The sequence below is a fragment of the Astyanax mexicanus genome, chromosome 5 (assembly GCF_023375975.1).
Source record: "Astyanax mexicanus isolate ESR-SI-001 chromosome 5, AstMex3_surface, whole genome shotgun sequence".
In the NCBI taxonomy this organism is placed as follows: Eukaryota; Metazoa; Chordata; class Actinopteri; order Characiformes; family Acestrorhamphidae; genus Astyanax; species Astyanax mexicanus.
Genome location: NC_064412.1, coordinates 27,751,682 through 27,823,770, shown reverse-complemented (window position 1 = coordinate 27,823,770; position 72,089 = coordinate 27,751,682). Strand labels below are relative to the sequence as shown.

The 72,089-nt window shown below is 38.2% G+C and overlaps 1 protein-coding gene and 1 long non-coding RNA gene across 4 annotated transcripts; one reads left to right on the top strand and one right to left on the bottom strand.

Annotated features, from left to right (window-relative positions):
- The first annotated feature begins 24,327 nt into the window (after positions 1 to 24,327).
- rab11fip4b (RAB11 family interacting protein 4 (class II) b) lies at positions 24,328 to 66,360 on the top strand. 3 transcript variants are annotated; one of them, XM_015601607.3, is made up of 14 exons: positions 24,328 to 24,704; positions 44,025 to 44,176; positions 45,096 to 45,275; positions 50,147 to 50,278; positions 51,535 to 51,570; positions 52,875 to 52,974; positions 54,478 to 54,581; positions 56,043 to 56,183; positions 57,419 to 57,500; positions 57,681 to 57,818; positions 60,621 to 60,779; positions 62,174 to 62,251; positions 63,205 to 63,348; positions 63,556 to 66,360. In XM_015601607.3, exons 2-14 carry the CDS (start codon positions 44,031 to 44,033, stop codon positions 63,670 to 63,672), a joined length of 1,557 nt encoding a protein of 518 aa, XP_015457093.3. In that variant the 5' UTR covers positions 24,328 to 24,704; positions 44,025 to 44,030; the 3' UTR covers positions 63,673 to 66,360. The 3 variants fall into 3 exon arrangements, with proteins under 3 accessions (XP_015457093.3, XP_022530940.2, XP_022530941.2); XM_022675219.2 differs by lacking the exon at positions 24,328 to 24,704 and adding an exon at positions 34,684 to 34,821; XM_022675220.2 differs by lacking the exons at positions 24,328 to 24,704; positions 62,174 to 62,251 and adding an exon at positions 34,689 to 34,821.
- LOC125802220 (uncharacterized) lies at positions 48,063 to 49,107 on the bottom strand. Its single transcript, XR_007439236.1, has 3 exons — positions 49,020 to 49,107; positions 48,894 to 48,977; positions 48,063 to 48,342 (listed from the first exon to the last, which is right to left on the bottom strand). It is a non-coding gene; the product is annotated as an uncharacterized LOC125802220 (long non-coding RNA).
- Positions 66,361 to 72,089: the final 5,729 nt, after the last annotated feature.

Genomic DNA, 72,089 nt, shown 5'->3' with positions numbered 1-72,089 from the left:
GTTGTTCTATTTCTTTAAGTAATAGACAATATAATTATGTATTTTACTAAATAAGCAAAAAGGCTTATAAAAAGTGCATGCTGTTACATCTAGAGAACATTTAAACGGATTACAACTGAAGTTTAAAAGCTTTAAAAGTTATGCATGTGGTATTGAAACATTTGAAATGGTCTTGTGTAGAGGATAAAATTATCAGAAATGTAAAAACTGGCATGAAAGCCACAACGGACCGATTCGCGAGTACAGCACGATGAGCTGACGACTTTTTCTGGCCTTTGTGCTCACTCCGAAGTGGCTTGGACTCAGTTATCTATAACGATTTGTGAAAACATTTAATTATTTAAAAAGGCGCTACAATACATCTAAATGAAAGAAATGTAACTTGCCTAAAGGGTTAGTTTTTATCCAGAGGGGATAGTCTTCCAGAAGCACGGCTGGAATAGGAACTGAATGCTTTCCAAAAAACAGCTCCACTGCTTGTGAATGCAAGACCCTTCAGGGCACAGAAGAATTTTTCATTGATAACCCACTTTCAGCCCTACAGTGTGTCCATCAGTCTTTGGCAGTGTATCATAAATATAAAGAGTGAGCGTGTTTGCTGCCACCTAGCTGTATCATACACACTTGTTTTTATTATTCTGTGTGATTCGGTTTGAAAGCTATTGAATTTTAAAATGTATATAATTTAATAATTAGTAGAATTGGCAATGTATCCAAATTTTAAAGTGTGTGTGTGTGTTTGCTGCAACCTAGCTGTAGCATACACACTTGTTTTATTATTCTGTGTAATTGAGTTTAAAAGCTATTGAATTTTAAAATATATAAAATTTAATAATATGTAGAATTGGCAGTGTATCATAAATATAAAGCGTGTGTGTGTTTGTTGCCACCTAACTGTATCATACACTTGTTTTTATTGTTCTGTGTAATTCGGTTTGAAATCTATTGATTTTTTAAATATATAAAATGTAATAGTCACTAGAATTGGCACTGTATCCAAAATATAAATGGTGTGCGTGTCTGCTGCCACCTAGCTGTGACATACACAGTTGCTGAAATGCTATTGAATTTGTGAATATATAAAATATAATAAAAAATTTGAGCATTTTGCATAATATTAATGGGTGTGCAATTTTCCTCATGACTCAAAGTATACATCTCCGTTATTCTGATGTGTATGAATTCTAAGGATATGGAGCTATTGGTGTTTTTTTTTCTTAAAGCCATCTATTCTTATGTGGGAACATTAATAGGCATTTTTATGCACTGAAGTGATTTGGAGGTAAATAAATGAGTGTGTACAGATGTAGAGGTGGTCTAGAAGTACATGCATTTTATTCTGACAGGAAAAGTGCGCTTAGTTTTTCGGTATTAACGCTAAAAGGGCGTTGCGCAAATTTCACCCAAACAGTAAAAGGAAGAGTGTGCGTCACTCTCTGTGGTCGTGCTGTCCTGATTATGTAAGTATCTGCTGGCTACCATCCTCCGTTCAGAAGTTATTAAAGCCGAAAAGTCGAATATAAAAATGAAACTAACTTTACCGTGGCCTCATACCAACAATTTTAAAATGTTTTGTTTCTGTTATTATTACTACTGCTATTGCGGAACATTTGAAAGAAGCCTTTAAAACACACCTCAACCTTTGAATTTTTACCCACGACTTTAGTTTTAAACAACCCAATTTGCCAGTAACCTTGCGAACCTGGCAACTCTGGCTGAGAACTCCTTAATAATAACCTGCAGCTGAGTGCAATCAGGGACTGTGGGAAACGACATACAGCCTTCCTTGTCTAGAGAAGAAGTAGAAGAAGAAGAGATGTTGGGATTTTAGTCTCAGTTCTCGGCAGGCGTTTATGCTTAGCCACGCTTGTATGTTCGGTGCACGCTTTTACGCACAGCACACGTTTTTACGCACGGAATGCGCTTTTACGCACGACCCGCCTTTTTACGCACTGCATGAGTTTTAACGCACAGAATGCGCTTAAATACGCACGGAATGAGTTCATAGTTTTGGTTTACGCATTGGTAAAATCTTGCTCAGCAACAAGCAGCTCTGAATATCATATGAATAAATAAATAATCACTCGTCCAAAAGGACACTTGGAGATGCCCACAGGACACTTGGAGATGCCGAAAAAGAACACTTGGATAGACCTCAAAAAACTTGGAGATGCCACAAGGACACTTGAAGTTGTCCAAAGGACACTTGAAGATGCCCAAAAGGACATATAGAGATGCTCAAAAGAATACTTAAAGATACCCAAAAGGACACTTGGAGATGCCCAAAAGAACACTTGAAGATGCCACAAGGACACTTGGAGATGTCAAAAGGAGATGCCCAAAGGACATTTGGAGATGCCCAAAAGGACACTTAAAGATGCACAAAAGGACACTTGTGAATGCCTAAAAGGACACTTGGAGATGCCCAAATGGACACTTGGAGATGCTCAAAAGAATACTTAAAGATACCCAAAAAGACATTTGGAGATGCCAAAAGGACACTTGGAGATGCCCAAAATGACACTTGGAGATGCCAAAAGGACACTTGGAGATGCCAAAAGAAGATGCCCAAAGGACACTTGGAGATCCCCAAAAGGACACTTGAAGAGGCCCAAAAGGACACTTGGAGATGCCAAAAGGAGATGCCCATAGGACACTTGGAGATGTCCAAATGGACACTTGGGAATGCCCAAAAGGACACTTGGAGATGCCAAAAGGAGATGCCCAAAAGGACACTTAAAGAGGCCCAGAAGGACACTTGGAGATGGCCCAAAAGGACACTTGGAGATGCCAAAAAGACACTTGGAGATGCCAAAAAGACACTTGGAGATGCCAAAAGGACACTTGGAGATGCCCAAAAGGACACTTGGAGATGCCAAAAGGACACTTGGAGATGCCAAGAGAAGATGCCCAAAGGACACTTGGAGATGCCCAAAAGGACACTTGGAGATGCCAAAAGGACACATAAAGATACCCAAATGGACACTTGGAGATCCCCAAGAGAAACTTGGAGATCCCCAAATGGACACTTGGAGATGCTCAAAAGAATACTTAAAGATACCCAAAAGGACACTTGGAGATGCCCAAAAGGAGATGCCCAAAGGACACTTGGAGATGCCCAAAAGGACACTTGAAGATGCCAAAAGGACACTTGGAGATGCCAAGAGAAGATGCCCAAAGGACACTTGGAGATGCCCAAAAGGACACTTGGAGATGCCCAAAAGGACACTTGGAGATGCCAAAAGGACACTTGGAGATGCCAAAAGGACACATAAAGATACCCAAATGGACACTTGGAGATGCCCAAAGGACACTTGGAGATGCCCAAAAGGACACTTGGAGATGCCCAAAAGGACACTTGGAGATGCCAAAAGGACACTTGGAGATGCCCAAAAGGAGAGGCCCAAATGACACTTGGAGAGGCCCAAAAGGACACTTGGAGATGCCAAAAGGACACTTGGAGATGCCAAAAGGACACTTGGAGATGCCAAAAGGACACTTGGAGATGCCAAAAGGACACATGGAGATGCCAAGAGAAGATGCCCCAAGGACACTTGGAGATGCCCAAAAGGAGACTTGGAGAGGCCCAAAAAGACACTTGGAGATGCCCAAAAGGACACTTGAAGATGCCAAAAGGACACTTGGAGGTGCCAAAAGGACACTTAAAGATACCCAAATGGACACTTGGAGATCCCCAAGAGAAACTTGGAGATCCCCAGGGGACACTTGGAGATGCCTAAAAGGACACTTGGAGATGCCCAAAAGGACACTTGGATATGCCAAAAGGACACTTGAAGATGCCAAAAAGACACTTGGAGATGCCAAGAGAAGATGCCCAAAGGACACTTGGAGATGCCCAAAAGGACACTTGGAGATGCCCAAAAGGACACTTGGAGATGCCAAAAGGACACTTGGAGATGCCAAAAGGACACATAAAGATAACCAAATGGACACTTGGAGATCCCCAAGAGAAACTTGGAGATCCCCAAGGGACACTTGGAGATGCTCAAAAGAATACTTAAAGATACCCAAAAGGACACTTGGAGATGCCCAAAAGAACACTTGAAGATGCAAAAAGGACACTTGGAGATGTCAAAAGGAGATGCCCTAAGGACATTTGGAGATGTCCAAAAGGACACTTAAAGATGCACAAAAGGACACTTGTGAATGCCTAAAAGGACACTTGGAGTTGCCCAAATGGACACTTGGAGATGCTCAAAAGAATACTTAAAGATACCCAAAAGGACATTTGGAGATGCCAAAAGGACACTTGGAGATGCCCAAAATGACACTTGGAGATGCCAAAAGGACACTTGGAGATGCCAAAAGAAGATGCCCAAAGGACACTTGGGGATCCCCAAAAGGACACTTGAAGAGGCCCAAAAGGACACTTGGAGATGCCAAAAGGAGATGCCCATAGGACACTTGGAGATGCCCAAAAGGAGACTTGGAGAGGCCCAAAAGGACACTTTAAGATACCCAAAAGGACACTTGGAGATCCCCAAGAGAAACTTGGAGATCCCCAAGGGACACTTGGAGATGCCTAAAAGGACACTTGGAGATGCCCAAATGGACACTTGGAGCTGCCCATAAGGAGATGCCCAAAGGACACTTGGAGAGGCCCAAAAGGACACTTGGAGAGGCCCAAAAGGACACTTGGAGATGCCAAAAGGACACTTGGAGATGCCAAAAGGACACATAAAGATAACCAAATGGACACTTGGAGATCCCCAAGAGAAACTTGGAGATCCCCAAGGGACACTTGGAGATGCTCAAAAGAATACTTAAAGATACCCAAAAGGACACTTGGAGATGCCCAAAAGAACACTTGAAGATGCCAAAAGGACACTTGGAGATGTCAAAAGGAGATGCCCTAAGGACATTTGGAGATGCCCAAAAGGACACTTAAAGATGCACAAAAGGACACTTGTGAATGCCTAAAAGGACACTTGGAGATGCCCAAATGGACACTTGGAGATGCTCAAAAGAATACTTAAAGATGCCAAAAGGACACTTGGAGATGCCAAAAGGACACTTGGAGATGCCAAAAGGACACATGGAGATGCCAAGAGAAGATGCCCAAAGGACACTTGGAGGTGCCAAAAGGACACTTAAAGATACCCAAATGGACACTTGGAGATCCCCAAGAGAAACTTGGAGATCCCCAAGGGACACTTGGAGATGCCTAAAAGGACACTTGGAGATGCCCAAATGGACACTTGGAGCTGCCCAAAAGGAGATGCCCAAAGGACACTTGGAGAGGCCCAAAAGGACACTTGGAGATGCCCAAAAGGACACTTGGATATGCCAAAAGCACACTTGAAGATGCCAAAAGGACACTTGGAGGTGCCAAAAGGACACTTAAAGATACCCAAAATGGACACTTGGAGATCCACAAGAGAAACTTGGAGATCCCCAAGGGATACTTGGAGATGCCTAAAAGGACACTTGGAGATGCCCAAAGGACACTTGGAGATGTCCAAAAGGAGACTTGGAGAGGCCCAAAAGGACACTTGGAGATGCCCAAAAGGACACTTGAAGATGCCAAAAGGACACTTGGAGGTGCCAAAAGGACACTTAAAGATACCCAAATGGACACTTGGAGATCCCCAAGAGAAACTTGGAGATCCCCAAGGGACACTTGGAGATGAATAAAAGGATACTTGGAGATGCCCAAATGGACACTTGGAGCTGCCCAAAAGGAGATGCCCAAAGGACACTTGGAGAGGCCCAAAAGGACACTTGGAGATGCCCAAAAGGACACTTGGATATGCCAAAAGGACACTTGAAGATGCCAAAAGGACACTTGGAGATGCCCAAAAGGACACTTGGAGATGCCCAAAAGGACACTTGGAGATGCCAAAAGGACACTTGGAGGTGCCAAAAGGACACTTAAAGATACCCAAATGGACACTTGGAGATCCACAAGAGAAACTTGGAGATCCCCAAGGGACACTTGGAGATGCCTAAAAGGACACTTGGAGATGCCCAAATGGACACTTGGAGATCCACAAGAGAAACTTGGAGATCCCCAAGGGACACTTGGAGATACCAAAAAGAACACTCTGAGATGACCAAAAGGCTACTTGGAAATACCCAAAAGAAACACTTGGAGATACCCCAAAGGATACTTTGAGATGCCCAAATTGACACTTCAAGATGCCCAAAGGGACATTTGGAGATGCCAAAAGGACACTTGAAGATGCCCAAAAGGACACAAGGAGATGCCAAAAAGACCTATAAAGTTAAGTTTTAAATAGAAAAAAGCCCTTGGAGATTATCAAAAAAAGACATTTGGAGATACACTGAAGGACACTTGGAGATTCCTATATGGACTTATTTTAAAATATTTAAAAAGATACTTGGTGATGACAAAAAGGACTTTTGGAAATATCCAATATTGCACATAAGATGCAGAAAAAGACAGTTGGAAATGCCCAAACAGACTTTTAAAGAGGCCTTTGGAGGCTATTTGGAAATCGCAACAAGAATACCTCAAAATGCCAAACATTTTACTTTGAGATCTTCAAAAGGACATTTGGAGGGCTTGAAAGAACAATTGGAGCACTTGGAGATGACAAAGGAATATTCAGACATGGCTAAAAGGACACTTGGATTTCCAAAAGAACAACTAGCACACCAACTAGTATTTCTGCTACATCCTAAAGCAGCCATCAACCTGCACTTCTTACAGCTGGCACATTAAACAGTACATTTTATTTCAGAACTGTATATTTAAAGTCATAAATTGTATGTTTTGTTTTATAATAATTATTAATTATAATATGTTGTATAATATACTTTAGCAATCACAGCAGACAACCTTGTCTGATGCATTGAAACACTGAAGCGATTTTCTTTTGTTTATGGGTCCTATTTATAATATAAGATGTATAGTGTACACTTATAATATAATATAATATAATATAATATAATATAATATAATATAATATAATATAATATAATATAATATAATATAATATAATAAAAATATCAACAAATCGAGGGAGTTTAAACATGAGGGATACGTGTAATTCTTACTCCTCACCTGAAGGTGGCGACATTGACCTATCATTATATTCCTCATTCGAACCCGGTAACCACATTTTGCCACCAAACGTTTGACCAGCGACCACCACGCAACTCTCTAACCCTCCAACCCTCCATCCTTCTCTGTATCCCAGCTGGAAATTCACCCTCTGCTCTGTGTCAGAAACTTAACTTGTCAGAAATTTACAGGCACTGCCGATTTTTTTTAGCCGCTGTTTACCAGCAAAGACAACAGTTTTAACAGTGGAATATCTCAGCTTTTAGTTCTGTTTCTGTTTCAAGAGGAGGGCACTTAAAAAAAATTCTCAGTTGGGCTGACAAATTAAAGCTGTCCAATAGCAGAAGAGGATAAGAAAATAATACACAGACAAGTTGCTTTTTTTATTTTCTCATCTTAGCAATGATTTTATCACTGCTTGTCACTCTTCACCTGTCAGACCTCTAATTCTTCTCTCTTTACTGCTGAAGCTAAGACTTAGTCCAGTGTTAAACTGATATAAAGGTGCTGTTGCTCTTCCTGCTTTCTCCAGTTTTCAAGAGTCTTTTGAGTGTGTAGGAAAGCGTAATCACAGCTATTTGGCTTAATCTGTAATTTCTCTAAAGAAAAGAGTTTTCTGTGTTTCTGTGTCTTTTTCTAGTTATGATGATGAAGTGTGAATGGGCTGTGTGTAAGTGTGCAGTAGCCACAGTGCGATAACATGATCTGTAAAAAAACACAGACAAAAGCTTTGCAACTTGACATTTTTTAATCAAAATTTCCAAAGTTCAGTTTATTGTCATTGATACTTACCAGCTGTAAGCCGTTAAACAATATTTTTGTTTAAAAAAATATCACCCACACATTTTAAAACAAGATTCAGTTTTTTAAATAGAACCTAAAGAGCTTAAATGGCTAAAATCAAGAAAAAAGACTGTACATCTTTACATAAAAAGCAGAGTAGATCTCAGTAAATAAGACATTTGTTTCTGTAAAGAACTCCTTTTATGTGTCTGTGAATTTCATATTTTACACTTTCTTTAACTGAAATACAAAGAGGTTATATTTGCACTACGTTTAATATAAGAGCAGCATTTAAGATTGAAGAGGGCTGCTTACTATTCACAAAAAATATATATATACATGAAATAAATATAAAGGAAACAATATATTGTACTTTAATAGTGCTTTCTGTTTTAAATATAAAAAAATAACAATTTTAACGAAAAAAGAAATGTAAAGCATTTTTTTTTTACAATATAACCCAGCCCTACAAAGAGTGTGCAGATCTGTTATCAAAGCTAAATGTAGCTGCTTAGAAAAATCTAAAGTTTAAAAAATATCTGTTTTGTTTAACATATTTTGTTTACAACATTTACAGATGACTGGTACTTTACGTTTCACTAAATGCTAAAATTAAACTGAAAATAAAACTAACCAATATTTTAAGTGGAAAATAAAATACAAGACATCAGTTTGTTTTTATTTGTGGTATGAGAACATATTGACCAGTGGAGCAATCTTAACTAATGAAGGACATAAAAAAGACAGAGTTGGTTCTGCCAGTTCTTTCTGGAGAACTTCCTAAACTAAAGCTTAGAGTTGATCTTTGTTGATTCCTCTGCTGGAATAGTGTGGTCAGTCAAACCTCAAACATATGTGCAACCCAGTCAGATACACAGTATCCCTTTATCACACTGGGTTAATAAACATTTATTTTTTGAGGTTTCTTGTTCAGCTATCGTAAAATTCTTATATACACACATGCGTAGCCAAATTAATTGCACAGTTTATTTAAGAAGCAAAACATTAAATAATCATTTTCTTCTTATTAATATTGTTATTGGTATAACTAAACTTTTTTTTCACCACTTATATTTGAATGAAGTTATAACTGGAAAAAAGTATTATTACAGTGGTTATGTTGGTGCTATCGTTTATTTTGAAAGGTGTGTGTGTGTTTGTACTGTCCTGTTTTTTTGTATTTGTTTTATTGCATCATGCAGATCTGTGTTTCAAGGCTGGCAGGACCTTTTTAAAAATTCAGTGTGTAACCCGACTCGGGGCCCTGTGCAGCGTTCAGGTAGCTATAAGGTGTATTTCAGACTGTCTAATGTATTTGTAAAGAAATCGGCTGTGTGGAACGTGGATGTTATCCCACGCCTTTGCAGAGAGTAGAAAATATCATAATCGTGAACTGGGGTGAGTGTGATCAGGCCTAGTGTTTATTATGCGTTCAGTTTGACGACTATTAGAGTGGGACTAAAATGTGTGTCTAAAATAGTGACCAGTGCATGTGGTGCATTAGTGTAAGTGTGATAATAAAAGCATTATCAAGAAATATGGCTAAATTTGTTATTTGATCACAACATGGACCCTTAAACTTCATTTCTGGTTAGACGAGTTGAGGTCTGGTGGGGGTTAAGCATGCACCACTAAAGTTGTGGGTCATTCTGTAGTTAAAAATGAGTGTTATAAAGAGGATTTTTGTTTTTTAAAACCTTCATTTATTTCTGCCAACAAAAATGCTACTTACAACTAAAGTGCACATGCCAAAAATGGACATACCTACATTGAGCTGACTGTAAAATAGTGACTCGACCTTAATGGATTGTAGATGGTCTAGTGCTGTACGCTAAACAGGCGTAAACTAAGATTCTGTAGGTTGAATTAGTACATCTTAAAAACGGTAAGTTGCTATGGGCTGTAGGCTAAATGGGTGGGGTTGCACTTCTGTAGGTTGAATGAGTAAAAAAACTAAACTGATATATTCTGCATGGGTGTGGCTAAACCGTTTTGTGTTGAATGGTTGAGGAAAAACTACTTTAAGCTGAACAGGTGGGGCTAAACTGCTATAGGCTGAATGGGCAGGGCTAAACTATGTCTGGTTGAATGGGTGGGGCTAAACTGTTGTAGGTTGCATCTATGGGGCTTAATTGCTGTAATTGCTGATGAATAGGTGGGGCTCAATTGTAGGCTGAATGGGTTGCCCTTGAAATAGTTTAGGCCAAATGAATTAAGCTAAACTGGTTCAAGCTAAATGGGTAGGGCTAAACTACTACAGGCTGCATGGGTAGGGCAAAACTACTGCTGTCTGAATTGGTGGAGCTAAACTATTGTAGGCTGATTTTATAGGGCACTGAACCCCTTGATTTTTGCTGACTCCACCCTCAGCTCAAATTTGTAAAAGGTAGTTTGTGAGGGGTACTGGGTGATGTATGGGTTTAGAGGCAGGGCAGGAGGAAGAGCTGATAAAGCTGATGTGCCTTTGATAGTGGTGAGATGGTTTAATGTCACCAGGGGGGTATTATTAGTATTATTAATTGTCTAAACTGCATATTGTAGGGTGTCTGCGTATCAAAAAACATGGACACATCATCCTTGCACTGCGGAGTCAGAAATTACCACAATAAAAGTGATTTTTGAATGTTAGGAAATGTCCAAAAATTTTAGGCAAAAATATGCTTTAGGGTTTAGTGGCTCTTTAACTGCAGTAGGTTTAATTGGTGGGACTAAGCTTCTCTAGTCTAAATGGGTGGGGCTAAAGCTCTACATGGTGGGTGGGCGGGGCTACATTTATACAGGATGATAAACTACTTCATGCTAAATGGGTGGCAAACAGCTGTAGACTGGGTGGGTTTGGCTAAACCACTATAGACTGGGTGGGCAAGGCTAAGCTGATTATTATATTGAGGCATTGTGATACCTGGGGCTTTTGGCAATAATGAAATAAGAGAGTGGTGCAGAAAGCAGGTGTCTGTCTGCAGTGGGCACTCTTATCTGCCTCTGCAGAAGTAGCACAGGTTTGATTGGCATGTTTGTAGTTCAGTGGTGGCACATTGAAGTTCATGGTGAGGTTTAGCATTAGAACTGAAGAGGAAGGGGCAGTGGATGTTCTGTATTTCCGTTACTGTGTTTGTTTCTTCTCATTGTGTAATACTGCTGTGAGAAACGTCAGTATACCGCGATGACCACCACCTTGTTTCTACACCAATTATCCATTTTTTCAGCTCCACTGAGCATGTAGGAGCACTTTATAGTTCTATAATTACAGACTGCAGTCCTTCTGTTTCTTTGCATACTTTACTATCGTCCTGTCACTCTGTCCTTCACTGGTCAGGACTACCACAGAGCAGCTATTATTTGGGTCACTCTCAGCACTGCAGTGACACTGACATGATGGTGGTGATTGTGTTGTGCTGGTACAAGTGAATCAAACACAGCTCTGCTGCTGGAGTTTTTAAATACCTCAGTGTCACTGCTGGACTGAGAATAGTGAGAATAGTGTTTGTGAGGTCAGGATGTTGACCCAGCTCCTCCCCCAACTCTCCAACTCATCCCAGAAGTATTGGATGGATCACAGTTTCACTGCTCTACAGCTTAGTAGCACAAAGCATATTGAGTATCGTATGTAGACAAGCTTTGCGTGTACATTTACACATCTGTGTCAGCAGCAATGGGGGCATCTTTATGTAGCTGAATGCATTCATTAGGTTAGGTGTCTACAAACATTTGAACTGATAGTGAAGACTCAACTTTGTCATTGCTCAGAACAACATTTGAAGCATTAAACAGTATCAGTATTAGTCTTCTCTAATTAAAAATGAATATGGGGAAGCCGACAAGGCTGTTTGTGGTCTTTAATGAATAAATTGTAATGTTTCTGTTTACTTTGCGAAAGAACTGATGAAACCCAACGCACTCAAAATTAAGAACTAGGGTTTAAAGTGTTTTAAAATGTGGGATTGTGTCTGTGTGCATACAGTTTGGCTGCTGGCTTTCCGGATCTTAATGAGACTAATCAGTTTGCTCAGGGACTTCAGTGCCCCAGATCTACAGAACTCCATATAGAAGTGTGTGTGTGTGCAGTGACTGTGGGATGTGTTTTGCGTAAGTGTGTGTGTGTGTGTGTGTGTGTGTAATGAGTCCTAAGGGATGAGATGGAATAATTGAACAATTACACCTCATGTTCATTTTCCATTGAGAATTATAGGGTGCCTGCTACATTTCCTGTAGTGTACAGTCTGTCAGAATGAGTGTTTTGATCATATGAACATTATAAAGCCTAATAGAGCGTTCTCTACATTTCCTGTAGTGTATTACTGCTCCACGTATTGTAGTACAGTCTGTCAGAATGACATATGACTCATTACATTATAACACATTATAGAGTGCCCTCTATGTTTCTTGTAGTATATTACAGTTTGTCAGAATGAGGATGTGGATCATATTAACATTATAAAGCATTATAGAGAACGCTTACACTTTCTGTAGTGTATTACAAGCAGTCAGAACATGTGTGTGGATCATATAAACATTATAAAGCATTATAGAGTTCCCTCTATGCGCTCTGTAGTGTATTACAGTCTATCAGAATGAGTGTGTGGATCAAATAAACATTATAAAGCATTATAGAGTGCCCTCTACATTTCTTGTGGGAATTACAGTCTGTCAGAATAAGTGTGTGGATCTACCGAACATTACAGAGCATTATAGAGTGCCCTCTATGCTCTCTGTAGTGTATTAAAGTTTGTAAGAATGAGCATGTGGATCATATAAACATTATAGAGCACCCCTACAGTTTCTGTAGTAAATTACAGTCTGTCAGAATGAGAGTGTGACTCATATGAACATTATAGAGCATCATAGAGCATTCTCTACACTTCTTGTAGTGTATTACAATCTGTCAATGAGTGTGTGGATCATTTGAAGCATCATTATAAAGCATCATAGAGCATTCTCTACATTTCTTTAAGTGTATTCCAGTCAGTCAGAATAAGTGTGTTGATCAAATGAACATTGTAAAGCATTATTGAGTACCTTCTACACTTCTTGTAGTGTATTACAATCTGTCAGAATTAAAGTGTTACTCATATGAACAATTATAGAGCATTATAGAGCAGCTTCTGCACTTTCTGTGCTGTATTACAGTCTCTCTGAGTTGTCCAGCTGATGAGAACATATCTCTTATATCAAAGCGTTGGTATGTTTTCTTATCGTTTGATCTTTTCCCCACACAAAGGGAACTTCATTACTTCCACCTTTCCTGATGTAGTAGTGCTGTGCAGTCAGTGGACCTGAACAGAGGTTTGTTTTGTTCATATATAACAGATGAGCAACAGGACTGAAAGTTAGAGGAACTTCTTGTGACCAGGGTGTCCTTAGCTGTGCAGAGAGTGTGTGTGCGCGTGTGTGTGTGTGTGAGTTCAGTGCAGCCAAAGTACCCCCGACTGTGTTGAGGGCAGTATATAAAGGTCAAAGCTGCTACAAGCGTCTGGTCATTAACTCTTTCTAGCTCTTTCTCTCTCTGCTGCATACAAGATGATGTGAGGGAGGGAAATACAGTAACAAAAAGAAAATAAAAGGAGAAAAATGGCAGACCGCTCTTCCTCTTCATCATTTTATTTTTTGCAAGTTCCTGTTTGCTGCCCAGCCACACCACGGTCACGCGGACCCTCCTCAGGTTTCTAAACTCGCTGTTTGTTTGTTCACTTCCTCATGGCCGTGAAGCACCAAAGAAGCACAAAAGAACAGCTGTGTTTGCAAGAGAACCTGCAAAGAGGTGCAGTCTGTTTTTTTTGTCCCAGTAAATTACAATTATGTAAGTGGAAGTTAAAGATACAGGTTGTGTGTGTATGTGTGTGTTTTTTAAATACCAAATAATAATTAAAGATGCAGTCTATTTTTCTGTTGTAAATACATTGGAATGAATGTTGTTTGTTTATATTTCTAAAAAGTTAACATGGCTGTCAGTTTGGGGTTTACAGGTCTCTTGTACAAGTCTGGGTGCATCATTACACAAAAATTGTTACAGTGGTGGTGAGATGCGTGCAAGAGAGAGATGGATGGAGAGAGAGAGAGAGAGAGAGAGAGAGAGAGATGGATGGAGAGAGAGAGAGAGAAAGAGGGAGAGAGAGAGAAAGAGAGAAAGAGAGAGCCAGCGAGAGAGAGATAGATGGAGAAAGAGAGAGAGAGAGAGAGAGAGAGAGAGAGAAAGAGAGAGAGAGCAAATGAGCAGTCTGGCCTTGTGGACAGGTTTGCAGCATGTGGGCAATGAATGCTCTTCCCATTTGACACACAACTCAGCACCTTTTCTTCTACATTTCTGCACTCGTTTGCTATTGTTTATCTATTTTCTGTTCTCTATTTATTTGTCTCTCCACTCAGCCCTTGTTCTGCCATTGTACAACACTTCACTCTTTTACTGTTTTTGTATGTCATCTCTCTGTTGTCTTTTATCTCTCTCATCTCTCTCTCTGTCTCCCTCTACTCTCTCCTCTCTCCTCTCTTGTATCTTTCATTCTCTCTCTCTCTCTCTCTCTCTCTCTCTCTGTCTCCCTCAACTCTCTACTCTCTCCTCTCTTGTATCTTTCATTCTCTCTCTCTCTCTCTCTAATTAGGTCTGAGATTGTTCTGTGATAAGGTTCAGTGAGGGAGCTGTCATAGGGGCTCAGTTCTGGCCTACTGAACACACACACACACACACACACACACACGCACTCGCACGGACACTTTCCTATTGAACTCACCAGAATAATTGATTGCCCTGGGATACCCAGCAGGCTTGTGTGTGTGTGTTGCGTGAGTGTGTGGGGGAGAGAGAGAGAGAGAGAGAGAGAGAGCGAGCAAAATTGAAATATGGTGTGAAAGTCAGTGTATTTTCCTCTGCAGTTCTTTTCTTTTCCGTGGACTGTGTCAAAGTGAAATCCCAACATTTTACACAGTTTATAAATTCCACCCACATATTTTTTAGCTCTTTCAAAAAAGAAGGACATAAAAGTCTGTTTACATATGCTCACTTCATGTGACATGCATTTACACATGGTACTCAAATGCATCTCCAGTTATGCAGTTCTGTGTGGGATGGAAAAAAAGGAAATTTGTTGCATGGCAATTATATCAGGTGTTTGTTGAACTGGGAGACGTTTTAGTTGTTGAATATATTTTGGAGAAACGGATACTTTTAAACTACAAACAGTATAGAGGAGTGAACTCGGAGACAGTGCTGTCTAAAAAAGCCTAAACATCAGTTTCGCCCTCTGATGGCTGCCTGCAGTACAAAATGTTACCCCGGCCCAGGCCCATGAAACTAAAGTAATTGAGTAGATTGAGCAGTCATTGAGGGGTTAATCTTTTTTCCTGATAAAAGAAACAACATGTGAGTTACTTGGTCTCATCTCCTGTCTCTACTGTGCGTGCTCTGGCTCCAATATTTCTGTACTGTGCAAGTAAAAATAAGATAGCAACTAATTTTTGTCTTTTGGTTTGCACTGCAATAATGTGGCTCAAATGCTCTGAAGTAGTTTAAGCAATCCAATAAATATCTGTTAAAGGTGTATAACAGTGATTTCTTTCCATCGGCAATGCTATGCCCCTATTGCTTACATTGTAAGCCTGTTAAGAGCACCTGTAGAGAGTCTATTTTACAATGGATTTCTTCTTAGACACAAATGAATCCCCTTTCAAACAGTGCTAATCATGTCCTCACCATTCATCCAAAATTTCGAGAGTTCATGATCCTCAAATAGTTGGAGTCAGTCAGCTGGCTAATACTAAAAAAAATAAAAAACAAAATAGACTTACCTTTGTGGTTTCTAAAAACCTTTTTTCATGTTTATAGAAAAGAGTGCCACATGGCATGTTAGCATAGCATAGCATAAGCAAGTCTATTAAAGGTTACTGAACCTCACCTCCATATGGTTTGAGGAAAGTGTGTGGTGATTCAGACTTAATGAAGCTATCTCCATGCTAATTGCCTTAAGTAATTAGCTCTGTTAGCTTTGTTCCTCCAGTATAAAGCCAAAAAACCTGTGTAACCACAGTGTGCTCAGATGCATGAATTTTGTCTGGTAATAATGAAAGGGTGACCCAGATGACCCAGCCGAAAATGTAAATTGAGTAAAAACAGAAATTAGGAGTTTTTCAGTCATTGTTAACTATGACAAACATTTCTTCCACATTGTTTATTAGCTGTGACTAAACTGAGTAGGGAACAATCCATTAGAGGAACTTGAACCTTTTCAATTCCAACTTCAGGCACTGTCTGGTGATTTCAGACAGACTTGATATTTAAAGGCATTGGCTGAAAAATAATGAGCTTACACCTGGATATCTTTGATTATTTTTTTTTTAATCCAAAGAAGAACCCTACTGAAAAAATCAGCCTGCCTAGCTCTAGCTGCTCATGCTAGTTGATCAGTTCAGTTCTTAATGAGCACAGGATGTTTTCATTTAAGATTGATGATTTAGCTGCTCTACCAATATGACCAAGCTTGTGGACCAGCATGACCACACAGGCTATGTTTACAGACAAAGCTTTCCTCCAATCCGAATAAATTCATTCCGATTCTAGAATCTGTCCGAGTTGTTTATGTGTACACTTTTCCCTAATAGTCTGAGTAAACTCCCCGTTTATGTGGATGCTAAAAGTAATTCGATTAAACACGACATGCATGTGTAGTATCGTTTAGTCTTTTCGTAACCATGACAATGACAACGCACATCATGTGATGCCAGCCAGCATCTCTATGTTTCCAGAGTTTGCAGTTGGTACGTTTGTTTCTTCAACACCATGTTGATAAAAAAATATGGTGGACTCCGAACAACCTAATTCACATTTTCTTGTTAAAGAAGGGGTGAGACAAAGAGCTTATGTCCTCAACGTCTTCGAACATTTTGATGCAAGTGAGCTGGATGCTAGTCTCACCACTTGGGGGGGCTTGAGTACCTATTGAGCCATTAGTCATATTATTAATGGTTTATTAAGCTGCATGTAAACGTAGCTATTGTTCAACTAGTTTAACCAGCTTGATGACCAGCTTGGTCATGTTGGTATTGCTGATAGACCAGCTAGTCCATCAAAATCTAACAATAAGACCAATGATATGCTGATCCTATCAAGATCTGAGCTTGTTTACCATCTAGCTCACCAGCACTTTAACAAGTTTAGACCATCTAAAACCAGCTACAAACAAAAATTGTTTCTGATCTGAGTTGGCTTTCAGGTTGTCATCCTGTCCAAACCTTTTTTTCTCTATTTTATCAATGGGCAAACTGGACAACATATACACAGGGAGGAATGAGGTCAAATTTCCTAAACTGATCTGACCCGTGTTAAAAAAGAATTCATCCATCACTCATCCTTCAAGACCTTCTATTGATTTCTTGTCTGTCTCCTCAGCACCTAATCGGTGGAGCGATCAATCATCAGATCATTAATTCCCTGCCATTCATTGGTCAGTTTGGTCAGCACGACTTTACCCTTCTGAGGATTTCCTTCAGCTCACTATGATTCTTTTCTGCTCTTTTATTTTTACTAAGGAGCTAATTGGGACCCCTTTAAAAATGCAAAAAGACCCTCCAGGCCCAGTTTACCAACACAAATGACTGAAAATTACATCTACTGCTCACTTAACTGACCATACATCCTTTTCTCTGGAGATGTCCTTTTTCTCGGATGTGGAAAATACATCTGGATGGGGGTTTTAAATTGCATTAACTGTCTGGACTTTCTCAATGATTATACGTCAGCGTTTCTCTTGCAGCGCAACACATTTTGTGTAGAAATCTTGTCTTTTTAGTGCTATTTGCAGTCTATTTATACCTACATCTACATCAACCATTGGTCTAAATGTTTCTCACTACAGCCTAAAAATACCTAAACGCAAACAAAAATAAACACGTCAGTTTGACTTTATCAGACTTGCTTTATTTATGCCCGTGTGACCCTAATGTCCTCTTTCTAGAAAAACAAAATGCATTCACACTACTGTACTCATGCAAACCCAATAGAAGCCACTATCACGATGCCTGAGTTTATGTCTATGTGCACTTGTTTGCTTGTTACATTACCTTCATAGCTTCAGAGGGTTTGTTCATGTGATTTCTGACACTATACTGCACGCTAAAATATGCTAGCAGCTAAAATGTGCAGCAGTCTCCTGTGAGGCCTGAAATTTAGTCCATGTTTATTGGACGCAGTGAGTCGTTACTGCCTTAACACTTTTGCAGTGTTAAGATTTATTTTAATTCAGCATTGCAACAAAGTCTTCTCCAGCACATCACAAAAATTCTCAATGAGGTTAGGATCTGGACTCTGTGGTGAACTCTCAATCCATGTGTGAAAATGATGATCTCATGCTCCCTGAATCACTCTTTCACAATTCCAGCCCCATGAATCCTGACATTATCATTTTGGAGTATACCCGTGGCATCAGGGAAAAAAATATATTGATGGAATAACCTGTTCTATATTCAGTATATTCAGGTAGTCAGCTGACCTCATTCTTTCAGCACATACTGTTGCTAAATCTAGACCTGACCAACTGCAGCATCAACCCTACATCTTTTACTTAGATGAATCCAGGTGGCGACTTTATTTTGGCCAGGCAGTGTATTCGTCTTTATGAATAATTGTATTTAATTGTAAAAAATGTTTTTTACATTGCAAATCCAGCCAGGTTTTGGTTGCTTTATTTGCATGTTCAGTGGCAAATATTTTTTTAAATTCTATCTGAAATGGGCCTGAAAGCTTAATTTAGAATGCACCTACATAATTTAGTCTAAACAGGTCAGCAGGTCAGTTGACTTCCCATCCCCAGTGTCAGTGTCTATGCTGCTTAATAAGACAAGAATTGATTACTGAAACACACCATTATTCTGTTACACTCTGATGTCTGACCACTGTGGAAAACACAAACACACAACACACACGCAAATTAAAAAATAATGCTTTTGGTTTGCTGTTTTTAGACATATAAACCAATACTTTTAAGCATAAAGCATTAAACAAAGCGGGTTTACTTTTTTAGATTTAATTATAGGGGTTCATGATATGGAAAAATTGTGATGTGTGATAATGCTGTTGGATATACTAATACTAGTAATATATACTAGTAATGAGTAATTTGATAAATGAAGATCAGTTATAAATTAGTTTAATATCCTCAATAATATTTTAGTGTGTTCATAGTTGACCTATACCTCACTCTACCTTACTCTGCCTCACTTTGCCTCCAGCCTAGTTTTGTCATGTGATGGACACTAATATATATAAATATAAATATAAATCTTCAGAAGCGCGTGCAGAATCCTGTGCTGCCAAGTACATTTGAGCTGAACCTTTTGTTTCTTTATAATTGTATATATATATTTTTTTTAACTCAGTAAAGCAGCTCTACCCACAGAGATGTTTGTATCCGCAGTAGAATTGTTAGCTTGGTGAGTGCATGGGCTACCAGATGGCACTCCCACGACCAGAAAAGCTGAATAAAACCCTGCTGAATCTGTCTCCCGGTTTAGAGAGGACGTCTTAGCTCAGCTCTGGCCCTGATCTGTAGGAGGTCTGAATTGTCTGTATGTTGCTACTGCAGTGGTTTTGATTACATTTTTAGCTCCAAAGGTGTGTTGACACCTGCTGTTCAAGTGATTCTTCTGAAACCAAAGGTGTCAATAGGAGTTTTCCCCCTTTTTAAGGATTTGATTGCATTTATCCCCATGAGAGAACAAGTGAGGTCAGGTACTGATGTTGGGTGATTAGTTCTGCCGCTCCAGCTCATCTATAGCTCATCCCAAAGGAACTGGATGGAGCTTTTTTTTTTACTCCAGAGACTGCAGCTCCACTACTGACCTCAGAAGCTCAATGCTGGGAATCTATTTACCCCTCTAGCTCAATTGTGTTTTATTTTTTTTTTATCCCATATTCTTCCCAGTTTTCAAGGTCAGTTACCCAACCCACTCATTAGGACTTCCCCAATCAGTAGTAATGCCCCAACACCAGGTGAACACTAGCACATCCCTCCTCACTGCGCTTTTCTCCATGTGCACTGTGATGCTACACAGCAATGCTGCAACACTCACATACACACACACACACACACACACACACACAATGTTGGATTAAAGGTGCAGGAATTCTTTAATGTATTTCCCCATTATATCCAAAGAAGAGCAGCCCACGCTAGTCACACACTAGTCATACCCCAAACACTCTGAATAGTTTCCCCATTGGTTAGTATAAGAAGAGGGGGAACAAACAGTCAACAAATTGCATTTAAACACTTAAACAAACAACCGGCAGCTGATTGGCTGACCCGCGGCCAAACTCTCTGGGAGAGGGGCTCAGGAGGGAACATTCCTTTCCAGATAATAAGCTTTTATTCTCTCTTTCTCTCTCTCTCTCTCTCTCCCTCTCTCCCTCTGTCTCTCTCTGCCCCCTCTCCCTCCTTTTACTTTCCTAACCTTTATTCCTTCGTTCACTTGCGTGATGTGAAAGTCAACATGTGCTCTGTAAGATTAACGGAATACTCCAGCTTTTTCTGAGCATTCATTTATCATATAGTGATTTTGTGTCTGTACTAAAAAAAACTATTGTTGTTTGTTGTATGGTTGGGTGTGGACCCTTCATGTTTTAAATATTCATAAACACAAAAGTCCGTTTGTGAAATTTTAACCGATCCATTTTGCCCACCCTTACATCATAACTACCATTTAATTCACTGTACTTACTCCAAACCTCCTGACCTTTATATGAAAATTAATAAAGATGTAAAATGTAAAGCTGCTCAGAGCAATGGTAAAACAGTCTCTCAGATGTCAGCTCAGTTAAATTTGTGTATATTGCGCTTCTAACAACGAATGTTTTTTTCACAAAGTAGCTTTAGAAATCCAGGTCTCTTAGGCTTAAGGCACCAGTGACAAAGAAAAACCCAATGATCCCTCAGATCAAGAGGAAGAAACCTTTACGCGGAACCAAGACTCAGAAGGGAACATGTTTTCTGCTGGTCGACACCTGGTAGAACAACAAACGACAGAACAGGAAAAGTAACTAGACAAGAAAGAGTAATAAGATAATGAAGAGGATAAGGCTATGTATTCATAATACACTTTTTTAAGAACATACGAAAACACAATCATGCTGTATTTCGCAATACTGTGTTAATTTCTTGAAAACACAGTTGCAAAAAGTTGCATTTAAGTCTTGACCGCAAGATGAAATGTCAGATTTTTTGTATGATGGTGCATTTTTTTGCCTTACAGATTTCCTATATATCTCGTATCACCTGCCCTAAAACTCATTGTTAACAACTCTGTCCTCTCTGGCCTGTTAAATATGAAATTGAATACAGAAACCTCTCTCTCTCTCTCTCTCTCTCTCTCTCACACACTACTGTACTGTACTGTACTGGTGTTGTGGTTTGAAGTGCGCGTGTGTGTGTAATAGTGTGTGTGTGTGTGCGCACGCACTCCTTTGGGTTTTCCCACTGAAACACTGAAACTCAGACAGAAGACCAAAGTGGGTCAGTTGCTGCAGGTTAAAACTAGAGAGGTGTGTGTGTATGAGTGAGTGTGTAGCTACTGAAATCTGACACAAACACTCGAGAAACTCACTCTACCTGCAGCTCCACTGAATATGAGGGAAGAAGAGATGGAAAGAGTAAGGTGTGGAGGGAGACTTTGAGAAAAAGAAAGAGAACGAAGTAGAGAATGTGTGTGAGATGAGCAAGAGAAAGAAATACAGGGATGGCAGAAAGATATAAAATAGAGACTTAAGGGAGAGTGCATAAGAGAGAAGAAATGGCGGTGGAAGGGAGAGAGAGAGAGAGAGAAAAAGGGATAGGAGAGAGAGATAGAGGGATAACGCTGCAACCATGCTGGGAATTATGTGAACGTCAACAATATTGCATAGGGGTTAAAATTTAGTCATGGAAGTCATTGCTTATGTTAATGTAGGCTGATCACATTAGCAAGTATCACATCATTATTTAAATGAAGTAATAAAAGCTTCTGTTGGTTTTAAATTGTAATACAATTATGAATAGATGTCGGCTGAAGCTGACACCGATAGATATAACACTGAATGATGGAGAACTCACAGTAAGATCAAGAACCAGAAACATCTGAACCTTAACTGTGTGGTGGATGTGTCAGTTATTGTGTCACTGACTTAAGAGTAACAGATCACTCATAGTCTTTTAATGTATGTGTAAGAACTGCTCAGGTCTGGGCGATATGGTGAAAACATTGAATTCTAATATTTAAAGACACTATCTCAATGCACAATGTTTAGTTCTATATTTTGACACATGGATTAGTGCTGTCAGAATCTTAAGTATTGTTATTTAAATACTATCTCATATTTTGTTCAGTGATTTTTAAACAGGACTAATTACACACTTTGTAACTCTTTATAGAGCTGGCTAGTGTTCTTTAAACACTTACTTTTTATCTGTGTCTTCTTCTGGATTATTGAATAAAATTACTTCTAGGGAGAGGACAAGTGCCGGGAGATGTGTGTGTGTGTGTGTGTATGTGTTTGTTTGCTTACTGCTCTCAGTGGGGGTTGTGGAGGCAGGGGTTGCTACCTCCTGGAGTTTTAGCCGGAAAGGAGGCCCACTAGAAGCACAAAGACCCCCGACTGAGGAGTTTTAATCACCTTTAGGAGTTTTACACTCTTGTTTTCTCCAGCAAGAAAAATTAAAGTAAGAGTACATCAAAAACTGTACTATTGTTACTGTAAAATAGTTGATCTCACCATCAAAGTAGTTTTGCTACTTTAGTTTTTCACTAGAGCTATGAGGCTAATGTAGCGAACTCACCAGTTGCCAATGGAACTATTATCCAGCCCTTCCCTGAAATTAAGCTTCTGATTGGTTCTGTCTGTGAATTTGACCCACCTTCAGCTTTAACTGAGATTCTCATTGGTTCTATGTCTGAATTTGACCCACCTTCAGCTTTAACTGAGATTCTCATTGGTTCTGTCTCTGAATTTGACCAACCTATAGATGAAATTGAGATTTTCATTAGCTCTGTCTCTGAATTTGAACCACCCACAGATATAAAGGAGATTATGATTGGTTCTATCTCTGAATTTAAACCACTTGCAGCTATAAAAGAGATTCTGATTGGATCTGTCTCTGAATTTGACCCACATATACCTGAAATCGAGATTCTTATTGGTTCAGTCTCTGAGTTTGATGGCCTGATATCTTGCCCCCAGCTGAAATCAAGATTTTTATTGGTTATGATGTCTCTTAATTTAACCCACCTATAGCTGAAATAGAGATTTCGATTGGTTCTGTCTCCGAACTTGACCCACCCCCAGCTATAACATAGATTCTGATTGGATCAGCCTATGAGTTTAACTCACTCTCAGCTATAATAGAGATTCTGCTTGATTATGTCTCAGAGATTCTTATTTTTTCTTTCTTCGAATTTGAGACGCCTATAGCTGAAATAGAGATTCTGAGACTCTGAGTTGAGTTTGAGCATAACACTCAGTTGTGAGTGCAGGTGATTCTTTGGCCTTCTGGTCATCTCCAGAGCATTTAAACATGACTGGATGATTTGCTTCTTTCATATGTTCTTATTACTTTACTATTATTTTTATAATAATAATAATTTTTATAGTAATATTGTACTGTTTGGAGTGCAACAAACAGCCATCAGTACGTGATTACAACCACTCAGACACTAAATGTGTTCTCAGTCAGGGAAATGAAACCACAGTATGTGTGTTTGTTTTTGGTGCGTCCACTTCCTTTCAGCTACTTCTGTTTTGATGTGGACTGCCTGTAACATCCCTCTAACCAATGCTGACATGAGACTGAAGCTGCTGTAGGGTGGCAATGACTGTATGAACGTAAGCAATATAAATCATTGTACACTCTTTTTTTTTTTTAAGAATTATGTATTAACATTACATTACATGATTTACCTTACATATGAAGAATGCTTTCACAACACAAAGAACCAAGTCTGTTTTTTTTTTAGTTGAACATCTTACATTTACTCTTAATTGTAGTGGAACTCTTTTTAAATAGTTCTGTTTAGATCTTTCTTTAAATAGGTTTTCTGCCAATTTGAAGGACTCTTTACCCAGGCAAATGACCATTCAAATTATGAATATTATGTATTTGTTGTGGATAATAATTCTTTTGTGTAAATGTTGTAAGTATATCATTTATAATAAGAGAGATAGAGAGAGATGTAGTGAACTTTTCCTCTTTCTATTTGTTGTAGTAGATCTAATTTCTCCTTTTCTCATGTAAACTCTGTCCTTTAGCAGTCAGAGGAAAGTTCCTGGACTTTGGTGCCCAGCAGTCCGCTCTCATTTCCATGAATATGCAAATCCGCTGAGGTGAAAGACTGTAGCTCCACCCACAGGATTACTTGGTGACCTAGCAACAGCCATAGAGAGTGGAGAGTGTGAGGGTGAGAAAGTGAGGGAGGTAGAGAGCAAGAGAAAGAGAGAGAGAGAGAGAGAGAGAGAGAGAGAGGGAGGAGCTTTAGTTCAGTAACTCTCTGGCTGCTGCAGCAGCAGCTCTGGTGCTTCTGTGAGTTACAGAGTCAGTGAGTGTGTTTGTGATTGTATGGGAGAGGGTGAGTGTGTGTATAGGTGTGTGTGTGTGTGTGTGTTGCAGATTGAGTGGGATTTACACACAGTAAGCATGGCCAGGCGGCACTAAGAAGAAAGACTCTTTCTTTCTTTCTTTCTTTCTCTCTCTCTCTCTCTCTCTCTCTCTGTTTCTCTGGGTGGCTTGTCAGATTTGCTGGACTGGGATTCACCTGTTGGGACTGTAGTTGGAGTGTATGACTGACTGCACTGAGTATTGCTGGACTGAACTGTGTGGAGTGGATATACACTGACCATGTGGACTACAGTGCTGTAACACACACGGTAAGAGAAACACACACCTACACTGCCTGAAAGAGAGAGAGAGAGATCATATAGGTCTGTCTCTGTGTGTCTAATTTTCTTTTCTATATCTATTTTTCTTTCTCTTGCTCTTTCACCCTCTCCCTCTCTTTCTCTCTTTATCACTTTCTCTCTCTCCTCTCTCTCTCTCTTGCTCTTTGTCGCTTTCTCTGCCTCTGCTCTGATAATAAGATTAGGTATTAAGGCCAGCTTGTTTATATAAAGATGACTGGGGGTCATTAAGGTTCTTCCCTGTGTGTGTGTGTGTGTGTGTGTTAGGGCAATGTATAGGCAAGTATTCTCAATACAATGTGTATCACAATACAGGAGTTACATTTCAATACATCACTGTGTCTTTTGTGTCACTGTAAGCTATACAATATTCCTATTGTTTAAAAATCAAATTTTAGAAAAACTGTCATTGTATAAAACTTTCACTTTCATATTAATAAAATCCATGTTAAAGTTCATCAAATCAGTTGGATTCAATGATACAGAGTACAAGTAGAGTACTGCTATCTAAATTTTGGAATTTAAACACAACACAACACTAAATAAACTAGTGTCTGCTAGGGCTGTAACAAAATGAATATTTTGGAAGTCGACTAATTTGATGATTATTCTTTTTTTCGATTAGTCGATTAGTCAACAATTATTTCTGCCATGTCCTCCATTTCTTAAAACGATAGAAACAGCTGAACATGAGATTTAAAAGGCATTTAAATGTCTAGATGTTTAAACGTTAAAATGATCAGATATTTTGTAAGTAAATATGTAATCTGTTGTGTTTGGGCACTTTTGGAGACACAGATCAAATTGAGTGTAACCTGTGTGAATGATCCATTTACCCATCTCCCATTGCGCTTCTGTCTTCAGCACTTTGTGTAATGTGATACTTTTACAAATTAACGATAAGTCGACAAATTTAAATAATCGACTTTGTTGATTATATTGACTAATCGTTGCAGCCTTAGTGTCTGCCACCAACCTTTACGTATAAACTAATAATTTAAAATATAATATAAATATTGCTATACTTCAGTATAATCAGTATTTTCTTACAACCATAGTGTCTGTGATTGTGTGTTAAGGTCGTACTTGTGTGGAAGCCTGGATCTACAGGGGAACTAGAGAGAGAGCGTCATGTAGGCAACATTTTGCACTATGATTAGCTCCATGATTAACTCCAGCTTTAGCTTGTGAATTAATGAATCACTTCTACACGCTGAACATGTATGAACCTGGCTGATGGACTATATTGTCTAAACATAATAAAAATACTATAAAAAAATATATATATATACTTTTAAACTAACAAGCGTATATCTTCAGCATAAGAGGGCGAAGCTAAACTGCTATATGGTGAACAGGTGGAAATTTTATTTTATGAGAAATGTGCTGATTTTTCTGGTATTACAAAAGAGCGTTTTTTACAGTTATGTTTTTGCTTAAATGCTGTATTGCTGGAAAGTGGACGTTATTCTTTTAAAACATTAAAGCAGCATTATGTGAGAATAGATATTTATTTGCTCATGGGCTCCCCCTACAGTTTGGGAGCGCCCTGTTGTGTATAGCTATACACATGCATTCGTTGACAAGCTGAGAAATACTAAATATAAATCTGAAGTAAAACAACCTTGTGAACTGTGGCGGTAGAGTAACAGAACACATAAAACATTAAATAAATAGTGAAGCACTGAGATATAGAAAAGTCCACATCACCCATACACTTATTTTTTATTGATTTATTTAGTATTATTTTAAATTGTTGTGTTTCTTTGTCTTTAAAGTGACCACACACTTACTTCTCTCCAGGCAGCCAGACTGTAATGCTGACATTTTGCTCTTTGGCTTCACCAGAGAGCACTCTTATCTCTGTAGAGTGGGAAAATTGAGTGTGTGTTTATTTGTCTTTGCAGTAATGAGACCCCCAGGGGTCTTTTTATCTCTCTGCCTTGGGTCCACAAGCTTGAGGAAATCCAGAGTCTGTCTCAGTATCTGAGACAGTGTGTGTTTGTAGTGTAGGGATGATGGATACTGTTTTGTGTGCGTGAGAGAGAGAGATTCAGCTGGCATTGCTACTTCATAGCATTTGTTGTATCACCTGTTGCTCAGTTCCCCACCCCTCTCTCTCACTTTCTCTCTCTCTCTCTCTCTCTCTCTCTCTCTCTCTCTCTCGCTCTTTCTACACACACACACACACACACACACACACTGTCTTTCTATCTTTGTGTTCCTTGCATACACTCTTGTTCACACTTTGCTGTGTGTGTGTGTGTAACATATGGTTGTGACAGCTTCTCTACAACTGTGTGGTGTCTCATTACACACACACAGACCAAAGTAGTGTCTTTCTTTAATTTGAAATCTGTAGTTGTGTCTGTGAGAGATTGTGTCACGCAGGAGGGTAAATCTGTGACCTTGACAATGATTTGATTTACTTACCACTCTTAGGAATTCATTGAATCATGATTCTCTGATTTAACTGTGATTCACTTTGACTGAATAGATTTAGTGAACAGTTTAGAACTACAGAGTAAACTGTTGTTAATGAGGGGGAGTAAGTCTTTGACTTTAGCACGATTAGTTCAATTCAGCTTTGCAGTGAAGAATTACCTTTAAAAATGCACTGAAATAAAAAAAAGTAACTACAGAAGTTTTTATACGGTTTTAGTTTTCAGTCACATTTCTTCAAATAATTCTTCAAATTAACATCAGGGTGGCTAAATATTCAAATTCTAACAATGATTCCAAATGAGCTGATTCTAACATTAATTCCAAAGGATTATTGAAATATACTTAGCTTTGTGCGTGTGTGAATCTGTCTGTGCAGGATATTACTAAATCTAAGTAAACTAAAAGTTCTACACACGGGGGATGGGGATATGACTCACTGGTTTCTGCACATCACCTCAGTGTGTGTGTGTCTGTGTTGGAGTGTGAAAGTGTCTCCTCAGCAGAATGGGGTGAATGGTTTCACAAGAGTCGAGGTGATGATGGAGACTAAGAGCTAAATATATCCACACAGTGCCACTTAATTCGTTCATTTTGCTTCTTTACACAGTCTTAGAGTGTTTAAACTAGAACTAGAAGGGAGATATAATTATAGATACATTCGTGTGTGCATGTGTCTCTGCGTTCATGCACACTAGGGCTACTTCTAAACACTGATTGAATGTAAAATGCTGCTGTTTGGTCATTCACTGCATTCATTTAAATTGTTAAAGCCAGAAGGTTAGTGTAGTGGGTGGGGTGGGCGATATGGCTCTAAAATAATATCACAATATTTCAGGGTATTTTTACGATAACGATATACTTGGCGATATAGGAAAACAGAAACATAATTAATTCATTTCAGGAATATAGTATAAGAGTATGACAGTATTATCATAATGTGGCAAAATAAATAATATAGCATAAAATAATATAATGCAGCAAATAATATTGCAGAATATTTTCATGCATATAAACTGCAAACTAAAACAATTATACAATAAATACACTTAAAGCTTCACAGTAAATAATAGATTACTTTTAAGACAGAACATCCCTGTTATCACGATATGGATTTTTAATATCATGATATTTCTGTGTCACGATATATTGTATACGATATAATATTGCCCACCCCTAGTAGTGGGTAAGAACACCACCCTCACCAAGGTTTAATTCCCTGGATGGTCAAGAACAACACTCTACAACATAAAAAGTCTTTGGTTAGGACTCTTAACTCATTTAAGTATATTTACCTACCTGTGTAAATTGATTTTCATGGCATTGTGGGAATTGTAGTGACTTTAGTAATATCAGTATTATGCTGTAGTCTTCTGTCTCTCTATTGAGAAAATGTCTTTTAGGCATTTAGTTTTCTGTTCTTTTTTCCCTGTCTTTCTATCTGTTTGTGGATGTGATGTTCAAACCGCCGTGTGAACCGAAGTGCGACTTTACAAATTGTTACACCCCTAGTGGGTTGTGAGGTGACACCAGTACAGACATTTAATTATCAATTATCCATGAGTCAGTACTCCTAATAGGCCTGATAATACACACACTGTTTTAAATTAAAGTTTGTATTCATAAAACCTATTTTGGTAGAGAGAGAGAAAGAGAGAGAGAGAGAGAATTTCACACACTCGTTTGCTTGATTATGCTCTCGCTCTCTCGCTCTCTCTCTCTCTTTCTGCTCATCACCTTTGCAGCAGTAAACAGAAAGATGGTGAAAAACCTGCATGTTTACATTAATTTCCATGAACATGCAGGGGGTCGAGTCCCAGGAAAAGGGACTTGGTGATAACAATCTTTGCCAGTCATGGAAGAGGAGTCATGGAAGAAGTCTTATAACCAAAAACTTGTTGATTAGGACCAGTCTTAGTCATGGAAGAAGTCTTATAACCAACAACTTGGTGATTAGGACCAGTCTTAGTCAGGGAAGAAGTCTTATAACCAACAACTTGGTGATTAGGACCAGTCTTAGTCAGGGAAGAAGTCTTATAACCAAAAATGTGGTGATTTAGGACTAGTCTAAGTCATGAAAGAAGTCTTATAACCAAAAACTTGTTGATTAGGAGCAGTCTTAGTCATGGAAGAATACTTATAAGCAAAAACGTGGTGATTAGGACAAGTCTTAGTCATGGAAAAAGTTGTATAACCAATGACTTGCTTATTAGGATCAGTCCCAATCAGCTAGGTTAACAGCACCCAAGGAGTCTCTGAACTAAGAAGAGGTTTATAATGTTTTATTTATAAGACAGTTTGTTATGACCACAGATTTATATCACGATAGATTCTTAATTTTATTCAGATATTGATATTAACAGACAAAACACTGGCTGTGATGTATGTAATCACACACTGAATGAGCTGTGCAGTATAGTACAAACATTAAATGACAATATTTAATGTCATTTTCATGATACACAGTATTTATCGCAATGTTTTGATACACAGACATAATGCATCAGCAGTGCATTATTTATACCCTTTTTTGGCCGCATATCATCCTATTTAACAGATTTTTTTTATACTGTTAAGAAATGCACAGTTGTATCAGGGATTTTTAAGCACCAAATCTTTGACATGCTTATTAAAGCATATTGTCAATACTATAAGAAAATTGATAATGATAAAATGTCTTTAATTTGCCCACATACTCACACTTTAATCATAAGTGTTACAGAAAAAAAAGAAAGAGAAGTTTGAAAACACTTGTGTTTAAGTGAGTTAGAATTATTTTTGGTGTATAAACGTCATAGAGAGGCTCAGAGAGGGAAAATAAAATAGCAGTACCTGCAGAATGTCGGTAATGGGCCTTTTAAGAGCCTAACTGAAAGATATTGAGTTATTGTATTTGTTGTTTTTGTTGTTTTTAGTGTGACTGCAGGTGTATGAATCATAAATGAACTTGGGCTTTGTGTTCTTGTTCTGTTGCTGCTCCACCTGCGTAAGGCCAACCTGTGTTACATAAGCTTTAGCCCAGGATTAGCCTACTGGCTACAAACAATACAGCTAAAGCTAACGCTCATCCTTCCTCACAGTGCTCAGATTAGACCTGTGAGGAAACCGCCTCAGAGTCTGTGTGTGAGTTTTGTTTGAGCCTCCACTCCCTCTCTGCAGCATTGCTGTGGGACTGGAGGATGTTTTTTTGGTCATATTGTGTAATGCATTATTCTGTAGAGCTGTATCCTAGCCTTCACAGCTAGTGATTACAGAGAGAAAATGTCATCTATTTTGTTTACTACTGTTCTAGCAGAATAAGTGTACCATATTATATTTTATGCTATAAATCAAAATTTTAAAATATTATTTTCACACAAATACTTTGAAATATGGGCCATTACCATCAGGGTACAATTTTATTTGCTGTTTGTAGCAAAAGGAAAAACCACACTGTTCTAATTTCCCATTAAATATCTACTAGACAGATTATATGTTTCCAGTATCATTTATTTTACTTCAGTTCTGCATATATGGAGTGCATTAGTTGTCGTTCGTTGCCATCTCAGATGTGTCATATCAGATTCAGTAATACGGCGAGAAAAAAAAAAAATTAGTTCGTGCAGCAGTGTTTTGTTAAAATGTATTTTTTTTTTATTCAGTGCTTTGTCATGTTGCCAAAAATATATTTACTGCAAAACCCTGAAATATTGCAATGCTACTTTAGGACCATATTGCCCACCCCTAGTGTACACCAGTAGTCAGAATGCACTGTGATCTATTAGTAAAATAAAATATTGCATCATATGTATGGCAAAGGGCGTGAATTACCATATTTGGAGAAAGATAGTGGGTGCCAGATGGATATAATAATCCATTTCTAAAGTTCTACAGGAATTTCACATTCATCAATCCGACAGTGTCAGTGCCAGTGTTGTCACAATACCAAAATTATGACTTTTAATAGGATACCTGCCTAAATATCTCCATATCGATACTGAAACTATACCACGGCAAAAACCGAAAACATAAAAAAATGAATGAAATAATAGAAGATCGAACATGCTAATAATAAAAAAATTAACAGAAAAGATGTGATTTTTATTCTTCATTTCAAGTCAGAACATAATAAGTTTATAGAATGTATTTGATAGTTAGCTTTGTTTGTAAAAAAAATAGAAACCAAGTCAACCAATACTCTGGAAATTAGAGGAAACTGTAAAATAAGGCATTTTAAAGCTGGGAGACATTTAAACTTTCAAATCTGCTGATATTTAGCCTTTTTTAGCCATATATATGGTTTATGCTAATGTATTAAGGCACTCTTGAGATTAACCTGAGAAAATGACATGGTTCGATTTTTGTGTCAAACGTGGCACCTGGTGCTGATTGGGTTAAAGTACAGGTACTAAAGAAATGGAGTATTGTACTGTATTTAATGTGACCGTATTTAATGAGTCAGCACAGTAATGATTGTGACAGTCAGTGTCTGTGTAGGATTGTCAATGAAAACAGATCGTGACTAAATTTAATGCAGGAGTATATTGTCACTGTCCAATGAAAAACAAGTATGTCTGTTTTTGTTGATTTTCAGTTCACTACATCATTTGCACACACAACTGCCTTACACTGTGTCAACATTTATTAATGAATAGACCAGTAGAAATTCTCCAAAATAACTTAAAATAAACACTTTTAACATTTGACTTCCATTAAATAGTGATTAAAGTTTAATCTCTCCTTTTTATATTCTCTTCTCACACTTCTATCTTACTCATGATCACTTTACTCTTCTTTACTGTTTACTCTAATGTAATTTATTCTCTTCCTTCTCATACATTCTTTGTTTGTTGTATGATGTCACAATAGAGGATGTGTCACCAAGTGTTCAGATTGTTTTATTATAAAATTTATTCTGACAGTACAATATCACAATGGGTTCCGATTGCTTCATTTTATTGTAATATTGGCTCAGAACCACAAATTCCATAATGGCTGTGTAACAAAGAGCACCAACACATTTTTTTTTTAATTCAGTGTTTTGTCATGTTGCCAAAAATATATTTACTGCAAAACCCTGAAATATTTCAGTGTTAGTTTAGGACCATATTGCCCACCCCTAGTGTACACCAGTAGTCAGAATGCGTTGTTATCTATTAGTAAAAAAAAATTTTGCGTATGACATCATGTGTATGGCAAAGTGGCGTGAATAACCATATCTGGAGAGAGATAGTGGGTGTCAGATGGATATAATAATCCATTTCTAAAGTTCTACAGGAATTTCACATTCATCAATCCACAGTGTCACATGTCAGTGCTAGGGTTGTCATGATAGCAAAATTATGACTTTTGATATGATACCTGCCTAAGTATCTCAATATCGATACTTTTGATACGATACCTGCCTAAATATCTCAATATCAATACTTCCTTCTGTGTTACATCCTTTGCTTGTTGTATGATGTCACAATGAAGGATGTCACCAAGTGTTCAGATTGTTTTATTATTAAATTTATTCTGACAGTACAATATCACAATGGGTTCCGATTGCTTCACTTTATTGTAATATTGGCTCAAAACCACAAATTCCATAATGGCTGTGTAACAAAGAGCACCAACACAATGCTATTACACCACTGCCATGTCATGGTATGTTAATATTAATATACATAATATTTGGTCAGTGTTGGTCCTGTTGTGTTCCCTTTCCAGTAATGAATGGGGTAGAGGGGGTTATAAAGTGTGCTGTATCAGATAAGCTATGTATATACAGTCTATTAACTGTAAATCTACAAAGTGCACCTACAAATAGCAAGTGTTTTTTAATAAAATACATACTGCAAAAAAAAAAAAACATTCATAATTCACTGGTAAGACTTTGCTATTAAACGTGCAGTTCAGTTGAGGACTCAACTGCGTGTTTGAGCTGCATGCACAAGACCTGGCTGGTGTTATTAACCCTGAGGCCGTGGCTTTGAGTGGGCTGTGTATTGAGTGTATTGAGCGCGTTGTTTGCTGAAGTGAGGCAGTGAAGCATTACTGCTCTAGGCTTCGACGCTTTGCTGTTACCGTGTGCTGAATAAATCCAGACTTTAATCATTCAGGAGTCGCCACACTGCTCTACATATCAGTAAAGAGCTTCGTATAGACGTTCTCTCAGCCTGGCTTTGGATTGATAGTATGATCTTCCCGCTGGGTTGAAGTTTCTAATGATGAACGAGTTTATGTAGTAAAAATTGGGACAGTTCTTTTGGGGAGGAGGGGGAGTGGATGGGGTCTCTGGTTTAAGGCCAAATAATTGAGAGCAGGTTCTAAAAAGGGAAACTTAGCCTGAGTAAAAAGAGCAACCCTGTGAGTTAGCTGGTGAAGGCAGTAATTAGCTTGTTAATTGTCTGAGTTTCATCTCGAGAGGATTTAAAATTTTAGCTTTGGCTCAGCCACAGTGAACAGACGTGGCAGACCCTGCAGGTTAATTTTTTATTCAGTAGTGGGAAACCATTGTTTATTGTTTTGTCAAGGATGGTTTTTATGACGTAAAACAAAATATTGAGATTGTTGGGTTAGTTTAACTGTAGTTAATTCCATAAATGAGAAAATAAAATCTGATTTTTTTTTTTGCTTTTGTGGTAATATAGTTGTAGTATTATGAGTTGTAGGATACTTTTCTTGTATTCCTTATAAATCCTGCCTTGTTTTGGTCCTTTTAGGATTTGAAGTCTATGAAGGCTTATGAACCAAAAAAAGTCAAAATTCTTTTATCTATTAAATTATTAAAACTTTATTTAAAGTGGTGTTCTTTACGATTTTCTTTTAATTAACTGTATTTTTCCACACTATAAGGCGCACTTAAAATACTTTAATTTTCCCCAAAAATTGTCAGTCCAGTGTATGAATTTTACTAGTCAGGTTTGAAGGAGCAATAAAGCCACTCTGCTGAAGTGCAGCTTTATACAGGCTGGAGTAGCATTAGCATTAGCCGCTAACTGCTATTTCCCTGTTCAGAGGTATTATCAGCCTGTAGCCTGCTCCTAACCCTGGCTAGCACTAGAGCAGTTAACAGCTAATGCTAATGCTCCAGCTTTAGTCCTGGAGAAATTCGGTTGCCTAAGCTTACTGTAAATAAACGAAAGTGATTTACTCACCCAAATAAACAGGTTTCAGCAGAGAATTTTTTACAAAATCATAGTCTTTTATTGTAATGTGTGGAAAGTTCAGTTTTCCTCAAAATAAACCCTTTAAAATGTTTCTTAACTTGTGACTTTGGACTTTCTTGTGATCTTGTATTATTTTAAAGTAATTTATCTCTTAATCTTTCAGCATATTTTAGCTGTTTTATGTCTAATCAGGGGAAGCGTTGTTGGTGTACATGTAAGAGTGTTTGCTGTGGTAACCGAGTTGAGGCGGGTTCGTATTGGATGCTGCAGTATCGGCCTGTAGGAGCCGTAACCCGAGCAGTTGTGTAAGAGGCAGGTGTTACGTTACCTTTAACTCTTCTCACACACCTGCCTGAACACACCTGATGCTCTCTTGGCAAGGACACCCAGCTCACAGCACAGGCAGGCTGGAGCTGTATTGTATCTGTGATATTTCATACCGGATCAGTTTGTGTTGGAGGCTTCTCCTGTATTAAGCAGGAATAAGATCTGCATGCTCTATTAACAGCATGGTGAGTGTACATACTACACATACAGTAATCAGTGGAAATTAATAGTTGGTTAATAGTGTTGTTGGGGAAAGTTGTGGTGCTGTTTTTGTTAGGACTGTGTGTTGGTGAGAGCATGGTAATATGATACACATTATGTTAAAGGAATTATGATTCAATACGTTGTGATATATTGCGATACTGTAGACAAGATACATTTTAACATTTTAAAATTTGAAGAAAATTCAGTATACAAAAATACCATGATATTTATAAAATCTGAATAAAATATATAAATATATTTATATATATTTACATCAACAGTGGGATCTAAAGATAGAGTACATTGCTATCTAGCAATCAGGTTAAATCAAAATACTAAATGAACCAAGGTCTGACATCAAATTTGAAACCTAATAAAACGTACTAAATAATTATGAAAAATATTTTTAAAAACTGTGTGTACAAAACATATAAAATATTTTAATATATATTTTTCAACTTTACAATTTGTTGTTTCTGTTCATATTTAAAGGAACTTTAATGGAAACTCAACTGATAATGACTGATCACTGACTCCAAACTAGTTCTCTGAAAAGGATTGTTATATGATGTGAATCAAAATATTAAGACTTCTGTAGATAATTCCATTAATGATAATATAAAATTAGATTTTTCTTTGCTTTTGTGACGGTTGATTGTTCTGTTCTGACTTTTCTTGTATTTCTTATAAATCCTGATTTTTTTATTTTGCACCTAGGTCCACTCAGGATGTTTGTGTAGGCTTTTTAAAGACATGTTTGCTGTGCTAATGTGTGTATCTTTGGTTTACAACAAGAGAGGCTAGGCTAATATTGCTAACAAACACTAGACTTTTAAGCTGACGGTCATGATTTAGGCCTTTTGTTGAGAAGACGTTCTTGCATGCCTTGTCATAATTCACTCACTGTCCTACTGAAAAGATTGAGTTTGGTTTCGGCTTTCGCCATTTATTGTGACAACAAAGAGGCATGCACAATGACTCTGTCCCTTCTTAAGTAACTCAGCCTGTTCTATTCAGCAAGTCCAGCAGAAGTCCAGGACAGACGCTGCCAAAATATGCTGCATAAGTTTGCCGTCTTCTGGGCATTTTTAAAGTAGTAGTATGCTTTTAAACACCCCTCCAGTAGCTAAGCAGTGATAACGAGTGGTGTGCTTATGTTTTGAGCAGTGTATTCTTGAATAGTAGTAACTATTTTATCAGTTTTCTTTTCTTAACTAAGAATTATATTACTTAGTATTTTATTGAAATGCTTCTTTACGGGGTGCCTCAGGGCACAGTCTTTGGCCCACTGTTTTTGTTGAGTGTGTTTATTTATTTATTTCCCTACATTATAAATAAATAAATACTGAGTCATCAAGATTATGAAGGAACACATAAGTAATCATTTATTAACTTAAAAATGTTAAACTAAAATACTCTGCATTTAGGTGGCTTTAATCTGGGGAGCTGTTAACTTGCGGTTTCTGAGGCTGGTAACTCTGATTAACTTATCCTGTGCAATAGCGGTAACTCTTGGTCTTCCTTTCCTAGGGCAGTCCTAATGATAGCCAGTTTCATCATAATGTTTTTGAAATTTTATTGAAAGAGCCATAAAATGGATTAGAACATTACACATAAAAGGGCTTTTTTGTATACCAACTCTACCTCTTCACAACAAAACTGATGCTCTCAAACACTTTAAGAGGGCAAGAAATTCAAGTAATTAACTCTTGAAAGCTCAGCACAGCTGTTAACTGAAAGCCATTCCGGGTGACTCTACCTCATAAAGCTGACTAAGAAAAACCCCAAGATATACAAAGCTGTCATCTAAGCAAGAGCTGCTACTTTGAAGAAACAAAAATATAAAACATATTCTGATTTATTTAACACTACTTGGTTTACTAAATAATTATTAAAATAGTTTTTCTGTGTAGTTTGCATGATTTTGGTGTTAATTTACAATAAAGAAGATTTATAAAATAATGAAAAAACACAGAATTTAAGGTGTGTTGAAACTTTTGGCTGGTACTGTATACATTTTTTTTTATGAACAATGGAAGATATTAATTTAAAAAGCTATGTAGCCTGGCTTAGAGTGGTACAACGGTCTAAAGTGCTGCTACTATTGGCGGGAGATCACTGTTTTGAATCCAGGTCATGCAGCTTGCCATCAGCTGCTGGAGTCCTGAGAGAGCACAATTGGCCTTGCTCTCTATTATCCCTTATCACACCTAGGGTGATGTCGATCAGCACAAGGCGTCTGTGAGCTAATGGAACAGAGTTGCTGCGTTTTTTCTCCGAGCATGCTGGCTACTCGGCAGCAGTTGAAAAAAAAAAACAGTGGCTGACCTCACATGTATCGGAGAAGGCATGTCCTAGTCTTCACTGTCCCTGTATTGTGGCATCACCTGTGATTGGGGATATACTGCTGACTAGCAGCTGAATGGGTGGGACAATTGACCTAGCAAAATAGGGTAAAATGGGGTAAATGAACACACCTGTCTGGGAAACTGCCTCTAAATGTGCTTATAACTCCCAAGTTGTGCTGACATAACAGCCACTGGTGATGCTGCAAGACCTGCATGGATTTAAGACTATTTCACTTTATGTACAGTACTCTTGCCTAAATTGACCAGAAGGACCAAAAATCTAGTGCTGTAATACTGCAGTGTCAGTTTTATGATGTGTTATTAGCTCCCAAGCTAAGCGATCCCAGATGACTCTTGATGCTTGTTTAGTGTTTTTGTGAGAGGTCTGATGAATCATGTTATTAATGTAACATGAATCATTTTGGTTAAAATAACTCAGGCTGGACTTTAACCAGCAAGCTGTTGATTCAGCAGTCCGTTTTAACACACTGCAGTACAACCTAGGGTTGTCACGATTTTGACTTCGATACCGATGCCAACTGTAGTATCACGATTCTCGATACCAAAACGATACTTGGAAGAAAAAAAAAACAATAAAAATATCTGAACATAAAATGTTTATTTTTGACTGAACTGGATTGAACACTGAACAATAGGTGCAAACGTTTTTATTCTAAAATGAAACATTTGAACAAAAAACAAGTTTCGTTATTATAACCTTAACTATAACATAATTATCTAAACACTTCCTAAAAACTAAAACTAAAACCAGAGGTAATGGTAGCCTGACTATGTGAACCTGACGGGCGGGCAGAAGTTAAGTTCTGAATAAGGAAAATAAAGAGACAGAAGAACATTACAATGTTATGTTCATTTTAACACTCACTGCTCCGTTTTATTAATCAACCGTTTACCGTTTTTAATAAGCAGTCGCTAGTAAATCTTAGTAAAGCTACAGACAGAGTGTATCTTGACTAACTCCACTAACCTGTCGACTTCTCAGCTCTTTGTAGAGATCAGGGTGCTGGTCTGCTATTATGTTAAATAACACTGTAACATAGAAGCATAGAACTATTATTTAATTAAAATGATGTTTAAGAACAGCTCAACACAGTGCTGCAGGTCAAACGCGGAGGTGTTCACGTGCGAGAGAGAGAGAAACAGAGAAAGAGACACAGCGAGAGTGAGAGAGATTTGCGTGTTCTGATGTGAGCTACTCACAGGTAAAGGTTCTCTTTTATCTCCTAGTGCTCATATTCTAGTCCCACACATAATTCTGCAGCTCCCTCAGTGTTTTCTGTCGTATTTTGCGGCTAGCGCGAGCGCTTACAACTAACACCGCGGACCGCGAGGTGCCGCCGCGCTTGTGCCGAATCCGCTACTGAATCCAACTCCCGCTTCGCGGACAGAATCGGCACAACACCCCCCGCTGTACAACTGCGGGAGTGAAAACAGCGCTAATAAATAAAGTAGTTTAGTTTCACTTTCAGATTTCGTTATTTTATTTAAAAATAAAAATATAAATAAAAAACAGATGCCTACATCTCAGACTATTTTCCCACACTTCACTCCTCGCGCCCGTTTTGTCCACAAGTCGCGGACGAGAGACATCTGTTATTTTAGCCGTCGCCATTCTACACTCGCTGCTGCTCTGCTGGCTTGCGCGTGAATCGATTCATTTGTTCAGAACACTAAGTTTATCTGAATCCTGCCACACCGACTGCTGCGGTGTGAATCAATTTTCTTATGAACTGAATCAAATCGCGCCTACTAATTTGACTCATTTGAAGCTAGTGACTGGGCTATATACAGTATCGAAAGCATCGAACGCTAAAGAACCGAATCGTTTGTGATGACGTAGTATCGAAAAAGAATCGAACCTTCGGTACACCGTGCAACTCTAGACAACCTGCCTTCAGAATAAGTAGTAATATATTTAAAATATGATATTTTTTCCATTTTGTCTGCAGTTTCTTCGGTAGTGTCCTGTAGCTTTCTGCATCAGATTTGAAACCCTGAGGCTGGCCTATTAAACCAGAGATAGATAAGCTATTTTAATGACACTGGTCAAAACCTGATTCGTACCCTAGAGCTTTTTGAGCATTAAGTACGTTCAGACTTCAAATAATGCAAAGAAAACAAGTTCGTATTCATAAAGTTTTAGGAGTTCAGAAATCAATATTTGCTGAAATAACCCTGGTTTTTAATCACAGTTTTCATTCATCTTGGCATGTTTTCCTCCACCAGTCTTACACACTGCTTTTGGATAACTTTATGCCACTCCTGGTGCAAATGTTTAAGCAGTTCAGCTTGATTTGATGGCTTGTGATCATCCATCTTCCTCTTGATTATATTCCAGAGGTTTTCAATTTGGTAACATCAGAGAAACTCATCATTTTTAAGTGGTCTCTTTTTTCTTTCCAGAGCTGTATATTGTATGTGTGTAATATATATTAGTGAGTGAACAGTCAGTTCTAAAAGGTGTTGTGCTGAATGAGGATAATGGGCAAGTGTAAAAATCTCATGAATCTCATGACAAGATATATATATATATATATTTTTATACGATTTTCTTACCAATTTGGAAGACCAGTTGCCCAATACCCTAATTTCACTGGATCAGTCAGAGCCCCTCAAAAGACACTTTGACAAGAATCAGTTTGCAATGGCTAGACAGCTTTTAATGGTGTTCCCAGTATGCAGTGATCAGTACCTTCTGTACCAGAAGTGCTCTAAGGAAGGACAACAATTAAATAAGTGACAGATAATAGCTGTCTGAGACTTACTGATTCATTAAGTCCCCTCCTCACAATGTACAGGGCTTAAAGGCTAACGTGTTGGTGCCAGATTTTCATAGGACACCTTCAGAGGTCAGGTGGTTTTAATGCTGTGTCTTATTGGAGTATTTCTGGATGAAGTCATAAAGGTCTGATGTACAGCTTGTACCTAGCTGCTAGGCATTGTGCATTGTTGTATGTGGGTGTCAGCCCTGTCTTTTGTGTAAAGAAGTATCTGAGCACATATGTAGGAGAGGAATAATAAGCTAATAAGCACATTTTTAGTGATTTAGAAATTCCAGCTTTCTTGAAATTCTGCATTTTTAGGTCCTAAATATATCTGCCTCGTCATTGTAGCTAGAGATGCTTTGTTAGTGGAAGACCAAAATCTTCTCTAACTCATGAGATAATCAGGTCCATTTTGAGGCAGATTTGTTCTTTATGACAACTGATTTTAGGGGGACCATTTAAAAATGATCTCTCTAGATTATCATGTAGAGTGTGGTAAGGCTGCACTATATATCGTTTAAGTTTTGTTATCATTATGTGCGCATGCGTGGTTGTCTTTTAATGTCTTATAATGTGAAAAAAAGGTATGTGTGTATTTATCTTCAGCTTTGTGTTGCAGTATGTATCTGCAACACTGACTCGTCTGGCTTTTCAATCTAGTTTTCATCCATACCCTTTTTCCATACAACTAGCAATAATTTGGTCATCTTCCATTTTTGTATATATCCAGCTTGCAGGAAAAAAACAACTCCTACATGGTTTTGAGGAGGGGAAACAGTCACCTGGGCGTGCACACACTTAAAGTGTGTTCTGTTACATTAGAGTATATGTGTATTGTGAGGGGTTTGATGACTAACAACAGTTATCTGTTGTTAGCCAAGAATCTGTCAAGAATGTCTGTGTGGGGTCTCTCATGCTTAAGATTTTTTTCAATTCTTTAGTGGGGGCCAGCCATTCTTTTTTTTTTAGAAATGTCTAAATGCTAAATGATGTAAATACAGCTCTGGAAAAAAATAAGAGACCACTTAAAAATGATGACTTTTTTAAATTTTACCAAATTGAAAACCTTAGAAATATAATCAAGTGAAAAATGGATGATCACAAGCCATCAAACCAAGCTTAACTTGCTTGATTTTCACCAGGAGTAAAGGCATAAAGCTATCCAAAAGCAGTGTGTAAGACTGGTGTAGGACCACATGCCAAGAAGCATGAGAACTGTGATTGAAACTAGGGTTATTTCATCAAATATTGATTTCTGAACTCTAAAAACTTCATGAATATGAACTTGTTGTTTTTTGCATTGTTTGAGATTTAAAGGCTCTGCACCTTTTTGTTATTTCAGCCATTTCTCATTTTCTACAAATAAATAAATATTTGGAATTTGGGAGAAATGTTGTCTGTAGTTTATAGAATAAAACAACAATGTTCATTTTACTCAAACATATACATACACATATCAAAATAAGAGAAACTGATTCAGTAACTAAGGTGGTCTCTTAACTTGTTTGAAGAGCTGTATAAATACCCTGCTGTCTTAATTCACATTCTGATGGATGGGTTGATTCGGGTGTATCGGGTCATTGTGTACAGGGCAAGTCAGAACTGGAAGCATAGCTGGTGTAGCAGCTGTTCCAGCGTGGGTAATGTTCTGGTACGTATATGGCAGTCAGCTGAGTCAGGCCGTGTGATCAGCTACCTGCAGGGGTGTAGACGGCACTTCGACAGAATGTGGGCGAGAGGATGAGCTCCACTAGAGTGTGGGTGAGGATGCGTGGGATGTGATCTGTTCACAAATACAGAAGTGGTTATAATCATCTGCACTGTTGGTCCTACTGTGACCTCCAAGACCTTATAGTTGCTTCTCTCTCCATTTACACTTTGTTCTCTTTTTCTCTCTCTCTCTCCCCTGTCCCCTTTCTCTTTCTCTCTCTTTCTCAACTGGTGCTGTACCATGTGCTGTGTTGTTGGCAGAAGTGACTGTTAGCTGTTAAACCAGTTTAGTGAACCACAGAACTGGCGAATTGTTTGAGTGTGTGAAGAAAGATCACACGCACACACCTGCTGCAGCTTAAAGCCTATACATACAACTATATAGAGCAGTGGTTCCCAACCTTTTTCTTCAGGGACCCATATTTTTACCATTGTAAGCTTTGGTGACCCAACATAACCCCCCCCCCCCCCCCCCCCCCCCCCCCAATGTAAAAGATTTAAGTGTATAATTGGGTTGGGGGGGGGTTAGAAATGACAAATAAAAACTGACATTTACTATAGATGAATAAAATAAACACGTAAAAAAGGAAAAATTGATACATAAAACATAAGGAATTATTATCTTATGAAGAAAAAAATAATTAGATCAATAAAATAATACAACTATTTAAAATGAATAAAAAAGAATTTATATAAAATAAAAACAAACAAACAAAAAAAGAATAATATCAGTTTCAGTTTCAGTTTCAAATCAGTAAAACAGCTCACCAAAACCTCAACCTGTCCAAATATTGGACAATAATTGATTAACTTTACAGGCCCTCACTCATTTTCATTTATTTAACTAAACTGAGTTTTATATTCTTATATTATTATATTATTATATTCAGCCTCGCGCTTAATTCAGCTCCGCGCTGCCGGAGAGAGCGCCCGCGCGCGCCAGAGAGAGAGAGAGAGCGCAGCGCAGCGCGGCGAATTTTGCTTACCCTAGACTATATTTAGTATTAAAATGAAACCCCTTAAAATCAAGAGGGCTTCGCGACCCATCGTGGATCTTTGGCGACCCATAGGTTGGGTCGCGACCCATAGGTTGGGAACCACTGATATAGAGTATATACATATAGTTTATCTAGTGAGTGGAAGCACAAGGGGAACTATGGCCCAATCCAATTTCAAATTTGTACCCCTACCCCTTGTTTTAAAGTGTAATTATTCTCCTTATAACAGAGTTATGAAAGGAAGGGATGAAATCCTTAGGAAACCCTGTCTGGCTGATGTTATAGCAGACATCCCAAGTGCAAAAAAAAAAAAAAAAGTTTCGTTCTAGATTGTGGTAGATTTTATCTAATTTGCGGGCTGCAGGGAGCCAGTATTGATATGTGGTAAACTCCCGTCACTTCCGGGAGACTTGGGAAGTCTGCTTTGGCAGTGGAGCACTAAAGTTCAGCAACTTAGCTGCTGGATTTTAGTTCATTCTCGGGCATCATATGTCTTCAAAAAGGGGACAGGTGGTACAGCATTTTATTATTATTATTATTAATATTATTATTATTATTATTTCCTGTGATAAAGAGCTGAAATTACGATAGCTTCTAATGGCTTTTTTCCGTTCCACCTTAAATAATGCATTCTCTGCTTTCTGAACATGAAATTGACCTAGATAGCTAGCTATCAAATCACACTACTAGCCATTTAGTATGTTTATTATTATTATTATTATTATTATTATTATTATTATTATTATTATTATTATTAAAATGCCCATAAAACATTGAAACTACACATTAAACTGTGGTAATATAGTGGTAATTTGTGGTCGCTTTTTTTTTTTGCCATGTTGCCAGTTAATTCTCATAGCCCTCGGTTTTGAGTGTGCTTCTGAAAAATCTCAGCTTGAATGTGTTTGAATCATGTACCCCAAACACTTCCCCCTCCCACTCAAGCCTATCAAGAATCAGGACACCCTACCCCAAGGCGTGAATGTGCAAAACAGGGCTAGGGCTAAGTGGTAGGGCCAAGAGGTGAAATGGGATTGAGCCCATATATACAAATGTTTGTGGACATCCACGAGCTGTGTGTGTGAGCATTTGCCCAGCTAAGCACTCTGATCCTTTTAGCAATACTCCAAAACAATCTAGTAGAAGGTCTTCCCTGGACAGTAGAGACAGTTACTCCAACAAAAGATAGGATAAAGGATAAACTCTTTAATTAAACAATTGATAATGAAAGAAGCAAAGAATGAGCAGGTGTTTCAATACTGTTGGACATGTAGTGTACGTGTTTCCAAAAAAGTGACCATAATATTGAAGAAAATGTTATTCTCTCTCTCTCTTTCTTTAGTTGGTGATGTCTGGGCGTGATCAGTTTGAAGGCGGTATGTTTGAGGATGAGTCTGACCAGGACAGTGCAGTGGGCAGTGCTGCAGGCTCAGAGCTGTCGGACGGAGGAAGAGGAGGAGAGAAAGAGGAAGGACTCTACTTATCTGGAGACAAGTCAGTCTACTTCAGTGTTAATACACACACAAACACACCTGAAATACACACATATACAAGCCAAACCTGACTAAATGATGTTAGTTATGTAATTATGTTATAATTATGTAATTATACAATATGTCCAAAAATGTCCAGACACCCCATCTTCAAGATCCCCCCATTTCTGACGCACGTGTTCTTACAAAGCTATGCTAAGCTAATAGTGGGCTAGAGAGGTATAATAGGTATGAACAATCCATGATTATCAGCTGAGGTGTTTAAGGTTACATTAGCTACAAACACTTAAAAAACTAGAACTGTAAGACAATATTCATACAGCCTTTGTTGCATTTGAAATAATATTAATTTAATAAAACCAAGGGGTAAGGCACATTATCCTGGTTAAGCCTCTTTACTTGTAATTTAATGTTAACTCCATCACAAACAAAATAACAGATTGACTAGCACACAGCGAATTCAAAGCAAAACCTTATTTTTAAAGGTTTAATAGCTACAGGGTTTCTTGTGCTATTGTGTGTGTAACGTGCAGAAAATTCTCTGATCAATCTCTGTTCAAATGTAGCTACACAGCTTATGCAAAATACACCCCAATATAGTTGTTAATTAATGAAAGTCTAGGCTACAAAAAGCCAGTAACGATAGTACAAATCTGTAACTACTACTACTAATGTAACTAAAACACATATTTTAGTGAGAAGACAAAATTCAACAAAATCACAGATTAAAATCAACAATGGTTGGCTTTAGTTTCAAATGTAACTCTGGACACATGCTTTAACTCTGTGTTCATCACAATGTCTCAAGCTGTATCCAAACTGCAGGCAAATCAGATTTGTTTGCTAATCTAATCCGAATTTGCCAAAACGCTGAAACATTCATACTATTTATATATTTTTTTGTCCTGCTGTTTTTTCAGGGTTGTAGAGTTGAGTATGAATCCCTCAGTGATCTCAGACCTCTCGGCTCGCTCGTCTGCCTCTCTGAATGAGGAGCAGTTTGAAGGCGAGGGAGAGGATGGGGAGTATAACTCCATCAGCCCAGAGGACGACCCACGCACAAACGGATACTCAGACCTGGGTTCCTCTGTACCTTCCAGGTGAGTGTCTTTGTGTACGTGAATTCAGTTGTATGCAAAACTTTAGCTACCAGGGGTCAAACCAGGCCACAACGGCCATCTGCAAATATGGTTTTACACAGAATTTCAGCATTTTGGTACATTTACAGAAAGTATCTGTTTATATACTAAATTGAACTGATTGGGAAAAAATAGACAAAACATTTTGCTTTAAATGAGTAAAGGTAGCCAAATGTATGTCCCCATTGGGCTTGCTCTGTTTTAATCAGAAGGTTGGGGTTACCAGTAAACAAGGTTTCCACGTGGTCCTTATTCAAGTTTGGGTAATTAAGGTCTTAAATTGTATTAAATTTACTGTAAATTTGCTGTAGGTATTACATTTTCACACTGTGCATTTAATGTAGGTGGGAAAGCACAGAGGCCTCGGAGACCAGCCAAGTCCAATGCCCCAATCTGAAGCAATGTAGCTACATTACCGGGGAGGGATCTAAGGTTAACGAAGAGCTAGCTTACATTAGTGGGAAGCTAGCTAACACACTAACGTTAGCAGCGAGTTAGCTACGCTACCAGGGAAAGAACTAAGGTTAGCGAAGAGCCAACTAACATTAGTAGCGAGCTGCTGTTCCCAAGTGTTTCTTTTTTTTTTTAGCTTATTTATAATGGAGACTGTTTTAAGTGTTATTTCTTTATTTTATTCTTTATGGTGCCGACATTCAATTCTGTGTGTTCCATAACAAAATGCAACTTACATATGTTATGTCGACTCTGTTCTGCATCACAAAATTGAAAATAAAACCCAACATAACAAATGGTAAATGTTAAGTTTTAATTTCCAATACATTATTTTAACCAAAAAAATGATGACTACATTTTTGGGTCTTATATTATGTTTCTTGAGGTCTTAAAAAGGTCTTAAAAGGCATTAAATTGAACTTTTAAAATGGTGCAAGAACCCAGGTAGAGTGACCAGTGGGTGGAAGCACAAGGTAATTATACACTAACTTTCTGATTAGATTTTCAGTTACTTCTTATTTTACTGTGTTAAAAAACAAATATTTTTAACTGCAGTTACCCTGATAAATGCCACCACACATATGGTTGTCTGTATGGATCCAAGGCTGTATGAAGGTGACTGAAAAACACATGCTGGGTTTCCACTCAAACACTTATGTCCCTTTTTACTGAACTGTCCTGAATATTTACAGTGTGTTACACTATAAATCTGGATAACAGTGTAACAGTTTGCCCTGCATTTTCAAATTGACCTCTTGAAAAACTTTAGCCATTTTACCTTTATCTTCTCTGGGTAGAGATATCTCAGTCATGGCTGTTCATATATACGGCTGGTGGTGCAATCAATAGCTCGTGTAATGAGGAGTGAAATTGTTGGCTCCAGTCCAGTGATGCAGTTCCAGGTACATGTGATCACTTCTTTGCCCTGAGGATGTTTTTGTAAATCAGTCAATCCAGGTCTATCGCATAGATTATTATTTGCTTGTTTGCTTGCTTTATTATAATTATAGTAACTATAATTAACAACTCATCAATTTTATTTTATATCATTAATTGTGTTGTTATACCACAGTTAGTTCCCACCCTGCAATGTGATTGGCTGAGAGGTGTTATGTGAGTGCCATTATCAGCTGGTAATGCACTGTAACCGAAGCTTAGGTAACCTAGTGTAACCTAGCGTAACAGGTAACGATTCAGCGCTTACAAGCCAAACAGCACAGCTACAAACAGAGCAGCAATAGAACTATTTTAAATCGCAGAATTTTTATAACCAAACAGATCAGATTTTTTCATCCTCTTTAACTAAAAATGTTTCAATAAACAGCGATAATCAAACAGTGGTATAATCGCAATAATACACTCAAGGTTTGTGCTCGAGTGCCTACAACCGCAGCACAGCAGGGCCAATATTACACATTATAGCACTCCCACTTGTGTATTATTGTTTAATAACATTACCAGTTAAAAGTTTGGACATTTATTGTGTTTTATTTCTGTTTCTGATTTTTTTTTTTTTTTTACATTATACATTTAATTTTAAAGACATTTGAAGCTCTACCGGAATATGTGCAAAATTTTTTCATAAACAGAAAGTGATAAACCAGAATATGTCTCATACTTCAGATACTTCTAAGAACCACATTCTGATTTGAAGACAGGTTTGCACACTCTTGGTATTTTCTCAATGGCATCATGAGGTAGAGTCACCTGGAACAGAGTTCCTGGAGGTGCTGAACAATAATTGCTGCTCTTCCTTTATGCTGTGAAGCTCCAGCTCATCCCAAATCATCAGCTCCCTCATCTGAGCTGGGTTTAGATCAGAGGATTGTAGAGGATGAACACTTTTTTGTTAAATGAAGTCTTCAGTGTAATAAAAGCAAGTGAAGAAATAGGAAGACTCTCTGACATTATTGTTGCAGCCTATAACGTTTCACCAGAAAGTAGTGGGCAGTGTACACTTTGCCGAGTCATACACACTTCAGTCTCGTATGAAGCAACACAGGCCTGGGAACAGCACTTCTCTGACAGTTTCACAGTGGTGGTGAATAAGCCTGAAGTGAGTAAGCGTTCAGAGGAAGCTTAAAGTGATCTAATACAGTTCTCCTCCTGATCTAAGATCAGCCTAGACATGTTTGGTGTTTCTCTAGTTTTAGACTGGAGCTTCAAACCACGGGGAGGTGTTCAGTAGTTCAGTAGGTGTTGTGTTTTTTTTTTTACCGTTGTATGACTCAATGTTATCTGTAACCATGGACAGATGCTGCGTTCCATTTACTTTATGTCTGATGTTTGAGCTCAGAATGATGTCACACACACATTTACTGCATTTCATTAAATCCTTTAGATGTCTTAGCTATTGTATTCAATCCTCATCATTATGATACTCAGATTTGATTGCTATCGGCCAGTCCGCAGCATTAAAACACTCAGCTTAGGTCAGTATCAGATGAACCTCAGCATTGAGACACTCAGATTTAATCAGTATCGGACGATCCTCAGCATTAAGACACTCAGATTTGATCAGTATCGGACGATCCTCAGCATTAAAACACTCAGATTAGGTCAGTATCAGATGATCCTCAGCATTGAGACATTCAGATTTAATCAGTATCGGGACGATCCTCAGCATTAAGACACTCAGATTCGATCAGTATCGGACGATCCTCAGCATTAAAACACTCAGATTAGGTCTGTATCAGATGAACCTCAGCATTAAGACACTCAGATTCTATCAGTATCGGACGATCCTCAGCATTAAGACACTCAGATTTGATCAGTATCGGACGATCCTCAGCATTAAGACACCCAGATTCGATCAGTATCAGATGAACCTCAGCATTAAAACACTCAGATTAGGTCTGTATCAGATGAACCTCAGCATTAAGACACTCAGATTCTATCAGTATCGGACGATCCTCAGCATTAAGACACTCAGATTCGATCAGTATCAGATGAACCTCAGCATTAAAACACTCAGATTAGGTCTGTATCAGATGAACCTCAGCATTAAGACACCCAGATTCGATCAGTATCGGACGGACGATCGTCAGCATTAAGACACTCAGATTTGATCAGCATCAGTCGATCCTCAGCATTAAAACACTCAGATTAGGTCTGTATCAGATGAACCTCAGCATTAAGACACTCAGATTTGATCAGTATCGGACGATCCTCAGCATTAAGACACTCAGATTCGATCAGTATCGGATGATCCTCAGCATTGAGACACTCAGATTTGATCAGTATCGGACGAACCTCAGCATTAAGACACCCAGATTCGATCAGTATCGGACGGACAATCCTCAGCATTAAGACACTCAGATTCTATCAGTATCGTACGATCTTCACCATAAAGGCACTCAGATTCTATCAGTATCAGCTGGTCCTCAGCATTAGAACACTCAGATTTGATCAGGACCGTCCAATTTTCAGCATTAAGACACTCAGATTTGATCAGTATCTGACGATACTCAGTATTATGTAGTCAGATTGGATCTGTGTCTGCCAACGTTTAGAATTAAGATACATATATTGGATTGGTATTGACTAATACTCCACATTAAGGTACTTTGTTTACATCACACCCTGGTTGTAAGAGTGAGGTATACATGTGTATGATGAAGTTTTCTTAGAACTATCTGTTTAAAGCTAAGAATCATAGAGGAGGTGAGTCAATGCATTTTAAATAAGTGCAATTTGCCATTACTGACTGCATGTCGTGTGTGTTTGTGTGTGTGTGATGTGTAAGATCGAGAGAAGAACTGTGGAGAGTGTGCGTATATTGTTGGGTAATGTTAGTGTGATTCACTATGTGTGGTGTTTAATAATTGAGGAAATAGAAAGAGGATATCCTGTCAATACAGCAGTGTCACTGATGCTCCCTGTGTGTGTGTTTCAGTAATGAAGTATTTGATGGTGTTTGAGGTCTGTTGGGAAGATCAATCCATTCCTCCATCCATCCATTATTAATAGTATATATGTTAAACAGAGTAAAAAACATAAAATTAGAAGAGGAGTCAGAGACTACAAGAAAGTTGTGTCTGTTTTGCGATTGTGGTTCAGATAACATTGTCAGTCCTATCTATCTCTGGGTATCTCTCAGTATCAGCATGAGGCTGTAGATGGATAAATAGATGCTGGCAGATGGCCAGATCAATATGCAGTGTGTTAGCATGCACACAAATACACACTCGCACACTCATTTACACAAACACCTCTGCAGCTGCTGAAGTTTGGCTCAGCAGAGTTGATTCTTTTGGGAGTTTTAGACCAGACTTGTTTTTTTTTAATTGAACAGAGTTACTTGGGAGTGTGTGTATTAGGAGTGTGTCTTATACTGTTTGTGTGTGTGTGTGTGTGTTTGTGTGTGTCTTTCTCCACAGTGCGGTCCAGACTCCACGGAAGGTACAGCAGGTGAATGAGGATCAGACGGAGCTTTTCTGCTCACATTGCTGCAAAAAATTTACTCAGCTAAATGAGCTCGAGAACCGGCTGAGGAACATAAAAACACACAGGTAACAAACACACAGACACAAACACACACACTTTCCAGTGTTCATCACCTACACTGTTCCTCTAAAGTGGCATTCTATATCCATGACCCCCAGCTATCTCTCTAAACACACACACACACACTTATCCTTACCCTCCAGTTGAGGGTGAAGCCCTAGATAGCAGCTGTTCTTCTGCTGTTTGCTGATTCTGCAGTCTTCCCTCAGTGTGCTCCTTCCCTCATTCCCCCTGTGTACATCACAGAAATAAGGGTGTGTGCGTGTGTGCCTATGTGTGTGCGTTTAAAATTCTGCATATAGAGATTTTATTAGCACTCAGTCACAGCTTCTAAAAAAAATCCTGTGAAAACTCTGAATATATTTACACTTTTGAGTTTGACATGTCATGAATGCAGTGTTATTCACCTTTCCTGCACAGCAGCAAATACAGATTTGCTTTGAGTATTCCCTCATTGACCTCTATTAAAAGTTTATATTAGCTTCTACTGCTAAAGGTGAAGACACTGATTTAAGTCTGTGGTGCTCAAGTCACGAACATTGTCGATGCCATAAAATAGCCAGCATGTTGCTGATATGACACAAATCCCAAACAAACAAACAAACAAAGTGCTAAAGCTAAAATAACTGACTATTTCTGCATAGAGATTTTATAATCATTCTTTTATGACTTTTAAGAAACACATCTTCCAGTCCTGTGAAAACAGTGAATATATTTACACTGAGAGTTTGACAGAAAGTCATTTATGCAGTGTTATTCACCTTTACTTCACAGCAGCAAATACAGATTTGCTTTGAGCACTCCATCATTGACCTCATTGATTTAAAAGTTTATATTGGCTTCTAGTGCTAAAGCTAAAACAACTGACTAATTAGACTTTAAATTCTGCATATAGGGATTTTATTAGCATTCTTTCACAGCTTTTAGGAAAGACATCTTCCAGTCCTGTGAAAACAGTGAATATATTTTACATTGCGAATTTGACAAAGTTTTAATTGTCATTAAGGCAATGTTATTCACCTTTACTGCAGTAAATACAGATTTGCTTTGAGCACTCCCTCACTGACCTCTATTTAAAAGTTAGTATTAGCTTCTGGTGCTAAAGGTGAAGGAACTGAAAAGAAAAGAACAGTGTTAGATGATATGACACTGGAATGGAGGTTTGTAGAGGTGCAGTTGGTCTGTACAAGTCTTTTCATTTTGTTATGTTGTAAATTTTTTGTTCCAGTGTGTTTAACATTTGTCTTCTGATCTCTTTCAGCCCCAACAGGAAAATCACTAGCACAGCTTTTGGCAGGTAGGCCAGCCGTGTGCGTGTGTGTGTGTGTGTGTGTGTGTGTGTGTGTGTGTGCGCGCGTGCGAGCGCATGTGCACGAAGTTAATCATTACTTACACATGTACACTGCCTCAAGGTCACCTTTGTGATTACAGATAGATGTGTGTTATTTAATAGGCTCAAATAGTCTTGTTTTGAAGTTTAGAGGTGTTAAGATAATATGGTTATTGTATTATTGTGAATAGTTTATTTTACATATTACAGTCGCTTGGAGTGTTTATCCTGCTTGTCTTGGAATTTTGAGAAGTTTTTTTTTCTAAATTTCAAAGCATTGCAGCATTGCTGTGAGGATTTGATTGCATTTGGTGAGAAGAGCATTTATGGGATTCATGATGCTGGATGATCACAGCATTAGGCTCTTGTTTTTTATGTGCTTCAAGGAGTCCTATTTTGTTGGAAGTACATTTCAACAGGGACTCTGCAAGCTTTGTGTGGCTTTGCACATCTGTGTCAGCACTGGATGCAGCTAGAAGTAGCTGAATGCATTCATTAGAAGGGGTGTTTTCTATGATATGAGGTTCTTCAGGATAGCTGTGTGTGTGTTTGTGTATGTGACACAATTTATGCAGGGTGTGTTTAAGGGGGGTGTGTCACTGCAGGTTTAATATCAATAATGGCTTCTCACCTCTTTAGTTAGATATGTGTGTGCATGTGTGTGTGCATGTGTGTGTGCATGTGTGTGTGCATGTGTGTGTGCATGTGTGCGTGTGCATGCGTGCGCATGCGTGCGCATGCGTGTGCATGCGTGTGCATGCGTGTGCATGCGTGTGTTTGCGTGTGTGTGCGTGTGTGTGTGTGTGTGAGAATGGGGGGCTGGCATTAAGCTTGGCTCCACAGTCAGATCTCCTCTCTTCTGCAATGCAGTCTCACTGAACACACTTGGTGCATGTGCATTATGGGTAATGTAGTTTTAATGTAGTAACATGCCGTTCTTTCTAAAGTATGTGTTTAGTATAGTGTCATTTGTATGCATTAGTGTTCTCTCTTTCCTCTCTCTCTCTCCCTCTCTCTTTCTCTCTCTTCTTCTTTCTCACTCACACACCCACGCTCTATTGCTCACTCTCTACATCTCTCTCCGCTCTCATCTTACCTTCTTGATATTTCTGTTCTCCCTCTTTCTCCCTTTTTCTTTTTTTTCTCTCTCTAGTTTCCCCTCTCTCACTTTTTCACTTTGTCCCATTTTCTTCTCGGGCTTTGTTCCTCCTTTAAATGCAGCAAATGTGTGTGTCTGTGTCTTCGTGTGTGTGTGTGTGTGGGTGATACAGGCAGCTCCTCCACCACAGTAATCTCAGCAGCAGTAACGGCAGTACTGAGGATCTGTTCAGAGACAGCATCGACTCCTCTGACACGGACATCTCTGAGAAGGTAACACACGCACACACACACAGAGCACACACTTACTTTAGTGTGCCTCGCCTCTTTAATCCAATCTGTCTGATGATGTTCGTCCGTCCATGCTGCTTCCAGATTACACAGCCAGACCTAATTTAAGATTGATGTCTTTGTGGTTTGTGGTGTGAGTCAAGGTCAATGCAGCTCCCATACCAGAAGCTTACAGTGACTATACTGACTATAACAGACCACCATCATCTGCATGTAAACTCTGTTAACTCTCTCAGCACTCCTGCTCTGATCAGCTGACTCATGCTTGTCCAGCTTTTTAGAGCAGAGATGACCTGGGGTGTGTGTGTGTGTGTTTGTAGCTAAGATCACTAAACTATAACTGTCCTAAATATGTTCATCCTAACTGATATTGTGACTGCAATGCAATGCAAAAAATGTTTGTCTGTTAGTGTGTATTTTATGTTGTGCTCTGTGGAATTTGAAAAATTATATACAGTTCTGGAAAAATAAGAGACCATTTAAAATAAACTTTTTGCGCCAGGAGTGGCATAAAGTTTTACAAAAGCAGTGTTTAAGACTGGTGGAGGAGAACATGCCAAGATACATGAAAACTGTGATTAAAAACCAGGGTTATTCTGAAAGTTCTTATTTCAAAAGTTGTTATTTCAGCCATTTGTCATTTTCTGCAAATAAATTCTCTAAAAGACAATATTACTATTTGGAATTTGGAAAAAATGTTGTCCGTAGTTTAAAGAAAAAAAAAAGTTCATTTTACTCAAACATATACCTATAAATAGCAAAATCTGAGTAACTGAGTCATATACTGAAGTGGTCTCTTAATTTTTTCCAGAGCTGTATATTATATGCTGCATGTAGAGTAATACTAAAATGTATGCTAAAACTGTATTTTATACTGTACTGACATTCCATAAGTCACACTTTTTATGTCCCAAGCTAAAGAATGATGCACTGACCTGCAGGATATGTGTGTAAAGTCTTCTGTATTGAATGTAATAGTGACTTCTTCGGGATTAGGTCTATTTATATACTAGGTTTTCCTTTCAATGCAAAATCTCCATTCAGAATGCTGTGTTGTCTAAGACAAGCTGTCCAAGGCTACATCGCTATCTGCTATGTGGGGTACTGAAACTTAGGGTTATGGTTAGGAGTAGATACATGAGATTTAGGTTCAGGGTTTAGATTAGGTGGAGTGATAAATGGAGTGTTAGGACTGGGGTTAGGTTTAGGTCACGGCAAAGATTTAGAGTTGGAATGGTTATGCTTAGGGTTAAGATTAGGTTAAGGATTAAAAGTGTTAAATTTAGGGTTAGGTGTAGTTTAGTAGGAAACTGAGTAGATAACTTTAAGAATGAGATTAGGGTTAAATTAGATTTAGCAGAGTATTGTTAGAATTAGTGTTTGGGATTGGGATTAGGATTGTAGCATTATTCAGCGATCATGTAAAAATCAGTGGTAGTCCTTTTTGGTATAATAAAATAAGTGTGTGTTTCTCGCTGTGTCCAGGTAAGTCAGCTGGAGAAGAAGCTGTGTGAGCTGGAGAACGAGTGTTTAACCAACGGAGATGTGAAATCCAAACTCAAGCAGGAGAACACACAACTAGTCCACAGGTAAACACACACGCACAGTGTGCATGCAGTGATTTAGTCAAACAAGTGATTTATATGGGATTTATACAGAGCGATTCACTGATGAACCAAAACATTAGGACCACTCCCAGTAGAGAAAAAATGGTGTTAATGATGTAACAGTGCTGCAAGTGAAGGTTTGGGATGTGGAGAAATGGGTAGCATGAATACCTGAGGCACATTAACAAAGGTCAGATCAATATATATATATAAAAAAAAAACAAAAAAACATGGAGCTTGTGGAGTTGTTTTCACACAGGAACAAGTGCTTTCTGTACAGTTTAAGATCCCCTGACTGACAGAACTAAAGGGTTTGTCTTATAATTGTTTACAATTCTTATTCATGATGTGATTAGGTTGTGAGTTATTGAAGTAAAGGCCAATGTAGCCTGATGCATACCTTCCTAGAAATGCAACTACTTATTGTGATGACACAGACTGCAGAAAATGTGATTGGTCCACTGACTTTTGTGTTCCCGCCTACACATTCCCACCTGTCAGTTGAACTGTAGAGAAATGCATACACTCCGACACACAAGCATAAATGCTCACAATGGTATAGGCCACTTGTGCAGGCAACACCATAGACACTGTGTTGACTGGAGGCAGAAATATAGAATACCACCATTAGAGTGTGCACACAAGATCCGGTTGCCTTGTACCGTGCCCAAACACAATTGCCCCTCCTCCCCACTCCTCTGCTGACCAGCGCTCAGATTGCGCTTAATGTTTCAGGCCTGAGCACGCTTACAATGTGACTTTTGTGTCCAAGAAAAGTGTTGCTACTTGATTTGCATCACCTTCCCAGTTGGGACTGCAATGAACTTCACGAAGAATGATAGTAACAAAGAAACAAAAGTGAACCCCCAAATCAGAAGAAATTGGATCAGTATGGAAAAGGCACATTTAAAAAGTGTTTCTTACAGTGATTGTGACTTTTTTTTTTTAATTGCAGGCAGTATGAACCCAATACATATTGGTTTTGTGCCAGCTGGTACACTGCTGTCTTGCATGCCTTATAGATTAATTAATTCTGCAGCACATTAATGTTCTGCTAATTGTGCAGCTCTGAGACCAACAGAACCATGTCTGAGCCCAGCATGACTCCATATCAACCAATCAAGGCAAGGAAACCCCACATTTGCCATACTTGTGCTGGACAGAAAGAGGGAATGTGACCTTCTCCTTTAACCCATTTGTGCACACACACTTTGTGATAGTGTAAGCACACATGGCAGCAGTGTTAGTAGGCTTTTTTTTTTTAACCATCATGCAACACTGATCTAATGAACTGGAAGTTCTTGTCATGTTGGTCAAACCAGGATCGTTCACTTATTAGGTGTGACTTTGAATTAATGCATTCTTTACTAAACCAACATGTACTTTAGCTCCAGTGTGTTTCTGTATAGGCACAAAACCTCACATGTGTTTGTGTTTGTTTAGGGTCAATGAGCTGGAGGAGCTGCTGAAGGAGCAGGAGGCTCGTTCGGAGCTGATGATGGAGGCAGAGTTCCGGAGGCACCGAGAGGCATTCAACAAGCTGGAGAGAGACAAAAACACACAGATAGAGCTGCTCACCAACCGGTAAACTAACACACTTTTCTTTGAGTGATTACTTTAGGTACATTAGAGCTACAGGGCTTTGAGTGGTCCAGCGGACAAAAGCGCTACCACTTTGATCAGGAGATCAGCGGTTCGAATCCTGTTCATGTAGCTTGCCATCAGCTACCTGAGCCCTGAGAGAGCACGATTTGCCTTGCTTTATGTGGGTGGGTAGATGGCGCTCTCTCCCATGTCGATTAGCACAAGGCATCTGTGAGCTGATGTCTCGAAACCGAGTGCACTGTGATGCTACTCGGCAATGCTGCATCAGGCAGTGGCTGACTTCACATGTATCAGAGGAGGCATGTGCTAGTCTTCACCCTCCTGGTGTTGGGGCATTACTAGTGATAGTGAGCTGTGTAAATTGGGAGAAAAATGGATAAAAATTTAAAATAAAATTATTTTTTAAAAAGTACATTAAAGCTACAATTTTTTATTTTATTTTTTTATATATAATTACTCCTGTGAATAATCAATAATTTAGTCATAATTGCAAAAAACTATTAGCCATGAATAAAACACTCCCGTCAAGTGCATTAGTGAAACTAATGACTATTTTGGTTTTCAACTTATGTCAATCAATTTTTTTAGTTAGTTGATTACACCAGATAGATAGATAGATAGATAGATAGATAGATAGATAGATAGATAGATAGATAGATAGATAGATAGATAGATAGATAGATAGATAGATAGATAGATAGATAGATAGATAGATACTTTATTAATCCCCAATGGGGAAATTCATTTGTCCAACAGCACACAAATAACAACAACAAAAAACAAAAACACACAAAAAACAAAAAACATAGACAACACCATAGACACTGTGTTGACTGGATGCAGAAATATAGATTTCCACCATTAGAGTGTGTGCACTAGAGCCGGTTGCCTTGTACCATCCTCAAACACAATTGCCCCTCCTCCCCACTCCCCTGCTGTCCAGCGCTCAGATTGCACTTAGTGTTCCATGTCCGAGCACGCTTACAATGTGACTTTTGTGTCCAAGAAAAGTGTTGCTACTCAATCTGCATGACCTGCCCAATTGGGACTGCACATGAACATCACAAAGAATTGTTTTACCAAAAACCTCATGCTTCTAACGTAATATAAGCCATTTTGACCAGGCATACAGTCAGAATGATACATCCTTAATGTAATTTTTATGTAGTACCATTTATTATGTGTAAGTGTTAAAGTGGTTGTTTTGTTGTCAGAGTCCAGCAGCTGGAAGCGGAGAATGCAGAGATGCTGCTAAATGTCAACAGGCTGAAATCACAGACAGAGAAGCTGGATGAGGTGTGTGTGAGAGAATTCACTAAGTCTGGATCTTTTTCTCAAAGCAGCTGATATAACTGTGTTCTCCTGGGAGTCCTTGGAGAGAGAAATTCTGTATGCATGTTTTTCCAAACTCTCCTTAATATCAGTATATATTTTTTTTATTTCATTTGTTTGTGTGTATTATTTTTGTGCCTGCAGGAGAAGCAGCGTATGACTGATAAGCTGGAGGACACCAGTCTACGCCTGAAGGATGAGATGGACTTGTACAGGAAGATGATGGACAAGCTGAGACAGAACCGGAACGACTACCAGAGAGAGAAGGAAGCCATGCAGGAGGTGAGAGAGCACCATCTAGTGTTTGACAGAATACAAACACCACAGAGAAGGGTTTTCTGTGTGCACTCTTCAAAATCTTAAAAAGTTCTAGAGGGTTCATAGACTAAAACACTTAAGTTATTCACCTCCTTACATCTATATCATAAGCATGGTTCTTCATGGAAGCAGCTGGTTCTTCTATGGCTTCTTCGGTGGCTACTATGACAGCAGTCTACAGTAACACAGTATTAGAGACACAAAAAATGTACTTTTCATAGTTATAAATTTTTACATTTATTTTTCAAAATATCTCATAGTAGAGCACATGGTCATCCATGCTACAGCACCCCCTGGAACAGAGAGGATTAATAGCCTTGTTTTAGGGTCCAACAGTGATAGCGTAGCAGACCACAGAACACACACAAGACTGTCTGCCTGAAACTCCATTTATATATACGCTTAAACGTGAATGATAGAACGACTGGTTGGACTAAGCGCAGAAATTAGCATTTTTACGCTGTGGTGTTTGGTTCTGAAGCTCGCTAAGCTAAGCTAGCCTCTAGTAAAGAGTATCTTGGTTAGTAAGCTAGATAGCGTTAGCTAACAGGTTACCAGCTAACACCACAGCACAGACCAAGTTCCAGCTAAAGGAGGCTCAAATTGCACACATTTAGAAGATAAAGCTTTAAAAACCTTAATCCAGGTTTAATGGCTGTGCCTTTAACAGAGCATTTGAACAGAGCACATTGCTAAACTTACAACTATGGTGGACCTGTGTTTTTTTTGCCCTCCTGTTTTCAGAGATTGATGTCAAATTTGTCAGAGAGCACCCCCATCCTGTGGTCATCTTAAATGCACATGAAGGAATGAGCTATATACAAAATCACTGAAGAGCCTTAGTTATTTATAGTAGATGCAGAGTAATTTATGGCACTGTATTTTTCTCACTATCAGGCGCACTATCAATAAACGTCCATTTTCTGGTCTATTTTTAATTCATGAGGTGCAGAGAAACAGAGGTGTTGCCATGTTTTCCTTCTAATTCAGCAGGTCTCCCTGCTGGTTGGCTAAATTAAGTAAACAAAACTGTAACATTTTCTTTTAAAGTCAAACAAGTGCTGGATTTTAATCTACACAGATTTCTCTCCTAAAAACTGTTCATTTGGGTGAGTAAAGCGCTTCTGTTTATTACATTTACAGTAAGCCTAGGTTTTTAGGTTTCCACTAAAGCTAGCTAAGGTTAGCAGCTAATGCCTCCCCGACAGCGCTACACTGAGGAACCCTGAGTGTTCGGGTAAGCCAGGGTAATATTAGCTAGCGGTTTGTCCCACATAGCTTGTTTTAACAGGGTAAACACGCAGACTACAGTCAAAAATACTCACCTCTGAACGATGAAAGAGCTAATGTGGTTAGTGGCTAATACTAATACTGCTCCAGCAGTGCTAGCTGGGGTTCACCTCTGAACAGCGAAAGAGCTAGCGCTTAGCACGGTTAGCTGCTAATGCTAATACTGCTCCAGTCTCGGTCCTAGAGAAACTTACTGAAACTCCTTGCTTAACACTGCAGTTCAGCGGAGTGGCTTTACTGCTTCTAACAACCTGACTAGTAAAATTCATATATCAGGTGTACACAGAGACTGTAAAAAAGATGGACGCCATGTTGCCGTTCCCATTCATTCAGTGGAAATGAAGCCAAAATCTTCTGCCATGTTGGCGATCCTGAATCCTGAGTCTGCACTGTAGAGACCAGAGGAGGGAGAAAGACTGTGGAGAGACCGCCTACTCATTTAAATAAGCCCGCCCCTAAGGGCTGCCTCCACAGAGCTCACACAGTCTATGGTCCCACCCATACAGTCATTGGTCCCACCCCGGCTAGGTGTAACTCAGCCCTTTTACAATAACCACACCTTTTTAAACAGAGCTGAATAACGTTTTAAAAAACGTGCTTATAAATTGTTCTGTTTTGCCATTAAAACCTGTGGGAATGGGTGGGGTTACCCAGCTTTCTGCAACCGAACAGCAGGGGGCACCCGACCTGTGGTGGCTTTACTTTTGAGAGACTATGCTCTGTCCAGCTATACACAGTGGCGTACAGGATTATAAGACATACTGACAATTTTGGGGAAAATTAAAGAATTTTAAGTGCGCCTTATAGCGAGAAAAATAGGTAACTACTAAATCAACTATAGATTATAAGGACTTTTATAGCAGTTACTAAATCTTTCTTAATAGATTAACCATCTGACAGTGATTATCTGCAATAGATGTTTCAGTTCTTCAGTCATTTCTAGTAGATACTGAGTCATTTGTAGCAGTTACTGAATCCTCTCTGACAGATAGTAGAAACTATATATTTTATAATATACTTTATCTTTGCGGACTTACTGGATATTAGGTATTATAATTTAAACTCAATATAAGCTTAGGGTTCCACCCTCACTCATTTGTCAAGTAAGCCATCAGTCTGCTTTTAATTCCCCACAGTGGAAGATTTGTGTCCTTGGCCTAGTCTCATATCAGTGTTGCCCAAACCACAGTCTAAACTCAACTGTAGCCAAAACAAGAACTCAGAAATGCAGAAGTGAAGCCAGGCTGTTCTGAGTCAGATTGCTGGGATGGTTTCAAAGGGGGTATAATACATAAACACTTTAATGCTACACTGCTCTAGTTAAAAGCCAGAGTTCTATTCTAGCTCTGAAAACTCCTGAGCCAGCTTTGTTCCTGCACGCTCTTTGGTTGATTACCTGCATTATGTGCTAAGAGCTGCGCTAAGACAGTTTGTCCTGTTCTCTCTTTCTGATTTTGTGTTCGTATGTGTTTGTAGGTGATAGAGGACCTGAGGCGAGAACTGGAGCACCTGCAGGTGTTTAAACTGGAGTCAGAGCGCATGGGACGGGGCCGCAGTTCATCAATCAGCCTATCAGAAATTAGCACGCGCACACGAGAAAGCGAACTGGAACAGGAGGTCAAGAGGCTCAAACAGGTGAGAAGCTAAGAAAAGAGGGAGAAATACAGGTGTGAAATGCAGGCGAGAAAGTCAGACAGGTAAACAGCAGCAAAACGGGTAAGTAAGAGAGAGACAGGTGAGACAAAAGAGATGGAACAGGTTAGAGGAAAAGTGAGATACTTAAACAGGTTAGAGAACTGAGGTACCTGGACAGGTCAGATGAGTAAGATACCTGGTTAGGTATGAGATGATTGACCATGTCACATAATTACCATCTGTAGTCAGATAAATTAAGAACCTGGATATGTCAGACAGGTAGATAACCTGAATATGCCCAACAGGTCATACAAATGGAAAAAAGATGGTTGACCAGGTCACATAAGCAACACCTGTACAATCAGATAAATGAGGATCATGGGTAGGTGATACAAGTGAAACACCTGGGAAGGTCCATCAGGTGAGGTATGGAGACAGTTAAGACACTTGGTCAGGTCAGACAAATAAAACACCTGAAAAGATCAGACAAGTGAAACATCTAGACAGGTCAGACAAATTAGGTACCTGGTTAGGAATGAAGGGTCAGGCAAATTAGATGGTTGACCAGATCATACAGGTAACATCTGTACAAGTCATGCAATCGAAGAATGTGGATATGTCCGACAGTTGGGGCACCAAATAGATCCCACAGATAAGGGACTTAAAAATCATGAGTTTCTTTGATTTTACCAAAATGAAAACCTTTGGAATATAATCAAGAGGAAGATGGATGATCACAAGCCATCAAACCAAGCTAAACTGCTGACAAGCAGTGTGTGAGATTGGTGGAGGAGAGCATGCCAAGATGCATGAAAACTGTGATTAAAAACCAGGGATATTCCACCAAAGATTGATTTCTGTACTCTTAAAACTATAAATATAAACATGTTTTCTTTAAATTATATGAGATCTGAAAGCTCTGCATATTATTTTGTTAGTTTTGTTTTTCTCTGCAAATAAATATCCTAAATGACAATAATTTTATTTGGAATGTGGGAGAAATGTTGTCTGTAGTTTATAGAATAAAACAACAATGTTCACTTTACTCAAACATCTGTCTATAAATAGCAAACTCAAAGTAACTGATTCAGAAACTGAAGTGGTCTCTTAATTTTTTCCAGAGCTGTGAGACAATTGGTCAGGTCAGTAAAATAAACATCTGGATAGAATAGGTATCCATGAACAGGTTGGACAAGAAGGGTATATGGTTCGGTTCAACAGGTCAGACAATTGTCGCATAAATAACACCTATATAATCAGACAAATAAAGTATGTGTATCAAACAAGTGAAGATTTTTGAAAAAGAAAAAACGCACACATAGCCTGATTATATGTGTGTATGCATGCAAAGTTAATGCTGTGTGTTTATGCTGTGTGTGTGTTTGCGAGTGCAGCGTTGTGTTTCACAGGAAGTTCCCCCTGACCTCCACCAGCGAGTGTGTGTTAGCACAAGACTCTGTCGCAGTCTGGTGGTAAAGCCTTGTTCCCCGCGCCCTCTAAATAACCAATTGTAACCGATTACTAATGACAGCTGCCTCCTGAGGCACTAGTCCTGCCTGTGGAACTATGATTGAGAGGTCACAGCCATGAACAGGTTTTCATATGGCCTATCATATTAATATCATGTGATATGAGCATATCATTTGAACAATTATTTGACAGAAAAAAACATTGTTTCTACTGGACAATTTGGCTTGGACCTAGATATAAAACAAGGCGGCCCATGAAAACATACATTACTTACAAAGATCAGTCATAGCGCATTAAATGTACGTTATCTACAACAGCTTGTTTAATTATAAGGAATTAAGAGAAAGAAAAAGAAAGATATGGGCTCTTTATGTTTGTTATATTTAGATGTGTTCCACACTGTTTATGTAGGGAGTCCTCAGGAGCTGTATGTAGTACAGTCTTCTCCAGAGACGAGAATAATTTAGCCATATAATTTATACTCACCTCATCACTCACGCTGTTGATTATTCATCTGTAGTTCTTTGTCTCCATTACTGATGACTGACACCACATCAGCTACCATAAATAATTTCACCTTTAACTCATTTATAGACTCTCCATTATAATGTACACTTTCCATTTGGTCTAAAAACTAAAGCCACTAACTTAATTTGTGTTCAAACACTCTATGACTGCTGGGTGTGGGGATATCATTTTTGAACATACACATAATGTTCAGTTAATAATAAAATAACTTAATTTGCAGGTGCTAGAAGGTAACTTTCTTGTTTTTTTTAAATTGAAACTTTTTTTAAGCTGCTAAAAAGCTAGCATGATGTATTTGCCAATAAAAAGAAGCCTGAGATAATAGCGTTCCATGTAAATTGTACATTGACAGAAATACAGCTGTTTTACCGACGCCTCCACTTTAAGATCGGCAGTTTCTGACTGTTCTGTGTGTTTATCTGTGCAGGAGAATCAAAAGCTGAGGGAACAGAATGAAGAGTTGAATGGTCAGATTCTCAGTCTGAGTCTGCACGAAGCTAAGAGCCTATTCGCCACCCAGACTAAAGCACAGTCCCTCGCTGCAGAAATCGAGAACGCTTCCCGAGACCAGGTACCGTATAGCTTTTAAGAATGTGTTCAAAAGTAGCCCTACAATGAAATCAACCGGACAGCCTTTTTTATATTTTGGCTTGATTTGTTGACTAAGCAGTTGTCTTCCAAAAGTAGATACTGTGACATGGAGCTACAGTTTGTCAAGGTTTGATGGTTGGATGAATTATATTTAATAGTGTCTCACACATTGTTTTTATTTCCACAGTTAATGGAGGCTTTAAAGGAGCAAGAGGAAATAAACTTGCGGCTCAGGCAATACATGGATAAGATTATATTATCGATCCTGGACCACAACCCGTCCATCCTAGAAATCAAAACCTAGCAGCTAGCAACAGAATTACAGTAGCAGAAGCTAAAGCTGAAAATACTGTACACACAGCCCCCATGCTGGCTTGGAGGTGGACGTTGCGGGTCGAACTGGGCAGCGCTTTTCCAAATGGATCTGAACTTCATGCTGTGAAATAGACTTCGTTTTTTCTTCACTTCGGGACACACTGGAATCTTTCATGCACTTTTTCCATTTCTAGGACATACTGGTCACTGCTGCTCTGTACAACCGTGGGAATCACACTGGAAGGGCATTATGGGATTGTGTGCTTTAACACTGGATGTGGCCCAGACAGTACAGCCTCGCTATAATGTGCAGTGGGTAATTTTTTTACAGTTAAAACAATACTCAAAAACCAACAGAAACACTGATTGTGTTGATCACATCTGCCCAGTGACGAGTTGTGTTGAAACAGTAAGTCGATCAGAGGGAATATTATGTAAGCTGTATGCGTCCTTTCTTTGAAGGTGTAAGGAAAGTCCAAGAAAGAGAGAATAAATATTAAAGAGAAAGAAAAGGAAAGTGTGAGACAGAAAATAAGTATTGAGTATATTATAAGAAAGGGCAGATTAAAGCCACTGCAAAGTGTAGAACGCAGGAAGATGGAAACGGCAGCATCTGAATGTTCACTAACTATTCTGAATGTGTGTGAGTAGTAGTGTTTGGGGATATTTCATTAGCCTTCTTGTCTTCATACACTATCATTCAAAGCATTGTTTGTTTTTTAAAGGAGTACTTCAGAACATTTTATAAGTCTAATCTCAATTTAAAACATCTATCACAGGGTAACCCAGTTACCATAACTGTAGTTTAAGCATGTGTCCTTGCAACTTAGAATGGGACAAAAAATGTTAACTCAAAACTTGCTGATATTAGAAACTAATGGGTAATTGCTTTAACAAGTACAAAGAATTGTAAGAATATTTTTATTGTAGTAATATATAAAATATATAATTATAACCATGAACTGCAGATTTGGTTGAGTTTAAAAGGTGCTGAAGTATTCCTTTTATCCTTAAAAAGGTCTTGAAGAAATATAGAAATCATTTTTTGAATCGTAAGCTGCTGTTCCAAATTGCCTCACTGTAATCAGGGGTTTTCAGATTTTATTTAAAAAATATTCCTAAATATTTCATCTTTTTTAATGAATCAAGTTAGTTGGGTACAAAAAAAATCAGTTAATGTAAATCAGCCTTTTTCAGGTGCTGTAAAATTAATTGTAGATTGCTGCTGGGTCACTTATTTTGTGGAATTATGGAAAAACAATATGCAGTTTAATATAATAACTTTTGCACAGATTTTCAGTTATTTGTTTGTGTTGCTTACGTAGGGGATCTTCCATATTTTAGCTAGTCTTTCAATAAGTCAGTTGTTCACAATCACTAAGCTTCATTTACTTTCCTTGTTTTGCACCATGAGCACATTTAGTTTTAAGGGATTTTCTCAAATGTTTTCCTTTGAGTATTTGTGCCTTTTCTGTTGCCTTTAGCACTGATAGACTTACTGATTGTTTAGTTGCACATTGGCAAGCTGTTTAGCTTTAGCACACCTTTTAAAATCACAAACATTTCAGTGCAAGCTTTGTAAATACTGTACAGGATTATTCACTTTTTCTATACTATGTGCCACTCACCACTTTTACATTAATTATTTAGTCTTTTGTACACTTTCTGCCATTTGATAGGACTTTTTGGGTGTTTGTATGGTTTAGACATTTGCTCCAATAGCTGGAGTTAATGACATTAATGGCATTATCTACTAGCGTAGTGACAGAAGCTACATGGTTAAGGCCTGAATGTTAGCAAGCCATTAGTCCGGAACTGCTGCAATAAAAGCTGAGCCTGAGATTTAGCTGTGCTGTTGGCATTCTCACAAACAAAATGTTTTATTTTTGCTTCATTTCGTTCAATTGTATTTAATGTAATCATCCCAACTGAAGTAAACTAACATGAGTGTTAAAATCTTGTTAACACTATAAGTAGGATGGTAAGATAGCTACGCTCTGAAATGCTGCAGAATTAGCATTGAAATAACTAACATGCAGTCAGCTATGTGTAAAACATCAAACATTATATTCAAGGCTGTATATTTGCAGTTCCAGACTATGAAGACGTTTTTACGTATTGCTAATGCTAGTCTGACCAGGCAATTGTGGCTTATGAAGTCACCAGTCTAGTTCAGCCTCATCACTACCCAAAGTCCTTTAACCGTCATTTCTGATTGTTTTGTTGTCTTTTCATCTTCGACAAGGGAAACCTTTCTTACGTTTGTACATTTTGTATGAATGTTGTAATGGCATTTCATGTGCAGCAATATTTTAAATGCAGTAGCAGTAGATCCATGATTTTGCTCTGATGAGAGCTTTGTTTAATTTATTAATGTAACTTGGAGTAATGTTACATGATTTTTTCTTTCTTTTGTACCTTTATTTCAGTTTGTTAAACAGTTGGGATAAACAGCACAATCTCTGGATATAAAGGGCAGGATTCCTAGACAGGGATGAAGACAAGTTTTAGACTATGTATTTTCCTTTTAAATGCAAAATTTGCAGTTCAAGATCTTCAATTGAAATGCTGTTTTGTCTAAGACTAGACCTACTCTCTGTCTAGGAAACTGCACCTGAGCAATTGGGACAGACTTGTCTTTTGAACTTTTGAAATAAATTCTGAAGAATTTCTTCTATGTTGGTCTGTATTTGTTACATATATTCTTTGCAAAAACAGTCTCTCTCCTGAAGCACTGCATAAAAAATAAGGTTTAACATTAATGGGAAATAAAGAACAAAACACTTCGCCTATTGGTTTAATATGAGACGCAAAGTTTGCCAAATAAAGATTGTTCCGTATTTTATAGGACAGGTGGCAACCATATACAGACTAAAGATTTATTTAAAAAATATGTATATTTTTCTTTTCCCAGACATTCATATTAACAGTATATTTTAATCCCTGTGTAGTTCACTATCAAATGTTTCAGTACCAAAGACATAATTAAAAAAAAAAAATTAAACACCACTAGCCTGATAAACTAGCTCTGGCTGTATCTTCAGCGTCAGTTTACCAAACCATAGACAGACTAAGCAACAATCAGTCAGCAGTCACCTCTATAGGCATTTTTAGTTGCAGTAATGCTAGCGAATCTGCTGTCTAAAATCGTTTTTATAGAAAAAAGGGACTGTCTCGCGGGCTTCCTCTATCGGCGGCTCATTTTCAGCTCTCCATAAACCGGCTCTGGTGGCGCTCTGAGGTCACGTGGGGTCGCTCGGCCAATCCAGTTCAGGCTCAATTCTCAATTAGCAATTTTGGGTGCGGTAGCAGGAGCTAATCTCACTCATTAGGGGAACTTTCCAGATCCAGGAGCTAAACTTCACTCAGGGCTTCGGGCCAGATAAGAGGTGTGTGGATCTGAAGCAGCAGAATCAGCACACTGTAAATAATCAGGTAAGATCATTGTTAAAAGTTCGTTAATACCGAAGCATAAACAGTAGTTCACTGAGTTAATCACGTCATTTTTAACGAGCCAATCAATGAAACCGTAGTTAATCTGACCCGGAGTTAAACTGGCTGAACCCTCCGCTCAGCCCTGAGTTTAAAACATTAAAATATGCAAAACTCGATCAACAGTGTTTTATTGATTGATTATTTATGTATATTATGAGTGCGGACGGTCAACTGAGACTAGGCAAAAAAAAGTAAACAGCGGATTAATTAACCTAGTTTAGCTAATTAATGAATATTTAGAGATTCTCATTATCACATTGCTTTATTATTTGCTTACAAGATAGATAAAAGGAGTTCTGTTTTACACTAAATGGTTAACGTTAACCTTGTGTAATAGTGTGTAAGTAACTATAGTTATGGTAAGTTACACATTGATACATGCTTCTTACCGGCACTGCGCATGCGCCGAACCATATTTTATTTTTTTTTCATAATAAAAATCCGCTTTCCTGTAATTGTCACAAAAGAGGCTAATAAACAAACTATAATAAACAATAAAAATATGGTTTCTAGCTTATATGACCATAACTTACAGTGATTGAGCCTAATCTAAATATCCTACCTACACTTCTGCCGGTAGCATTTTCTAATATGGTGCTTTTTTGTGTTTTTATCTTCTAAATATAGTTACACTGGGGTAGCACAACTTTTCAGAAAACCGGATTCCTCATTTTACCAAGTCTTTTGTCAGCTGGGGTTCAGCGTGGGACAGAGGGGGGAATCTATTGTGAAAAAAGTCTGTTGTAAAGTCAGACAGACCGTCCACGTATTCAGATAGTTAATGTAAAGGCATCAAAACAAGGCTAGGCTAATAAGTTAGGTAATTTATGTTTTTGGATATTTATTAAAATATTTACCAGTGAATAAATAGATAAAAGAAAAATAAATAAATGTGAAATGTAGAGCTATTTTGGCTTCTGAAATTGTGTACACAGATGTGAATTCTGTGCCGATATCTGATAGTAGGCCGACATGTACATATCTGCCGATACGGATATCATAACTTATAGAGCGACTACAAACCTGGGTTACATTTAAAAAAAATGTAACATTTGTTTGCCTTACATTTTTTTCTTTCAGCTAACTGTATACAAACAATTAAATACAAGGCGTCTACTGACATTTTTTTTTTCTTCATTTTTTGGGCAGTGTTTGTCAATTTTAGTAGCGTCACTTGGTTCTTTTCCAGCATACAATAAATGAATCAGCAAGTATCGGTTTGTTATACCTATTGGCCAAATTTACTCATCAGGCTTAGCAATTGAGCAATTTGACCAATATAGACAGGGCCGTTTCAAGGCATTTGGGGGAGCCAAGCTAATTACACTATTTGTACAAGACATGTAGCCTAATTTATCTAATGTAAAATATCACTGATGTCTTGTTTGTTCTTTTCTTTCTCTTTATTCTTTTCTTGCTTTCTGATGGATAACTCCGCATTCTGATTGCTGAAGTTTTGTATTTTGCCGGCTGCAGGAATCACAAACAGACTGTCAAAACAACTGCCTGGATATGGACTGATATCATCGTGCATGCCTACATTTGTGTATTGATTTGAAAGGAAAATCCCTTCCCAGTAAAAAGATAATTAGCCAAAACATAAGTAATATCTTCATGATCATTGAGGGTGTCCCCTCATTATTTTTTCAGAAATGATCTAAAAAGCATATACTGGACTATTTTTTTTGAAGTGAGTAGGTGGCAAATTTTCCCAAATATCAGTATATTCAAAACTTCTGTAAAAAGTTAAAAAATAAAAATCATATGATGTAGATAATGTGCATGGGTCATTTGTGTGGATTTTTTTTTTCTGTAGAACAGTTTTGTGTATATTATGCAGTAGAAATATTGTAATCTAAGGAGCAGCACTACTTTAGTATATCTCAAACAATATATTGAGCATCACATGCTTGAAATAAAGTTATATATCCATAAATCTTAAAAAAAAAAAATTGTGAAGTGATGTTAATTGCAATACATTTTCTGGGAGAAATACTTCATAGACATTTTTATTAAGCATATTGAAGCATATTGTGAGGAGTTGTATTTTTTAAGCCATATCACCATGACCTAGATGCAAAGAGCTGTAATTTTCTTGTCTCTCCTATTTTTCTTTTTCTTTTTCTTAGATCAGCTAAAGAGCAGGACATAATAAAATGCCTCAGGCCTTGTCCAAGTTTCGGCAGCCTGTGAATCGGCCTGTCTCAGTGACTGCTGATGAAGTGCAGAGGAAAAGACGGAGGTGCAACACCTGTAAAAAGTATAAGCCTCATGAAAAGCTCCCACCTATAGCTGGGAGAACCCCGTATCTGCCACATTCAGAGGAGGAGGACTGGGAGAAGGAGATTGAAGAATTTTCACACAGGATGAAACAGGAGAAGATGAAGGAGATGCCCTATGGTAATGCCAATGAAGAATTAAACCCCTAACACACCTTTTACATAAACAGACCTCCAGAGCAATTTTCTGAAATGTCAATCTAGTGTTGTCTTCTGAACTGGACTGAATGCTTCTGGATGTTTTTGTTATGTCAAAGATCAATCCAGTTCCTAAATGTTTAAAACATTTACCCTATAATTAGAATCCGAGACTAATAATTTTTGCTCCTCCACAAAAAAGCAGCTGGCTCATTGTTAATTTTGGTAATCTTTTTGTGGGTGCTGGGTAATACAGCAGTGTCTATTTCTTTACAGCTGATTCAGAATTGCTTGTTGGGAGATAAAACAAATTAGTAGTATATTGTACCTGTTTGTATCTTTATATATCTTTTAATGCCTTTAAAATGCTCTTTGCTTTTCGTTTTTCCAGTCTGACCAGTGCTGCTTGAATTAAGGGGGTCTATATCCGAAAAAAAAGGTGAACTTGTTTAATTATCGATGAGTAGAGGTTGATTCCAGCTGGTGACTCAGGGTGATGTTTTTAATCTGTGTGCACTTGGGACATCCACAGCACAGGGGTTGAAAACTTATGCTAACAGCATTTTTCACTTTGTAGGAGCCAAAAGTGTATATTGTTGCTGTCCAATGAAAAACAAGTATCTCCATTTTTGACGATTTTTCATCTAATACAAAAGTTGAATTTGAAATTCTACAAAATCACCTGAAATAAACTTTTTACATTGACTTCCATTGAAAGTTAAGAAGGATTTATCTGTCTCCTGTAAAGTTGCTGTTTTGGAGATTACATGTTTTTCATTGGACAGCAATGATATGTGAAGAGTTCATTTGCAAAAACAGGTAAAGGTATGTTTAGTAGTACCTATGGAACTACTCATTAAAAAGTCAAACGTTCATTCATTTTGTCAGATTTTTATTAAACAAAAATATAGGAACAGTTTTCTAAAAAGTTATGCCTAGTCTTGAATTAGACAGCAGGAAAATGAAGTCTATGACTAGGATTAATCCCTGTCTGGGAATGGGATTAAGCCTAGTCTAAGACTATATTTTCCTCCGTTCAAAATGTTGTCTAGTCCTTATTGTCTGTCTTTGTTTCTTTATCCTTTCCCAAATACTTGACTAATGCCTCATTTGTCACATAATTAAATCAAGATTTATTATATTAACTTCATTTTTGATGAGACTTGACAATGCACGGACTTGGTCCAGATTTCCTTGAACAATTCATTTACCCATGTTGCTTTCCTGCAGATCCTGAGGATGAGTTGAAAGTGGCCATGGATGAAATGACCCTGTATGCTGTCCCCAGAGCCCCCATGCCTAACCAGGACCACTACAGCCCCTCCAAACACCACGTTCCTCCTGTCAAGTGGACCCGCTACATCTACACCAAAGTGCCGGACCAGTTCAAAGATGCTGAGGAATAAAGGTCACGTCCTGTTTTTTTTGGTGCAGCTGCTCTCATTTTACCAGATCAACTAAGCAAGCAGTTATGTTCTGAACATTTTAGACTGGAAATGGATTATGGAATTATTAGTTTTGGTAGAAGTTCTTTAAAGCACTTTAATCTGTTTTATATTGTTTTAATTTAGTAAATTCTGTCCTCCTTAGGATTGAATACTAGGATTAATTGCAATGGGTTTGTTGATTCGTAATGGGCATTGGGGCATTCTTCTGTTGTTTCCTTTGGCGGTTTCTACAAATCATTCACTTTAATAAAATCAGTCATGTTTGTTTGGAGGAGTTAATGTTAGAAACCTTCATTTCAAAAGGCCTCCAAAACAGCCCATAAAATAAAATAAATCGAAGAAAGTGTGTCTTCCCTGTCGTTGAGGTTTTTTTTATTTTTTATTTTTTATTTTACACACCATGTTTAGAACAGTCAGTCTTAAGATGAGATTAGACCTAGTTTTAGACTCAATTTAAGGTTTAAACTTAGTGATGCTTCACCCTTTAAAAATATATATCTTTTTATAGGCTAGGTCTGGAAGTATTTTTGAGAACTCTGTACTGATCCCACACAGCCTCTAGATGGCAGTGTCAGACCATTTTGATTGCTTTTTGGGTGAAAGGCTTGATTGATGAAGTAAGCCACACATTGCATTTTTACACAGTGACTTCATCATTCTCAGAATCTTCATGGGAAAAGAGAAACTTGCCTCAAAATATGTGTTTATGGCTGAAGCTTCAGAGTCCAATCACTGATAAACTATTTGACTTGACCAGAGCAATGAGAGTTATAAGCCATGACTTGCTGAACCATTATGGGTCACTGTAAGGCAAATCCATCTTGTGGACATGACTCGACTGTTTATTACTATGGTTCTGTGGTGATAAATATATGTAGCTCTGTTTTTGCTGTGTGTTTTTTTTTCCCTTTGGAATAATGTGCATTTGGCAGTTTACTACATTGTGTCCATACTCTGTGTAAATGGAACAATAGAAATGACTTTCTTTTGATATTCTTTTTTCATTGACTTGCATTGAAAGTTATATCTACAGCTCTAAAAAAAAA

Excerpts from the sequence above, each read along its gene's own strand:
- rab11fip4b (XM_022675219.2), top strand. Across the intron at positions 45,276-50,146 it reads GGTTCCTCTGTACCTTCCAG|TGCGGTCCAGACTCCACGGA; the intron begins GTGAGTGTCTTT and ends CTTTCTCCACAG. Across the intron at positions 57,819-60,620 it reads AGAAGGAAGCCATGCAGGAG|GTGATAGAGGACCTGAGGCG; the intron begins GTGAGAGAGCAC and ends ATGTGTTTGTAG.